The following is a 72089-nucleotide window of genomic DNA, read 5'->3' as shown; positions in this document are numbered from 1 at the left end:
TGTAAATGGTTATGAAACTTCATCCTGTAGAAAATGGTGCAGCAATTTAAAAGAATGAGGTAGTTTTATAACTTGAAATGAATTAAGGCAAAAGAAAAAAAAACCCAGTAGTGTTGGGATATAGGTAGAATCCTATAATTACTATTTGCAATAAAGCAAAATTATTAATATTTTGTTTCTGATGTAATCCTATAAAACAGTTTTTGAAATTTCTCCCCATTGTTTTAAATTAATGATCAGATTAATCTGTGTATGTAATTTTTAATATGCACATAGTTTGGACTAATCTCTCACAGGAGGATGGCACTTGGAGGAAATTGAAGAAGATCCTATTAATTTCTAAAACAAACAAATATGATTAATTTTTAGTATATAAAATATTGAGAAAAATGTTACTTAAGACACAGTTTGGAAATTCATATTCTCTCTGCATTCTCCTCTCCCATTTCCTTTCCTTTTCCCTTCTCCTCTCCGAACTTTTCATCCTTGTAAATTAAATTTCAAAATGATTTGATTTATTTAAAATGAATTAATGCCAATTTATAACTACTGCTAGAAGCAATATGTGAAGAATATTTTCTGTTAGGATGGCCTCATGATTTGTTTAGGTCTTATTTTTTTTTCTTTTAAAAATAATGAAATACAATAGCTTCCTATTTTGTAATATTTTTCCTATGTAAAGATAATCCCTATCATCTTAATTATTCTTCATCATGCACTTTAGGAGACTAGGAAAGCTGGGTGGTGGGAGGGTAAGATACATTCTTTGCCTTCTTATAGAATTTAATATGTCTACATCACTCCCACAGTGAATAAAGTGAGGCTGAGTCATTCATCAGTGATCTTTTGCTTTTCCACAACTTGATCCCTTTTCCCATGGAGGAATGGATCTAATTTAGTTTTTAAAATATGTAGAGAGAAAAAGAGTTAGAGAGAAGATGCACAGAGCAACACAGTCTACCATATTTGATTAAAGCCAATGCAGAAATCTCTAACCTTTCATTTAGTTAGGTAAATTACTAGAGGTTACTCTGTGGAGGCTTACACTGTCCGAGGACCTTCCTTTGCTAAATTTCATTCACTATTGTTTCAGCCTTCATTGTGAATTATGTTTATACTTTCCTTTTCTTAAAATATATTTTATTGATTATGCTATTACTGTTGTCCCATTTTCCCCCTTTGCCTTCTTCCACCCGGTACCCTCTATTCCTCCAGCAATACACACCCCTTCATTTATGCCCATGGGTCATACATATAAGTGCTTTGGCTTCTCCATTTCCTATACTTTTCTTAACATCCTCCTGTCTATTTTGTACCTACCAATTTGTACTTCTTATTTCCTGCAACTTATCCCCCATTCTCCCTCTTCCCTGTCCAAACTGATAACACTCTAAATGATCTCCATATCTATGATTCCTGTTCTGCTTGTTTGCCTAGTTTGTTTTTTAGATTCGGTTGCTTATAGTTGTGAATATATTGCCATTTTAACATTTATAGTTTTGATCTTTTTTTCCTTAAATAAGTCCCTTTAACACTTCATAGAACAATGGCTTGCTGATGATGAATTCCTTTAGCTTTACATTGTCTCAGAAGCACTTTATCTGCCCTTGCATTCTAAATGATAGCTTTACTGGATAGAGTAATCTAGGTTGTATGTCCTTGCTTTTCATCACTTTGAATATGTTTTGCCAGTCCCTTCTTGCCTGAAAATTTTCTTTTGAGAAATCTACTGACAGTCTTCTGGGAACTCCCCTATAGGTAACTAACTTCTTTTCTCTTGCTGCTTTTAAGATTCTCTCTTTATCTTTAACCTTTGGCATTTTAATTATGATGTGTCTTAGTATAGTCCTCTTTGTGTCCATCTTGTTTGGGACTCTCTGTGCTTCCTAGACTTGTATGTCTATTTCCTTCACTAAATTAGGGAAGTTTTCTTTCACAATTTTTTCAAATAAGTTTTCAATTTCCTGCTCTTTCACTTTCTCTTCTGGCACCCCTATGGTTAGAATGTTGCTATGTTCCAAGTCGTCCCAGAGGCTCATTAGGCTATCCTTGTTTTTTTTTTTTTATTCTTTTTTCTTCTTGCTGTTCTGATTGAATTTTTTTTCTTCCTTATATTTCAAATCATTGATTTGATTCTCGGCTTCATCCACTCCACTCTTGATTCCCTGTAAATAGTTCTTTATTTTACTTAATACAAACTTCACTTCTGCCTGGGTCTTTTTTATGTTGTTGAAGTACCCATTGAGTTCCTTGAGCATCTTAATATCCAGTGTTTGGAACTGCACATCTTATAGATTGCTTATCTCCTTTTTGTGTAGTTCTTTTTCTGGAGTTCTGTTCTTTCATTTGGGTCATATTTCTAATCTCTTCATTTTGGCAGCCTCCCTGTGTTTGTTTCTATGTATTAGGTAGAGCTTTGACTCCCTGTCTTAGTAGCATGGCCTGTTGTAGAAAAGCACACTGGTAGGTTGGGTGCAATGGAGCCTTAGGTAATCACCAGGGTATGGCAGCCTGTATGAACCAGGTTGATGGAGTCTCTGACATGGTGTCCATACTCTGTGGTTCTGTGTGGGGAGGGCTCGAAAGGGGACAAAACTGCTGTGTGTCTTCTGGTATTTTGTCTGGAAGGAGGATGTCCCTTGGCACTTGCCCTGAATCCAGATGCTTCCATTTTTCCCCATATGCCACTGGTCCCCTTCCAACTGCTGCCCCAATGATGGAGCCCAGAGAGAGTCTGTGTAAGGACTAGGTCTGTTGCAGGCCCTTTAAGAGGAGGAGAATCCAGAGAATTCTGTGGTTTCTTCTGCTTTTACAGAAGAAGTTAGGGAGACTTATCTTCCTGGGACTGGAACCCTTGGCTGGGTGGTCTTGTGTAGGCCTGGGATCCCTCACTCCTGAGGTATCCTACCAATTTTTATCCACCACACATTGGTGTGGGACTGCCCATTCCACATGTTTGTGCCTCTCTGCCTCTCTGTGCACTTCTGCCTCTCCTCTCCTCCTACCCATCTGGATGAATATGACTTCTTTAATTCCTTGGTTGTTGAGCTTCCATAAAGCTCAATTTTCTGATGATTCTGGGTGATAGTTGTTTTGTAGTCCAATTGTGACTTTTTCTGTGGTTGTGTAAGGAGGTGAGCCATGTTTACCTAAGCTGCCATCCTGATCCTTACTTTTCTTAGTAAACACGTTCTCTTTTGCATTTAATTTGATGTTCTTATAGCATTAATTATCAGTTATTTTTAATTTGGAAAATCCAAACTCACATACTTAGAAATGTGTCTCAAGATTTTTAAGGCATTAAATTAAGTTTTAAAAATAAGTCACTGCTTTGATATCTAATAGAATTTGAACAAATTGAGGAAGAACAGACCTTTGTCTTTAATCTTCTCTTTGAGAGTTCTGGAGTCAAGAATGAAAACTAGATGTATTTATTAGCCATTCTATTGTTTTTCTTTAAAAGACAAAGTCACTTTCTCTCCCTTTCCCTGCCACGCTTCTTTCCCCACTATATTCAGCTGTTAAAAGATAGGAAAATAAGGCATAGGAATCCTAAACTATAGGTGCATAGCAGAATATTTCTGTTTAATATTAAGAATTTGTAAGAATAAACAAATGGGACTTTATCAAAATAACAAGCTTCTGCACAGCTAACGAAAACAGCAGCAAAATGAAAAGGGAACCAACCATATGGGAAAATATATTTGCAAGTGATACCTCAGACAATGGTTTGATCTCCAAAATATGTAAAGAACTCATATAACTCCACTCCAGGAAGACAAACAATCCAATTAAAAAATGGGCAAGAGATCTGAACAGACACTTCTTCAAGGAGGATATACAGAGAGCCCAGAGATATAAAAAAGATGCTCAGCATCATTAGCCATCAGAGAGAAGCAAATTAAAACCACAATGAGGTCCTACTTCATACCAGTCAGAATGGCCATCATAAACAAATCAACAAACAACAAGTGTTGCAGAGGTTGTAGAGAAAGGGGAACCCTAATGCACTGTTGGTGGGAATGCAGACTGGTATAGCCACTGTAGAAAACAGTATGGAATTTCCTCAGAAAACTAAAAAATGGAACTGCCTTTTGACCCAGCAATTCCACTGCTGGGATTATACACTAAGAAACCTGAAACACCAATTCAAAAGAACCTATGCACCCCAATGTTCATAGCAGCACCATTCACAATAGCCAAGTGCTGGAAGCAACTTAAGCGCCCATCAGCAAATGAATGGATCAAAAACTATGCTACATTTACTCAATGGAATACTATGCGGCAGAAAGTAAGAAGGAGTTCCTACCCTTTACAACAGCATGGATGGAAGTGGAGAGCATTATGCTAAGTGAAATAAGCCAGGCGGTGAGGGACAAATACCATATAATCTCACCTATAAGTGGAACCTAATCAATAAAACAAACAAACAAGCATAATATAACCAGAGGCATTGAAGTAAAGAACGAACTGACAGTAACCAGAGGGGAGGTGGGAGGGGTAACAGAGGGAAAAGGGAGAAGGGTCATCAAGGAACATGTATGAAGGACTCATGGACAAAGCCAAGGGGGATAGGATCAAGGGTGGGAGGTGGAGATGGCTGGGGTGGGGGATGGTGGGGGGGGGGAAATGGGGACAGCTGTGCTTGAGCAACAATAAAATAATTAAAAAAAAAGAAATGCAAAAAAAAATAATGCTCCTTTGGATTTAAAATAATAAAGGTAAAATAAAGATTTACTCCTGTTTTTCTGTAATAGTTTTACATATTTAAATCTTTAAATCTATGATGCATTTTAACTAATTTTGTGTATGCTTTGTGAGGTAGAGTTCTAACAGTAGATTTAGAATTTTCTAACATGTCCAAATTAGTGGCTTGCCACTCCACCATACCTTAAAGTCAATATCTGCAACATTAAAATCACCAAATCTATATTGCCCTCCAATTGTATTTTCTTCCAATGTCCATTTCTTTTTGTTAAGTATATCACCACTCTCATTCTGTCTGATTACATGATACAATGGTGATTGTCTCTTTTCTCATTATTCTAATTCTGTTAATTACCAAACTATATGGAATATATTTGCAAAATATCATAGGGACATTTTTTTTCTTTGAATTCATGCTATTTTTCCAACTCAGAACTCTAACAGTTCTTCTATGAATGACTGCAAGAATTCTGTTTTTGCTAAATTAATTTATGTCTTTCACTGGTAACAATTATTATAATTCTCAGGTTAAAACCTTTCAGTGTTCTGTCAGTACTGTACTCTTTTTTCTCTTTTTAAAATATTTTATTTTTATTTATTATGAGAGATAGAGAGAGAGAGAGGGAGAGAGGAAAGGGGGAGAAGGCAGAGAGAGAGGGATAGAATGAGAATATTTGTGTTCCACTTAGTTATGCTTTCATTGGTTGATTCTTGTATGTGCCCTGATCAGAGATGGAACCTGCAAACTTGGCGTATTGGGATGACACTCTAGCCAACACCCAGGGCCTTGTACTCTTCTTTTTCTAACGTCACCTTACTTATCCATCTTTCTCTTTCTGCTGTGCTGTAACTAAGCTGAACATCTCCCCATTTTCTGGATAGTTTTAACTTATCTAACATTACAACTTGGATTTTTCATTACATGGATTACTTTATATTATGATTCACGCCCTTTTTATTATCATACACTTTCCTATAATCTCCAGCACAGGAGGCACCTCACCTTATCCCTAAAAATGTTGAAGATTGATTTGACTGGAATGTCTCTGTCTATATATGTATGTATGTATCTATATCTATCTATCTATTTATCTATCTGTTTTTTCGGTTTCCCTGTTCTTTATTATCTGGACTTTTCTCATGCCATTAGTTTATGCCTTGCCATATAAAAACTCCTTGTATATGTTTTATGCTAGCTACTATACCACAAAGTCTTTATGAGTAAAATGTATATACAAGCTATCATTTCCATCTCATAATTCCAAAGGTATTATTTTAAAATAATAATATGCTAGTAATTGCAGACTATGCATTAAGCAAAGAATAATTCAGTGCTCAGAAACTGAGTTCCCCCACAGAGCTGAAGGACCAAAGAAAAATCTTTACTATTTCAGTGATATTAGAAAAACTGTGTAGCAGGAAATTTGGCCCTTTCAAAATCATTGCTGTTCAGAGAGTGAAAGTAGCCTCCCATCACTTGTCTACTCTCATCACATTTATCAATGTTACATACAGCAAATGGAGTGGAGTCGTCTTTGAGCTAATGTTGATTTTTCAAATATGAAAAGTGCAGAGACTCAGCTAGATATCAAAGAGGAGACATATGTATATTTCTATGTTAAAAGCCGGTTACTGGAGCCAACTTCTCTTAAGACTGAAATCCCAAATCTCTCCTTTAATCTACAGTACTGCGCAGGGTCCGTCCCTGCTTATTCCTCTAATCTCATTTTCTCTCGCATGTATTTTGTTCTTTCTCATCTAGTGCCAGTCACATCAGCGTCCGTACTAATTTTTAACTATGCTTAGAAAGCGTTGACCTCAGGGTCTTTGTGCTGATATTCATGATAATCGGGAGTTCTTCCTTTAGATGTCCTCAGGATTTACTTTTTCAATTCTTCCATGTCTCTACTTAAATATTCATGTCCATGTTATCTAAGTAGGACTCTCCATTCATTCTTTTCTCTGTTATATTCTCTTTATAATGCTTATATTTAACTGGTTTTATATTGCTCATGTATTTATTCATAATTTGTTTTTGAGGTATAATTAACATATCACATTATATCAGTTGCAAGAACATAATGATTTGAAATTTGTGTATGTTATAAAATGATCACTGCAGTAAGGCTAGTCAGTATTCATCGCCATACATAATTACAATTTTTTTTCTTTTTGTTATTAAGACTCTCAAGATCCACCCTCTAAACTTTTAAATATGCAGTAAAATACTATTAACCATAATCATCATGCTGTACATTATATCCCCATGACTTACTTATTTTATACCTGAAAGTCGATGTCCTTTGACCCCCTTCACCTATTTTGCCTGCCCCCTACTCCCCAACTCTGAGAATCACCAATGTGTTCTCTGTATCTATGTCCTTGGGTTTTTCTTTTATTCATCTTCTTCTCTTTTTTTCTCAGTTCTTATATTTATCTAGCATTATATTGAGTATTATTACTTTTAAATTATCAGTCTCTCTCTCTCTCCCCCCACACAAGGTCCATGACGAAAATGATGCTTCCCACACCTTGAACAGTATCTGTCACATGGTCGTGTTCAGTATTTTTTTTTTTAATAAATAAAGGGCCTAATGACTTTCTTAAAAGGTCCTGTCAGTGTATGTTAGAGTGATTTTAATTCATGCCAACCCAGCAGAACATCAGTTTAGAAAGTCAATGACAACTAAAAACTATGTAAAATTTTCTCACAGTACTTCCCAGGTAAGAAGATATTAATATGAAAAATAATCTTCTAGGCACAAGGTCCCTGGAAGGAACTAAACCCTAAAACCTTCTCAAAAATAGTAAAGTCTCCAAAAACCTTACAAGCTAAATTGAATATGTGCTGCAGCTCCTGTTACTAGAAGTTAAACAAAAATTACTGTAAAAGTATTCCTTCTCACCTGAGTCTTCAGAAGAAAATTTAACAGGAACTTCTTCATTTTACCTTTATTATTTTAAATCCAAAGGAGCATTCTTTTTTTGCATTTCTTTTTTAAAAATTATTTTATTGTTGTTCAAGTACTGCTGTCTCCATTTCCCTTAAGTAAAAATGCCAGAGGTATCAGAAATCAGAGAACAGCAACAACATGAAGAGACAATACAAAAAAAGAAAAAAAAAAAGGTTGGGTGCATATTGCCAAATAATTGCCATACCTACTAGATTCTTTGCATATCTTGGGGTAATTTATCTTGTATTTTATTAAAAGTTCAGTCTCAATTTCCTAAAATGTATTGTTTAAGTTTTACATTTTTATTTAAGTCAGTGGCATTCAAAGGAAGAGGTAGATCTGAGGCTTCCAGTCAGACAAATCCTGACTATCCTCCAGGTCATCCCTAAATTATTAGGACAGACTCTCTCTCTCCCAAGTCCATGTTTTAGGTCTAATGAAGAGGGTGTGGGACCCAGGGTCTCTGAATGGTCAGTTTGGTTCTGGGTTGAGGGAGAATGAGCAGGCTGAACCAAATGTTAAATAGCAGATTGGGGAACAAAGTCAAGGAAAAAAATGAGCATTGGGTGTAAGCAAGGGATAATTAGGATGCAACTGGCAGTGGAGACTTTGTCCATCAGCCAACACTCTGGACAAGCCACAGTGCAGATTGCATGGCTAGGAGCCCAAGTATAATGAGTATTTTAGACTTCCTGTAATTAGCTCTAATCAACCACTTGGAATCAAAGATAAACACGAGATCATGTGTTAATGTTGCTATTTGAGCACAAAGTGAGATAAAACACAGTTGGTAAAACTCTATAGTTATACTGGAGATGCAGTCTGTGGGTCGGTGGCTGTATTTTCCATATGTGCAGACCCCTTTCCAAATAGTCTACTAATTGCATGTGCCAACGTCCTGCTTGCATTGTATATAAGAATTTATGGCAGTAGAAGATTATAAATAAATAATACAACTTTTCTGTACAGTCTCAAGGACCTTATTAAGAAGTAAATATTTGAATAATATTTGGGAAGAGTCACTTAGAATTTTTTGGAAATTTACAGAGAAAAAAAATAACCATACCTCTTTGCTTCAGCACAAAAACACTGGTAAAACAAATGTCTCAAATAATAAAAACATTTTTAGTATATTTTAAGGGTTTTGTGAATTTCTAAAAAATGTATAATAATGAAGTAAATTTGATGTTTTTCTCTCTTTAGCTTTCAAGTTTATCTTTTTCTTTTATTCTGTGAAGTTGACAACAATTTCGCCCTTAACTATTTCACTGGTTAAGTGTGTGTGGGGGGTTAAAATATAATATAAATATATTTAATATTTAAAGTAAGAGTATAAGTAATAAAGAAAATGTTAAAATAAACTAAAGAGTCCTGGCCAGTGTGGCTTAGTTGGTTGGAGCATCGTCCCATAACCACAGAGTTGCAGGTTTGATTCTGGACCAGGATGCATACCTGGGTTTCAGGTTTGATCCCGGTCCGGGTGCATGCGATCTCTGGTCTGGGCATGTACAGGAGGCAACCAGTCAATGTTTCTCCCCTGAATCCATGTTTCCCTTTCTCCTTCCTCTCTCTCTAAAAGCAATGGAAAAAATGTCCTCAGATAAGAATAAAAATTGAGAAAATAAATAAATAAAATAAAGATATTAGAGATAATCTCTCTGGATAAAATGGATTAGCCAGGCTAGCACCTAATCAATGTAAGACCTGAAATATAACAACTAGTAAAAGGAACATCAGCCTGCAACAACATTGCCGTCTCAACAAATTAGTTTTATGTGACTGTCACTAATTTTTTTTTAAGTAGGTCTTGGAAAAGAACATGAGATTTGCTAAAATGACATATAACACTGACATGGTAGTGTTTAAAAAATAATACAATTTAAAAAAAAAGAGAGAGTATAGGCTTCCGGCCAAGATGGAGGTATAGGTAGACACGCTGTGCCTCCACGCACAACCAAAAGAAGGACAACAACAATTTAAAAACAAAAAACAACCAGAACTGACAGAAAATAGAACTGCATGGAAGTCTGACAACCAAGGAGATAAAGAAGAAACATTCATCCAGACCAGTAGGAGGGGCAGAGATGGGCAGCTGGGCAGAGCGGACCCAGAGAGGTGGCAGATTGTGGAACAGGGCACTCCAGGCTGCAGCTGGCAGACCCCACAAGCTGAGAGGTGGCAGACCCCATGGCCCCACACTCGCGCATAGATAAACCAGAAGGAACAGCAGGGGAGTGAAACAGACCACTCAACCCAGGGCTCCAATGCCAGGAAATAAAGCCTCAAACTTCTGATTGAAAACTCCTGTGGGGGAGAACCAAGGTGGCGGCGTAGGTAGACACACTGTGCCTCCTTGCACAACCAGAACTGACAGAAAATCGAACGGCAAGGAAGTCCGACACCAAGTCGATAAAAAAGAAACATACATCCAGACTGGTAGGAGGGGCGGAGCCGGGCACCGGGGCAGAGAGGACTTGTGTGGCTATGGCGGGACCAAGACTGGTGGAGTGTGGGACGAATGGGGCAGGCAGTCCGACCACTAGCAGACACTGCAGCCCCACACTCGTGCAAAGATAAACCGGGACCAACCGCCGGGGAGCAAAGCGGACTGCGTAACCCAGGGCTCCAGCACGGGGAAATAAAGCCTCAAACCTCTGATTGAAAGTGCCCGTGGGGGTTGGGGCGACAGCAGGAGAGACTCCCAGCCTCATAGGAGAGGTTGTTGGAGAGACCCACAGGGGCCTAGAGTGTGCACAAGCCCACCCACTCGGGAACCAGCACCAGAGGGGCCCAATTTGATTGTGGGTAGTGGAGTGAAAGACTGAAATCTGGTGGAGAGTGGAGCGGGCGCCATTGCTCCCTCTGGGCCCCTCCCCCATGTACAGCTTCACAGCACAGCCACCAGCGTTACCCCACCCCGGGGAACACCTAAGGCTCCGCTCCTTTAAGTATCAGATGCGCCAAGACAAAAAAAAAAAAAAGGCCCAAATGACAGAACACTTCAAAACTCCAGAAAAAGTACAACTAAGCGAGGAAGAGATAGCCAACCTATCGGATGCACAGTTCAAAACACTGGTTATTTTGTGTCCTGCTCACAGAATTGGTTGAATTTGTTCGAAAAGTAGATGACAAAATGAAGCCTATGCTAAGAGAAACAAAGGAAAATGTACAGGGAACCAATAGTGATGCGAAGGAAACTGGGACTCAAATCAATGGTGTGGCCCAGAAGGAAGAAAGAAACATCCAACCAGAAAAGAATGAAGAAACAAGAATTCAAAAAGACGAGGAGAGGCTTAGGAACCTCCAGGACATCTTGAAACGTTCCAACATCTGAATTATAGGGGTGCCAGAAGGAGAAGAGGAAGAACAAAAAATTGAAAACTTATTTGAACAAATAATGAAGGAGAACTTCCCCAGTCTGGCAAAGGAAATAGACTTTCAGGAAGTCCAGGAAGCTCAGAGAGTCCCAAAGAAGCTGGACCCAAGGAGGAACACACCAAGGCACATCATAATTACATTAGCCAAGATTACACAGAAGAAGAGAATCTTAGAAGCAGCAAGAGAAAAGGCCACAGTTACCTACAAAGGAGTTCCCATAAGACTGTCAGCTGATTTCCCAAAAGAGACCATACAGGCAAGAAGGGGCTGGAAAGAAGTATTCCAATTCATGAAAGGCAAGGACCTACATCCAAGATTGCTCTATCCAGCAAAGCTTTCATTTAGAATGGAAGGGCAGATAAAGTGCTTCTCAGATAAGGTCAAGTTAAAGGAGTTCATCATCACCAAGCCCTTAGGAAATGTTAAAGGGATTTATCTAAGAAAAAGAATATAAAAAAATATGAACAGTAAAAATGACAGCAAACTCACTTATTAACAACCACACCTGAAACAAAAACAAAAGAAAACTAAGCAAACAAATAGAACAGAAACAGAACCACAGAAATGGAGATCACATGGAGGGTTATCAATAGGGGATTGGGAGGGGGAGAGAGGGGGGAAAGGTAAAGAGATGAAATAGCATAAATGATAGGTGGAAAATAGATAGGGGGAGGGTAAGAATAGTGTAGGAAATGTAGAAGCCAAAGAACCTATAAGTATGACCCAAGGACATGAACTATAGTGGGGGAATGTGGGAGGGAGGGGATGGGCAGGATGGAGTGGAGTGAGGGGGGCGGGAAATGGGACAACTGTAATAGCATAATCAATAAATATATTTTTTTAAAAAGAGAGGATATAGTGGGATGAATTTTGAGATTAACCCAAGAGGATTTTCTGGTAGATTGGATGTGGTTTATGGGAGAAAGAGAAATTTAGGAAGGGCCTTCTAGGTTTGAGGCCAGAGGAACTTAAGGAATTATGATACCATTTACTGAAATAGGAAAGGCTGAGAGAATGGAGTTTTGCAAGGAGGGGAGGACATCAGTTTTTCAGCTTTAGACATGTGAATTTGGACATTATTATTAGACATCAAAATACAATGCTGTGTTTGAAGTTGGCATTAAAGTTAGAAATTCAGGGGTGAGAATTTGACTGGAGATATTTGATGTGGGCACCAGCCTGCAGTGTCTGCAGCTTTGTGGCTGAGACGAGACAAATTCACAGGGACTACCGAGTCCTGTGGAGGAAAAGGGACGGCACGACCACTCTCTCAAGGGGAGAGTGCCCCGACCCTTGCCTTGACAGGCTTTTATTGCTTTTCTGGGCATATTACATTGAGGTGGTCCTCATTTACTATGCACAGGTTCGATTTAGGTTGTTACCTTTTACAGAAAACAAAGGAGAGGATGTGGCTAATTACATCAAAAAAGAAGGATATGAATGAAAATTACTGCAAATGAAAAGGGAAAAGTGGTTGAACTGGTTACACTATCCTTGGAAGGTTTAGCATAGATTTTAGGAAGTTATTTAAAGACATGCAGTAAATGTTTGCTGCTTCAATTCAGGGTGAGGTATTTTTAGCAAAAAGCAAGTCTCAAAGCAGCCTAGGTACAATGAAGGCCTGATTCACCACAGGAGAAACCATCCTTGGGCGTGGGTCCTGTGTGCTTTCCACTGGCCTTTCCGAGTGGTAGCTGGGCCCATGCCATGCAGAAGAGTCTCCTATATTTCTCCCTTGTTTTTAGTTAGGGCCGCTATAGATCCCACAAAGCTTCCTACTTGCTGGTCTCTCACATAACCCTGGTAAAAGAATTTGCAAATGTGTCAAAGTACACAGAGCATTATATTATAATCAGTAAGCAACCAGTGGCTCCAAAGAACCACATTCTCAGATTAAGCCCATCAATCATTGTCAGGCAGTAATGACCAAACAGTAGATCACATAACTATGAGGGCTTATTTAGAGCCAGGGTCAGATGGCTGAAGTTTCCCATAAAACTTTAGGGAAACAAGCTCATTTCAGGCTTGGACCCTTATCATTTAAATTGAGGGTGTTAGCAAAGCAGGTTTCACAGGATTTTATGCATTCTTTCTCAGGCCTGATATCCCCAGGGAACCTGCCCTTTCCAGCACAGGGCTGCACCCACCTCCAGCATTGTTTCAGGTTTAGGTCAAGCAGGGGAAGTAAGACAGCCAAGAGATTAGGAGACTTCTTGCAGACAGAATGAGGACTCAGGCTACGTCAAAGCTGAGGGGCAAGGGTCCATCACTTCCTTTCTCCATAGTCCTCCAAGTCCTTCCCTGAGGGCCCCCTCACGATCCTGCCTGTCTTAGGTTATCCCTCCCTTGAGGAATCTTACCCATCATTGGATAACCCGTCATGCACTGGGGGCCAGGCAAGGTGAAGTAAAGTGGGCAGAGGTGGTGCTCCTGCCAGGGAGATAAGCTTCATCTCCTCAGTGGCTTAGGGTCCCAAGGTCTGTCAATCGGCCTTAGCCATGGGGGGGTTACAGCTTCTGAAACCAGGCAGGGCAGTTCCCAACAGATATTATTTCACAGCTGTTCACTGGTTTCAGGTTTAACTTTTTTTTTTGTTTGTTTTGCTTTGCTGTATTTCCTCTCTGGTGACTTCTATGACTTGGAGCTTCCTGAAAAAAAGAAAAACTATTGAAGAGAATATAGTTTTAGTCAATTATATTAAAATAGAAGAAAGGGAAAATCAGGAATCACACATCTAAATTTTGAAAATACTTATAAAGGAGACTAAATTTTAACTTTTGAAGAGCAATTCTCATATCTAGCACTAACATAACTATAGTAATAATTATGTTCCAACATATAAAAAAGTGAAGTCATTCAGTTGAAAAGGTTGAGAAATAAAGGGTACTAAAGTATTAGGTAATAGAGTAAATAAAGGGTAATAGTATATTCATCTAGACCATGAGAATACACTGAAAAACTGATATTAGATATCTAAATAATCTTTACTCTTTGTCCAATTTTTTCAGGGGATTCAGCAGTATTTGGAACGGTAGTTTGTCCACTAACCTGTGCATTTTAAGTCAGTTGAGGGCTTGCTGCTGGTCATCACCTTGAAATCTCAGCGCTGGATTTGACTTAGAGTAAGGCATGAATAGAGCAGGGGATGAGCCCTATCTGATGCTACTGGTGCCCGCCTCATGTTTTCTTGGTCTAACTTTTGATTCTAGCCTCATGCCCCACGCCTATTTGTGTCTGGGCTTTTACTCACCTGTTCTGTAAACATTTTATGCAAGCACCTTTCTTACACCTTTCATCTTCTGACCTGGGATTTCTCCAATGCAGTAAGTACCAGAAGAGGATCTCTGGAGGTAGAAGTGAGTTAATGCTCTGGGGACAACCCTCAACCAGTGGGGGAAGAGCCAAGTGAGACAGCCTTTGCCCTCTCTGCCCTTATGTGTGGATAATGCTCACAGGTATTCCATATACTCTTCAGAGAAATCCATGTTGGTTTTGACACCAAATGCACTCATATTGGCTTTTTCTCCTTTGCTGTTTCACTCTTCTCTGTTCTTTACCTCTATGAGTTCAACGATCAACTTCAAAGAAATCTCCTACCTAAAAGTCTATGAGCAAGGCTCTGGCATAGGAAAGCCACTACCACATCTCTCTCCCCGGACCCCTCCCTCTCTCACACACACGCACACACACACATCCATACTTCTAAAAGAAACATTCATCAAATGATTCTTTCTCTTACTATTTATGTTGCTCCCTGATATTTTCTATTTTTTTCTATTAATCCTTTCTATTTTTAGACATCTACTTGAAAGCTATTGAAACACATCAAATTTATTTATTTATTTTACTACATGTTATTGATTCATGATAAGAAAACAATCCATCAGCTCATTTAATTGTATCAAAATAATCCTTTGGTTCCATGACAAAGAAGATGACAGGCTTTTTTATTTTTTAAAGGCTGAAGACTCTGTCTTTTTCTTTACATTACCAATGTTTAGCACTGAGCAAATAGTTCATGAGCACTCACTCTGTTCTAAGTGCTTTATATATAATACAATTTTTAAAATTCTCCCAAAGTTTTTTGGCATTGATTCTACCTTCGTTCTTCTCATCCTCATTGTGCAGATGAGGTACAAAGAGGAAGGACTCTAGTCCATGACTATATAACTTGTGACTATGTGTTGAATAAGTTGGCTATTATTTTCATTTTCTAATATGCCATTTTGACATACTATTTTGAGAAAACATTTTGTATAATTACACTACACACTATTTAAGCAATTAAGAATAACTGAGTACTAGGCTTAATTTTTCTATCATTAACCAGCTTAAACTGGGAAAAATATTCCTAGAACCCCCTAATCTTTGTGGTTCCAGGTGAGAACTGGCCACACAGAAATCTTTGGATAATATTTGGAAGGTAGATTTTAAAGATAAATCACTGTTTTCTGAAAGTTTCCATGGTTGGATTCCAAGAGTGACAGAAGCAGGAATGTCAGTGGGTTCCAGATTGTTCTTGTTTATTAAGCCCCTCTATATTCAGCACTTTTAGCCAACAGCTGGTCTTGCTCACAAACGGTAGCTCAAGATGCATCATCAGATGCTTGATGTAGCCTCAAAGGCTTCCCAATCACAGCTTCACTTTGGTGGCTAGATGTGTTTGCCTTCTTCGTTGCCTGGTTGCTATGCCTCTCATAATTCAACTCCTCCTTTTAGATTTTGACTTCTCCATTTCTTCCCATAATTGAAAAAGTTCTCATGCTTATATTAATTCTTCTGTCTCATTATTCATAGTAGTTCTGCTTCCCTGATTTTACTCTGAGTGATATACATGTCAACATATACTTATCCAGGGAAAAGTAATGGTCTTAATCTTGTCCTCCAACAAAATATTTTTCATCTTGAGAATGTAATATTTATTAAGTGAATAAATCATTTTGAAAAATTCAAACGCAAAAATTACATCCATATATGTGATGGCTATCATTTGGGGGTTTATCACAAGCCTATTATGTTATACAAATATTACTGTACAGCACTTTTAAGAACTCATTGCTTAGAGATAAAGAAAAAGGTCATGGTGAATAAGAGAAATGACTTCTACTACTGTACCTCAAAAGCTCAAAAACAGTAGTCACCAGGAAGCTTAAAATTCAACAAGACTATTGTAAGGCAGTTATGAAATAACACTCAACTTTTCTAAGAAAGAGTCATTTCAATAAACACATATATGCATCATCATTCAGGTTTATATATTTACCACAGATGGAACTTTGTTAAGAGCTATTATACAATGTTATTATTGCAATGTATAATGTTATTTATAGCAACAGAGCACTTTGTTTTAAATGACATACATTAAAAATAAATCATTGGTGGTATTTTAAGTTACTTCCCTATGGTTGTAAAATGATATAAATTAGGATCACAAGATTTATTTGATGGAAGATGGCGGCGAGATAGGTGGGAGCGGAGTCTACTTCCCCACAATGCCAGTGAAACACCTAGCTGATCTGAGAAGCAGAGCGAACAGCCAACAGTATTCCAGCATATATGAAGAGCGGAGACCAAAGATAGAGGACATTGAAAGATCAGACGGTAAGAAGAGTGCTGAAGGACAATAAGGTCCCGGGGGCCAGCGCGGGGACCAGGGCAGCTGAAGCCCTGGCCCAGGCGCAGGGTCTACTGCAGGATTCTTGGGAGAGAGCCAGGCTGGGCTGTGTGAGCAGCCAGATGCTTGTTTGGACCAGGGGGGCTTGAATAGGAAGAATTTCTCAAAAAGGAAAAGAAAATAGAGGCACCCAGCAGCTAGTTAGAGAACTCTCCGCAGCAGCTGCGGCCTCTGGCGCCCCTCCCCCCTCAGCCCCTGGACTGTGAACACAGGATAAGCAGCCCAAGAGCTCACCTGAAGCCCAGCTGGTGCGCACCCAGATTAGCGAACTGGGGGCCCACAACTGAAACTCTGGGTGAGCAGGCACCCTGATAAGCGGCCCGGATGCCTGGGCGCCAGACCCAAAGTGCCCCAGTGGGTGCATACCCCAATCAGTGGCCTGGGGCCCACACCTGAAACCCCGGGTGGACATGCGCCCTGATAAGTGGCCTGGCTGCCTGGGCGCACAGACAAAAAGCGCCTGGGTGGGTGCGCACACCTGAATCCTTGGGTGGGAGTGCAACCGGATCAGTGGCTGGCTTCCCCCACGCACAGACCCAAAGCAGGGGATCAGCAGCCAACCCAGGCCCAAAGCTGAGATCAGCCACACAACCCGATCAACGGACTGGCTGCCTGCAGGCGACCACACCCAAAAGCACCAGTGCTGAAAAACTCCTACCTAGCCCCTGCGCACAGAACCCTGCAGGGACTACTGGCTCTCTAGGAGGAAGGCAGAACTCCCAGCAGAGGGGAGCTGCAGGGCTACGGCAGACTGCATTCCCCAGAAAGACTCGACCCAGTAGGGGGCTGAACTACCCCATAGTAGCACTGAGAGCCCCTAGCATCTAAGACAGCAAAGAGCAAGAAGGTGGAATGTGAGTTGCCCCTAATTGGTGCAACTCAAGGACAGCACAGCTGGTGAACTAAAGGCCTAGTGGGGAGCAGAAGGACCCGGAGGAACTGGATTGAAGGCTGAACAACAGCAAAAAGTGTGGCTCAGGAAGGGAGAAAAGTGAAACCAATCCTTCCAACCACCCCCTCCCTTTCCACAGACAGGAAGACCAGCAGAACTAACCTGACCGGTTTAAAGCCTGCAGAAGACTTTTGTTTCTTTTTTTTCTTTTCTTTCCCCCTTTCCCCCTGAATTCCTTCTTCCTTTCTGTCCTTCTCTCTCTTTTTTAGTCCTTCTTCCTTCCATCCTTTACCTTTTTTATTCCTTCTTTCTGCCTCCTTTTATTTATTCTTTTGTTTTAATTTTTGTTAAAATTCCTTCTTATCTTGCCTCTGATCTTTCTTTATTCCTTCTTCCTTCCTTCCTTTCCTTTTCTATTCCCCTTTTCCCTCCTTCCCTTCTTTTTTTTTTTGCCCCCCTTCCTCTTTTTTCCCACAGGTGAGACAAGAAAACCTGGAGTGCTGGAAAGACCAGAGTTAGACCGTGTTACACCCATAAACATCAGCTCAAGACCAGTGAGCAAAGGAGATTAAGGAGACAGCACCACTGAATCCCATTGGCATTCTACCATAGAAGTTCATACCATAAACCCAGGGAGTCAGAATAGATCAATTTAAGAAGCAGAGGCTAACAAGAAGAGTCTCACAAACAATGGGAAGACAAAGAAACAATTCCCAAATGAAAGGAAAGGAGGAAGCCTCAGAAAGAATGCTAACTGAAAAAGAGGCAAGTCAACTATCAGATACTGAGTTCAAAGCAATGGTTATCAGGAAGCTCACTGAGCTCTCTGAGCTCACAGAGAAGTACCAGAAACTACAGGGAAACTACAATGAACTCACTGCAAACTATATCAACATGAAAAAGAAAATAGAAATTATCAACAAGGGCCAAGAGGAAATGAAGTATACAATTTCTGAATTGAAGAACACAGTAGAAGGAATGAAAAGCAGACTTGATGAAGCAGAGGATCGGATCAGCGAGCTGGAGGACAAAGTAGAAAAAAACACCCAGAATGAGCAAGAAAAGGAAAAGAGGCTCAGAAAGAATGAAGAGGTAATAAGGGAAATGCAGGACAACATGAAACATAACAATATCCGTATAATAGGAATACCAGAAGGAGAAGAAGAAGAGCAAGGGATAGAAAACCTCTTTGAAAAAGTAATGATGGAAAATTTCCCTAATCTGATGACAGAAAAAAATCACACAAATCCAGGAATCACAGAGAGTCCCAAGCAAGAGGAACCCAAAGAGGCCCACTGCAAGACACATCATAATTAAAATGGCAAAATTCCAAGACAAAGAGAGGATCTGAAAGGCAGCAAGGGAGAAAAAGGAAGTAACGTACAAGGGAGCCCCAAGAAGGTTAGCAACTGACTTCTCAATGGAAACGCTCCAAGCCAGAAGAGAATAGCAAAAAATATTCCAAGTAATGAGAACCAGAGGCCTGCAACCAAGACTACTTTACCCAGCAAGGCTCTCAATCAAGATAGAAGGCCAAATAAGGAGTTTCCCAGACAAAAGAAGTCTAAAAGAATACAGCTCCACCAAACCTGCTCTGCAAGAGATGCTAAAGGGACTGCTTTAAGGAAAGGAAGGAAAAGAGAAAGACAGAGGAACACAGGTAGGAAAAAATGGCAATGAATAACTACCTATCGATAATAACCTTAAACGTAAATGGATTAAATGCTCCAATCAAAAGACATAGAATAGCTGAATGGATAAGAAAACATGACCCACACATATGCTGCCTACAAGAGACCCATCTCAGGACAAAAGACTTACACAGACTGAAAGTGAAGGGCTGGAAACAAATTTTCCAAGCAAACGGACAGGGAAAAAAAGCAGGGGTAGCAATACTCATATCAGACAAAATAGCCTTCCAAAGAAGGGCCATAAAGAGAGACCCAGAAGGTCACTTCATAATACTCAAAGGAAGAATCCACCAAGAAGACATCAACATTGTAAATATATATGCACCCTACATAGGTGCACCCAAATACATTAAGAAAATCTTGGAGGACTTCAAGAAAGATATTGACAGCAACACAATTATAGTAGGGGACTTTAACACCCCACTATCGAAAATGGACAGGTCTTCCAAACAAAATAACAACAAGGATATTGTGTCACTTAACAATACCCTAGAGGAAATGGACTTAACTGATATCTATAGAGCTTTTCATTCCAAAGAAGCAAAATACACATTCTTTTCAAGTGTCCATGGAACTTTTTCAAAGATAGACCACATGATAGGACACAAAGCAAGCCTCAACAAATTCAAGAAAATTGAAATCATATCAAGCATTTTCTCTGACCACAAGGGACTGAAACTAGAAACCAACCCCAAAGGAAAAAACCCCAAACACTCAAAATCATGGAGACTGAATAGCATGCTATTAAACAATGAATGGGTCAAGAACGAGATTAGGGAAGAAATCGAAAACTTTCTGGAAATAAATGAAAATGAATTCACCCAACCCAAAACCTATGGGACACAGCAAAGGCAGTCCTGAGAGGGAAGTTCCTAGCAATACAGGCCTACCTTAAGAAGATAAAAACAGTTCAAACAAACAACCTAACCCTACGCCTACAAGAACTGGAGGAACAACAACAAAGACAGTCCAGAGCAAGCAGAAGGAAGGAAATAATCAAGATCAGAGCAGAGTTAAATGACATAGAGACTAAAAGCACAATTGTAAGGATCAATGAATCCAGGAGCTGGTTCTTTGAAAAGATAAACAAAATCGACAAGCCTTTAAATAGGCTCATCAAGAAAAAAAGAGAGAGGATCCAAATAAACACAATTAGAAATGAAAAAGGAGAGATGACAACTGATACCACAGAAATACAAAGGATTGTAAGAAATTACTAAGAAGAACTGTATGCCAAGAAATTTGAAAACCTGGGTGAAATGGACACATTTCTAGAAAAATATAATCTTCCAAAACTAAGCGAAGAAGAAGCAGAAAACCTGAACAGACCAATAACAGCAGACAAAATTGAAGCAGTCATCAAAAAACTCCCAACACACAAAAGCCCTGGACCAGATGGTTTCACAGGAGAATTCTACAAAGCATTTAAGGAAGAGCTAACCCCTATCCTTCACAGACTATTCGAAAAAATCCAAACTGATGGAAGACTCCCAAACTTTTTTTATGAAGCCAGCATCATCCTCATCCTAAAACCAGATAAAGACACAACGAAGAAAGAAAACTTCAGGCCAATATCGCTGATGAACATAGACGCTAAAATTCTCAACAAAATATTAGCAAACTGCATCCAGCAATACATTAAAAAGATCATCCACCGTGACCAAGTGGGATTCATCCCAGGGATGCAAGGATGGTACAATATTCGCAAATCAATAAACATAATACATCACATCAATAACTGCAAAGACAAAAATCACATGATCATATCAATAGATGCAGAAAAAGCATTTGATAAGATACAGCACCCATTTCTGATAAAAACACTCAGCAAAGTGGGAATAAAGGGAGCATTCCTCAACATAATAAAGGCCATATATCAGAGACCTACAGCCAACATCATACTCAATGGACAAAAACTTAGAGCTTTCCCACTAAGATCAGGAACAAGACAAGGATGCCCTCTCTCACCACTCCTATTCAACATAGTATTGGAAATCCTAGCCACAGCAATGAGACAAGAAAAAGCAATAAAAGGCATCCAAACTGGAAAGGAGGAAATGAAACTGTCACTGTTTGCAGATGACATGATAGTGTACATGGAAAATCCTATAGACTCCACCAAAAAACTATTCGACCTAATAAATGAATTTGGCAAAACAGCTGGATACAAAGTCAATACTCAGAAATCAAAGGCATTCCTGTACACCAACAATGAAACTGCAGAAACAGAAATCAGGAAAAAAATCCCATTTGATATAGCAACAAGAAAAATAAAGTACCTAGGAATAAACCTAACCAAGGAGGTAAAAGACCTGTACTCAGAAAACTACACAACACTGAAGAAAGAAATTAAGGAAGACACAAACAAATGGAAGCATGTACCATGCTCATGGATTGGAAGAATTAACATCATCAAAATGGCCTTACTACCTAAAGCAATTCATAGATTCAATGCAATCCCTATTAGAGTACCTATGACATATTTCACAGATATAGAACAAACATTTCAGAAATTCATGTGGAACCATAAACGGCCCCAAATAGCTGCAGCAATTTTGAGAAAGAAGAACAAAGCAGGAGGGATCACAATACCTGATATAAAACTGTATTACAAGGCCACGGTAATCAAAACAGACTGGTACTGGCATAAAAACAGGCACATAGACCAATGGAACAGAACAGAGAGCCCAGAAATAAACTCAAGTCTATACGATCAATTAATATTTGACAAAGGAGGCAGGACCATAAAATGGAGCACAAACAGCCTCTTCAACAGATGGTGTTGGGAGATCTGGACAGCTACGTGCAAAAAAATGAAACTCGATCACCAACTTACTCCATACACAAAAATGAACTCAAGATGGATAAAAGACTTAAATATAAGTCGTAACACCATAAAAGTCCTTGAGGAAAACATTGGCAGGAAAATCTCAGACATTCCACGCAGCAACATCCTCACAGACACATCCCCTAAAGCAAGGGACATAAAGGAAAGAATAAACAAATGGGACCTCATCAAAATAAAAAGCTTCTGCATGGCTAAAGAAAACAGCACCAAATTACAAAGAGAACCAACAGTATGGGAAAACATATTTGGTAATGATACCTCAGACAAGGGCCTGATCTCCAAAATATATAAAGAACTCACACAACTCCACTCCAGGAAGACAAACAACCCAATTAAAAAATGGGCAAAGGACTTGAACAGACACTTCTCCAAGGAAGACATACAGAGGGCCCAGAGACATATGAAAAGATGCTCAGAATCACCAGCCATCAGAGAGATGCAAATTAAAACCACAATGAGGTACCATCTCACACCAGTCAGAGTGGCCAACATAAACAAATCCACAAACCAGTGTTGGAGAGGATGTGGAGAAAAGGGAACCCTAGTGCACTGTTGATGGGAATGCAGACTGGTGAGGCCACTGTGGAAAACAGTATGGAATTTCCTCAGAAAACTAAAAATGGAACTGCCCTTTGACCCAGCAATTCTGCTGCTGGGATTATACCCTAAGAACCCTGAAACACCAATCCAAAAGAACCCGTGCACCCCAATGTTCATAGCAGCACATTTACAATAGCCAAGTACTGGAAGCAACCTAAGTGCCCATCAGCAAACGAGTGGATCCAAAAACTATGGTATATTTACACAATGGAATTCTATGCAGCAGAGAGAAAGAAGGAGCTTATACCCTTTGCAACAGCATGGATGGAACTGGAGAGCATTATGCTAAGTGAAATAAGCCAGGCAGTGAGGGACAAATACCATATGATCTCACCTTTAACTGGAACATAATCCATAGAACAAAAAAGCAAACAAAATATAACCAGAGACATTGAAGTTAAGAACAATCTAACAATAGCCAGGGGGGAGTGGGGTGGGGACAGTGGGAAGAGGGGATTACAGGAACTACTATAAAGGACACATGGACAAAATCAAGGGGGAGGGTGGTGGTGGGGGAGGAAGGTGGGTTCAGCTGGGGTGGGGTAGAGGGATGGGGAGAAAAGGCATACAAGTGTAATTGAATAACAATAAAAAATTTTTAAAAAAAGAGAAAAGGATCACAATAGTAACTAATTAATAACTGTAATAATTATCATAATTGGAAACAGATATATGCCAATACTATATATGTATGTGTTTTAGATATTTATAAATTAATATTTACATATTATTTAAAATACATTTATGTTTATTGTGTTACTGGATGTAGGAGCAAGATTATGACATATTCAAACACGTGAACAAAAATGTCAGTTATATAGTTCATTTGATTATATCAATAGTTCTCAAATTGTATTCTATGAATGTGTGAAATGTTTAACAGATTGTGAAAACAGAGATATAGTTACAGACACTTGGAAAAACTGCATTAAGCAAAGCTGAACAAACATCTTTACAAATACAAGGCTAATGTGCATGTGGATTTCCAAGGTGGAAGAAATAAGGGTGTAGCATTTCCCAAGTTATCTGGTCATAACTTTTCTCATAGTTGTGTTCTACTGAACATGATTTGGTTCAGCTTAGTATAAGAAGAGGTAAATGATTTGTCATCTGCTGTTACTTCTCTCAATCACCAACCCAAAGATATTTTTATCTTCTTTGAATATCTAAATTAATTTATATATTCTTACTTTTTTTCGATTGTAAAAACTAGCTTCCATTGTGCAGCTCACTTTTTAAAATATAAAAGTGATGGTATGGCACAAGGGGTAAATAAGGTGTTTTATAAATGTTTGGATAATTAAAATTAAGCCACTAGACTGAGAGCATGGAGATCTTTCAAGTCAACAAAAGTCTCTACCTCGGTTTGCTTCTGTAAAATGTGAATGCAGGATAATTATTACCATGGTCCCTTCTTGCTCTATCATTCTCTACATTTGCAGAACATACACCATAGTACTCTCTGTCCAGCTAGGGGCTATGCAACATGCTCTAGGTTTATAGTTTTCACTTATGCATAACAATCAGCAGAGAAAATTAAGCACAGACTAAGACTGAAACTCTGTTCCTAAGTTAATATTTTCCATTCTAGAACTGAATCTTAAAATTGTGACCAAAGTTTTTTTTGTTATGAGGATGAAATTCCGAATAAACACAGGAGAACTATTCTAGTGACGTAGTGCTATTATTTCCAAACACAAATAGTCCTTGCTTAACAGAATATGATGAATCAACTTTTCTGAAAGCACTGTTTTGTATAACTTTTCTAAACCAAACCCAGCTATGCTTGAATCGAGTCGAGAATTCCCCAGCACGAAGCTGGTCTGTTTTCAATGGAAAAAAAATTGCAGGTAGATCACAGTTTGCAGTATTAATTCTTTCCCACTTCTCTGCACCTTGATGTATCTGTCCTTATTTTTAAAATATAAAATCTTCCTTATATGACATGATATTGGAACATATCTGTATCCTGTAAAAGAAATAAATTTACTTTCCTCACTTTTGGTCTTTCTTATAAAAAAGACAGCAAATAACCTTTTCGTAAAATAATTCTGTAAGTAATAATCAAGCACAGTATTTTCCTGTACTTTTTACAATGCATTTGCAAATTAACTGAATGCGTGTGTGCACCTTGTAACAAATATAAGGATCTGTCTTGCTTGCATATTGCTTTGCCTCTTCTCTCTGATGTTACACTTAGTTACAACTCTATTGAGTCTTTCATTTTCTTTGAAAGGAGGTGAATTAGATTCCATAAATCTTAATCAAATTAAAATTGCTCTAAAAAGTAATTAAAGCCATCTGAAAATAGCTGCTTCCAAAAGCCATCTTTGTATAATGGGAGTAGTAGTAAGTGGTCTATTCTTGGACTCAAACACTCCCCAAAAGATAAATTACAATATATTGTGAAAACCATCTTTTAATTACAGGGCCACCATTAATCACCTAACAGACAATAATTACTGACAACTTACTAAAAATGCCTAATAGAAATTATTAAATCACTTGCATGATCCTTTTAATGTGAACTGTGCTAGTTTCACAAAACAGGTCAATGTCCATAAAGAAATTTAATATTTTAAATTCTTTAAGTGAATCTCTTATCAGTGACCTATGCACATTAACAGGGTTAGGGCCCCTTTTCCAGAATCTCAGACATTTAGGTGTTTTCCAGCATCCTCCACCAAAAATTGTTTCTCTAGTAATGTGGCATACAAACTTTTTTTTTTAATTCTGGAAATCTTGCCAACCCATTCATAAGCACACAAAAGTATAATAAAAGATTTCCTGTAGGGTGCTTATGCATGTAATCATCTAGTCTGAAAAGTAGATGATTATATATTTGCATTTCTGTTTTCCCCAAGTAAAATTTGAGCTGACTGCATACTTACTTTATTTATCTTTATATTTGTGTAATGTGACAGAGTGGGGGTTAGGAGGATGGGCTATATTATTAAAAGGCTTGAGACTAAGTAAGATCTGTCACATAAGCAGTCAACCATACTTTCACAATGGAACCTCTGTAAAAACTCCAGACACAAAGGCTCAGGTAAGCCTCTCTGGTTAGTCATACTCCACGGGTATGATCACATATAATACCAGGTAGAATAACACTGACTTGACTCCACAGGGAAAGGACAGCAGGACTGGTCTCTGTCCCTTTTGAGATATATCCTATAGGTCTCTTGACTAATTTTAATCTATGATAAACCATGACTGTGAGTATAACAGCTTTCAGCGGGTTCAGTATGTCCTTCTAATGAATTGAACCTGAGGGTTGTTTTGGGAACACTCATAATTTACAGTCAATGTCATAAATGCAGGTAGTCTTGTGTGGACTGTTCCCTCTAGTTTTACTTTTGACTAATCATTTTAATAATCAATTTTACATTTAAATATAGTATCTGTTAATAATTATTAACTCACTCTTTATTTGTTGTTTTCCTGACCTATGACAAATACCGATTAATAAGACCTACTTGAAGGACCAACATACGTACATATTCTATTAGGGAATTGTGTGAGAAGTATGGTGCCTGCTGAGGTTTGAAGTTGGACAGAGGCAAAAGATGATTAGTTGTTTTTCCCAAACTGGGCTAGAACAACAACAAAAAAGAATTCAGTAAATTCGTAATACTGAAACTGAAATTGCTTGAAAAGAAATGTTTTCTTTAGCACCCAGAGAAAAGAAATAAATTGTTTGAGTTTAAAACATTCCATTTGGAAAGCATGTGCTCCCAGGAAGAGCTGTTCCAGGGGGATTTAGACAAAGCACAAAACAATTATGTATTCCAGGTTTCAGAAAGATGAAATCTTAATTAATCGGCCAGTAAATAGTTTCTAAAAAGAAAAGATACATCTATCATATATCTTTTGATATGTATATATATAAAATCAACAAGAAGGATAAGAGAGGTAGGCAATTATTTAGGTATTTATTTTAAAAGATATAAGAAAGGTAAAATCAGTACTGGAAAGTGGTGAAAAGCCTCTCTGGGAACAAATAAGTAATATGAGTCTTTAAATATAAAACAGAGATACCCCAAGTAGTCTCTCTTATTCAATTACTTTATAGGAGTCCTTTGTCAATGATTGGCTAACATTTCCATATATACATGTATACACACACACACGTACATACACAAACACAGTCTCAGAGTGTGTAAAACAGCCTGAATGCTTTTGGAAGTTATAAGGAAATCCATACGTCTCATTGTATAGCATCCATTGTATAACTGCTGACAAGCCACCATTTCTTGGGCATCTGTTTTCCCCAAGTAAAATGGAGAGCCATGTGTTTCTTGGATGTGGTAGCTACATTCCATAGTGAAGGCTTGTTCTCCAACTTTAAACGGATTTTAGCTAGACCCATACTCAGAGTCTCCAAGCTCCTACTCTTTCTCCTAGGGAATATAACAAACTTGAAAAGAAATGAGCTCATTATTCTATTCCCTCTGAAATAGAAAGAACAGCAATATCACTCTGGCAGAAGCTGATTTTACAGCTTAAGGCATTTTCAGCCGAGGTATATATCCTCTGGAGTCCTACTGAATGAAGTTATCCAAATTCTCCAGTCCAAGTCAGATCCCTGTTAAACTTTAAACAGGCTCTGATTACACCTGTAAAAATTGTTCCAGAAGCAAAGATTATCTGATGCCTGGTTTCTGTTGTGAGACTTCCTCTTAGTTCCTGTTACACATCAGCTCCACTGCTAAGAGATCCTGAAGAGGCTAGTCTTGTCAAAACTAACTGTAATTGCATCCTTGAAAAATAATTCTTTTCTTACTTTGTTTTGTGTGATTAGGAATGGAAATATGTAGTTCAAACTTAGCTAATATTTCTCTGTTAAACCATATTCTCATTGTATCTAAGCAATTTCCACAGTTAAAAGCACAAAATTTTTGATAGAGTATATATTAACTGCTTATTTTTCCAGCTTTACTGAAGTATGATTTAAAAATAAAATTGTAAAATATTTAAAGTGTACAACATGATTATTTGATATATGTATACATTATGAAAACATTCCTTCCCCCAGTCAAGTTAAGGAACTCCTCTTTTTGAAAATGCATTATAGGGAGTATAGGGATCAAAGTATGAGGACTAGGGTCAGATGATAAGGATTTTAAATAATATCAGGGCATTTGATACTGGGATTCAAGAAAGTGTAATCATTTTAAGACCCAAAGTACTGGAGGTATTGACTTACCAAATATTAAAAACTATACTGTAATCATTTTATTATCAAGGAGTAAAAAAATCAATACTTCTAGAACTGATTGCCTAATGTCATAAAATTAATATTACTTGATAAATACTTAGTAAATATCTATTGGTAGAAGTAATGTGGAAGGTATAAATTATGTGAGATATTGAATCTGCTCCTAAGGAAAATACTAATTATTGATTAGACCTAAAAACAATACCTAAAACAAGATAAAAAAATAAGGTAAATAATGAAGATAATGATGATGGCAGCTCTGTTCCATAGCACTTATTATGCATCAAAGTTACATTATTTAATTATCACAAGTGTAGATAATACAATGTATTATCCATAGTTTAGAGATGAGTCACCCGAACTTGAAAGAGGTTAACTTTCTCAAGGTTGAACAGCTGGGAGATAGCAGGCTGAGATTCAAACCCCAGCAGCCTAGCTAAGGATTCTGTTTTTCTGAAAATTGTAAGACAGCAAAATAATTGACCATGGAGAGATAGAACAAAGTTTAAAAAGAACATGATTTTATTGCTAAGTAAACCTAAGTCTGAATCTTGCCTTCACTGTTTTTAACTGTTTTTAAAATTGTCAAAAACAGTTAAAAACAGTGAAGGCAAGATTCTTTAAACTCATTGTACCCTAGTTCCATCTTTCATAAAATTTAATACCTAACATTTTCCTAAACAATTATTGGTGTTATGGCTCTAAGAACTGTATATGCCTTACCTCATCTCATACTTTTAATAAGATTATGCGATAAAAACTATTATTTGTTTTCTGTTTCACCCATGAGGAAACTGGAGACCTAGAAGTTTAAATAATTTCCCTCATGTCATATAACTAGTTGTGTTTTTTTTCCCCAGAAGACTATCTTCTAATTACTTTATTATTAAGCCCTAGTACAATTTATATACTTTAAACAATGAGGGCTATTTTCCATACTGAGCAAATCACCTTCTCCCTTCAATTATGGAGAAAAACTAAGTATAGGTAAAATTCACTGAATCTTCAATTTCTTTGTAGAAAAAAAGGTAATTTGTATATTTTAGAAGAAAGCTAAGAGGGATATAGGAGGTAAGGTTATTCGAGCTATCTCAATAATAATGTTGCACCTGGACCCTGGACACTAAATCTGTTAAACTTCAGTTTTTTCTTGAGCTTCAGCAAATGTTTTACTCTACTAGATCTTTCTTTCTCAGATTTTTATTTTATTTTTTAAAAGATTGTATGTATTTGTTTTTAAGAGAGGGGAAGAGAGGGAGAAAGAGAAAGATCAATGTGTGGTTGCCTCTCACACTCCCCCTCCTGGGGACCTGGCCTGCAACCCAGGCAAAGTGCCCTGACTGGGAATCAAATCAGCGACCCTTTGGTTCACAGTCCAGAGCTCAATCCACTGAGCCACACCAACCAGGGCCTTTCTCTCAATTTTAAATATAGCTTTTATTTTTCTTTTCAATTTGTACTCTTGAGGAAGGGATGAATGAATTGGCTTGATGGGGACAATATGTCAGTGTGCATAACGAGATGATGCCTTGAACAATTATTTTTCATATTCAGATGTCATTAATAGGGCTGAGCTATAGTGATAGTAGCAGCTGCTTGAAAGATAGTGTACAGACTAAAGTTTTCCTTAATGAGAGTAGTTTCTTTATGATTAGCTCTTTAAAAAATATGCCAGAGAAGAAAGTTTTAATTAGGAAAAGTCATCAGTTTGTGAGTCAAGGGAAATGGTCCAAATAGAAACAAGGCTAAAGAACATATTGGATAAGACAGAAATAGTTTGGGATATAGGAAAGCCCTTAAGGGACTCTGGAAGGTACAACATGGCAAAATGCAAGCAGGTCTGAAGATGTTTCCATGAGAGCTGAATCTTCTCCAAAATATCTTATATAGAGGTCAAAAAGCGTTTCTCCCTTGGAAGTGAATTCTTTAAAGGGGTGAAAAGAATTAGGCAGATAGCGTCTCAGGGCCACCTTAACCTGCTGCTGTGATGGACCCAGTAACCTCCCTGAGGAGGAGGACTAACCAATGGGGAAGGCTGGGGGCCTCACAGCAGGCTTTTAGTTTCAGTTTACTTCCTGCAAGAAGACAACTGCCTGCCCTAAAAAAACGACAGAAATACCATATATTGACGTGTATAACGCACTCCCGTGTATAGTGCACACCCACGTTTTTGGCCCAAACTTTCAGGGGGAAAAAAATCTTTCTTTTTAATTTTTTAATTCTCAATTATTTATTTATTTACATTTATATACTTGTTCTTTTTGTGTTATAGAGGAATTTTAGCATTTATTTTTGAACATATTATGGTACAAGAAATTTTATGTAAGAAGTAATTACAAAACACAAAAACAGATACAAGATATTTCAGGTACTACCTACCCATGTATAATATGTATCTTTATTTTACCCTCAAAAATTTTGAGCAAAATCTGCTCACTATACATGGAAAAACAGAGTACTTTTGGGAGAGAAAGACTTCCTTATTGGAATTCAGTACGGACATGCCTATTTGGAAAACCATTTTCCTCCAGTATTTTGCAAATTTATTTGCAATTGTCTGAGGGCTCTCACAACTCCATTAAATAGTCCCAAGTATTTAAACAGTTATGTTTCTATTCTAACTAAATGCATCCTTGGAAACCATACACACATTTTTTAGAAAGTTATGGTACAGGAATTGTATTATATCAAAGTACTATACTAAGTTAGAAGTCCTGATATTCTGTTCAGGGCCAAATTCTGTATGGGCGAGTGTCTAGAAAAAACATAGTAAGCATTATAATAATGATATGCTTCTGATGAAGTTATTAGTCACTACACACACTTATTCAGTATATGGATGCCACATACTCCATGTATGCTATCTAATATAATCTGTCATATATCTCAATGAAAATGTGGCATTATTTTAATCTTACAAATAAAAACAAAACAGAAGTAACGCATTAACTTTGGGAGCTGTAATTTTGGTAAAGGATGGAATGGTTTTAATAAAGACTCATGACCATATAACTACAATCAAATACCTGAAGAAATAGAATTGCCTAAAATTCTATTGTCAAATTATTGTTAAGGAGCACTGAGCACAGAAGTTTTCATTACAGGCTTGTAAATACCTTATACATGGAATCTTTCAAAGTATATTTTATTCCATATCAATAAACATATCATATATCAAAACATATCAATTTGAATTAATACATACTGTAGTATGATGTTGAAGTATTTAAAGAAGGGATGGGAGACTCCTCCTTTTTTATTTTTACCTGTGACCAATTCAAAATTCAGAGCTATTCCTATTAGGCATGAAAGTTAATATGACACAGTAATATAGAATTCATATGTTTCTTTTTGTAAAAGGACCCGAGCATGTCATCTATTCTTGATCAGAAATAATAGTTGATAAATATCGGAGTGCAATATCAATCATACACCTGAATAGCAAAGGTCTATTATTGATTATGAATTTAATAGCTATGTTATGAATTTAATAGTATTCACAGCAGTAGTTCTTACAGTACTATTTCCTGTTCTGAAAATGATTTCTAAGATTAATTCATATTTTAAAATTCTTACAATACTATTTTTAATGAGTTACCTTAAGGCAATGGTGGAATAGTTAGATTCTAATTTAACTTTTGATGAGCATATGCACAGTTGTTTTAAAACTAATTATTTTGGATATAAAATTATTTTAACCTGAAAAAAATTTTCTTGGAGAAATACTTTGAATTCATGATTGGGATATTGGCTTGTGGAAAACAGGGCCACTGATGGCCTTTATGCTGCCTTTCTAGAAATTAGTAACAGGTGTGAACTAGAACTCCTTTAAGCAGTAACCTTGACCCCACATCCACTCCCAGCTGGGCTCCGTGACACAATGAACAGACTGCTTAATAGAATCCAACAACCCAGATGATACTGTTTCAGAAACTTAATCTGTGGTTAGATTTATATTTCACAGTAAGAAGTGTAATAGTCATCTTTTTTAAAGTTCTTTCCAACAGCCAGACGAGATGTGATATACTCACAAAACTATCAGACATTGAAGAAAAAAAAAATGAGGAAGACACGAAGAAGTGGAAGTATGTACCCTGTTCATGGGTTGGAAGAATTAACATCATTAAAATGTCTATACCACCCAAAGGAAGCTATAGATTCAATGCAAGCCTTACTAAAATATCAATAATATATTTCATATATCTAGAAAAAAATTCCAAAAATTACTATGAAACCATAAAAGACCCTAAATGGCCTCAGCAATCTTGAGAAAGAAGAACAAAGTTGGAGGGATCACAATACCTGATATCAAACTATACTGTAAGGTCACTGTAATTACAACAAACTGGTACTGGCATAAGAACAGACACAAAGATCAATGGAACAGAAAACAGCCCCCAAACCAATCCACATCTTTATGGTTGATTAATATTGGACAAGGGAGGCAAGTGCATCCAATGGAGTAAAGACAGTCTCTTCAATAAAAGGTATTGGGAAAATTGGACAGGTATATGCCCCCCCCCAAAAAAAGAAATTAGACCACCAAGTTATATCATACACAAGGGTAAACTCAAAATGAATAAAAGACTTAAATGTAAATTGTAAAACCACATGAATGCTAGGAGAAAATATAGGCAAGAAATTCAGACATCTTTCGTAGCAATATTTGTGCTATCAAACATTTATTTCATCTACATGATTAAAGATGGCATAGAGATACTGTACTTTTTTATCTGATTAGAACATACATTTCTTTCTATATTTACTGAGGGGGAGCAAGAGCTGGTCCTCACATGTGGATAATTCCTCTACTTTTACTAGCCTGAAAACAAATCATCCTGGGAAGGAAGGCCTTTCATGGGGCTGGAAAGACTTGGAGTTAAGTCAGAGCCAGAGTTGAACACAGACAACAAAGCAGTGTTGCGGGCAATAGATACTTCTTTGACTTGATGTGATAGAATACCCAGGAATACGACAGCTAGAGTGGCAATTGCATTTCTTGGCTAGAAAACTAAAAGACCCTGCCATGTCAGATCTGTACTTATCAACCCGGACCAAGTGGCCATATTAGAGATGTGACTTCCCAGGCACTTTAAATGATGAAAGTGCAAGTGAGACAGTTCTAAATACAGGGATATTTATGTGTCTATAAAATTGCAGGCTCAATACACTCTCATTTATGAGACAGTCTGCTGGGTGGTGTGGAACAATGGTAATTTGCCAACACTAGCCCTTCCCAGGAAGAAGGTTGAGATCGGCAATGAGGTCTTTTATGCATGGCCCTGTGACTAGTTCAGAGTGATCACACCACACTGTGCTTAGTTGTCAGGGTCTGGTGGCTGCTGGGATCGACTGAAGTAGAATGGAATAGTAAATGAAGTGATACTTGATACGGTCTTCTGGATGGCTTTCACCCAGTTTTTTGCCTGCTTTGTGTCCACTTGCACAATATTGCTAATCCTTTAGTATTCAGAAGGTGAGCAGCTTCTGCTCACATGAAATGTCACCTTTTTGCTGACAAGAGATAGGATTAAGTAGAGAGAAAAGATGCCCTTAGTTAAACCAAATAATTTTTGACTGCAGCATACATTTAAATTAAACAGACCTAGCAAAGGCTGGGAAGCAGTCTTTAACTATTGGTGAGCCTCCGACATGAAGGGTTTTTCATCTCGATATAAGTGATAGCAGAGTGGTTCTATTCAGTTACTTAAACATGTCTGAGTGAGTCAAATTGAGGCAGTTCAAACTTTGGAAACTTGAATGGGTGATTTTCCCCTTTTGTAAAAATTTCATACTTGAGAATGGAAGTGTGAAATATGGAATAGATGATGATTAATCCTGTTTAATTAAATGCATTTATCAAAAACTGTGTTCCTGAATTTGGTAAATTAATGTTTAAAGAATTACCCACTGCATTTGTCCAAAACACAGCAGTGATACAAAATATATGAGCAGAGAAAATTAAGCAGATAGAAAAGAACAAAAAAGGGCATCTATCGCCAAGGATGAGAATTAGCAACAGGCTTTATTGTACTTTGAATCCAAAAAGCAAATAGAGGGTCCTGTTTAAATAAAATGGTTCATCTGAGGCAGCAAACATAAAGCCAAGCTCATTTTTTTGAAGTAAGGTTCAGATTCACCATGGAAAATGCTAGTCTCTACATAGCCTCCTACCTGAGACAGCATGAGAAAGCTGACATAGATTAGCAGCTAGACTTGGACCAAAATGATTGTGAATTCAAATTCTGTATCTAACTTTGACCTGGTATCACATTAAGGCAGGCTTACTAAGCCAGGGTGGAGGAAACTGCAAAACATGTACTGGCTAGGGAAGGAAGGGTAATTCTAAATATCAAAAGGAAAAGATATACAAAATGCACGAGGAAATGAATAATAAATATAAAATAATATTCTGATAATTTAATCTGTGACAATAAAATTAAAAGTGAATTTATAATTAGCATTTATACTCTGAAATAAAATAAAGCAATGTGAAAATTAATAAAATACAGAAATTAAGGTAGAAAGAAATGAAGCAACTAAATTGCAAATCTCGAAATAAAAAGTATAATCATTACAATAAAAACTGTCAATTTCAAGTAAATATACAGGAAAACATGAAAAATTCACCCGGAGTCACAAGGAAATGAAGCCGCACAGCAGAGCATCATAAATAATATCACAGCGATGAAGTTATTAAAATAATCTGAGTAACAGCAGACTTCTCATCAGCAATATCAGGCTCCAGGAAAAGCTGACTAATTCAAAGAACAAATGATAGAAGTCTATATCCTATAAAGATAACAAACTAGAATAAAAGCAAAAGTAAAATCATTTCTGAGGCATGTTCATGACAAGTGATTTAATATCAACACAGTTTCCTTGAAAGGACTATTAAACCATTAACTTTGGTAAGTCGAAGTGAGCCCATAAGGAAGTAATGAAATGGGTGCATCCATAGCAGTAAAAAATATGACTATGTAAACTTGACGGTTAGAAAAAAAGTGACACCAATTTTTTTACCAGTAGTAGTGTGGGAAAGGCTTGGGAAAGCAGTGTTAAATGGCTAAGTAAATAATTCAACAAGTTTTTGTTTTCTTAATGGGGAAGAAGATAAGCTACTGAATGTGCAATTTAGACTTTAAGAATAATATGGATAACTATTAAAACAATATTACAGTAAATTGCTTCCAAACCTTTCCCCAAAATTTAGAAAGAATGAAGATAAAAGAAAAGAAATTTACCAGTGAAACACGAGGCAAGGAAATAGATAAAAGGAAAACTGAGCAAAGATAAAAGCACAGTAAAAAGAAACACAAAAGTTATTAGCTAGAATAGTTAAATAAATTAGTAATCACAATAATTCTAACAGATTAATCAACATTATTAAAAAGCAGAGATAGATAGATTTAAAAATTAATTATTTACTACTTATAAAGACATGAAAAATTCAATGAAATAATAAATGAATGAATGGAAATAATATAATTTGTTGCATATTCTTGGACATTTTAAATATGACTTTTAGGCACACTCATTCAAGTCTTAAAAAGTTAGCAGTTTAACAACAAAACAATATAGCACATTTGTATATTAATTTTAGAAAAAAATTGTGACAGTAGATTATTTGATACTAAAAAGCATTGTGTTTTCAATTGTTTATATTTTGTTTTAGAACCTTCAATATAATCTAGTTTTTGTGATATGTTATATACCTTATTAAGTGCATTACAGAGAACTATAAAGTTGCTGAAAAAATATCGTGAATGATTGCTGTTTTGATTTCCAACTCTAGGTGTGTTAGCAAGAGAATTTTAAAAACTGTTGCATTTTGTTTATTAAACTTTTAGGTAGCCTCTTTACCTACTTTATTAACTATTATTTTCTGTGGTCAAGATAGAGGCATGGGTAAACATGCTTCACATCCTCACACAACTACAGAAAAAGTTACTATTAGACCTCAAAACAAATATCATCAAACTGTATGGAAGTCCGACAACCAACGATTTCAAGAAGCCACGTTCTTCCAGATGGGTAGGAGGTGCAGAGATGTGGAAAACGGTGGAGAAGCAGCAGAATGGGTGGTCCTACATTCACAAGTGGTGGATAAAAATCAGGAAGGATACCTTGGAGCAAGGAATCCCGATGCCAGGCCAGACCACACAGTGCAGGTTTCCAGCACCAGGAAAATAAATCCCCATAGCTTCTGGTTGTAAAAACCAGTGGGGGTTGGGGTGGCAGAAAAAACTGACAGATTTTTCAGGAGACTTCTCTTAAAGGGCCCTCGTGGACTTTGAACTTACATAGACCCACCCCTTTGGGATTCAGTACCAGGGCAACAGCTGGGAGGGCACTCGTCACATCACATCACACTGGGGAAGAACGTGAAGTGACCGGAATCAGGGCAAGTACCCAGCAAACATCCAGAAGCCAGGCAGCAGTGTCGTTCCCTCTCTGAACCCTCCTCCCACACAGAGCCACAAAGATGAAGCAGGTTGCCCCATCCTGGCAACTACCAAAGGCTCCACCCCACAAAATTTACAGGTGCCAAGAATTCTGTGAGTTAGTAAGAGTTCCATCTGCACTCTTTTTAAAAAAAGATTTTATGTATTTATTTTCTAGAGAGGGGAAGGGATGGAGAAAGAAGGAGAGAAACATCAATGTGTTGTTGCCACTCATGTATCCCCCACCTGGGACCTGGCCTGCAACCCAGGCCTGTGCCCTGACTGGGAATAGAACCAGTGACCCTTTGATTTGCAGGCCAGCATTCAATCCACTGAGCCACACTAGCCAGGGAGTATTTGACTCTTTAACAGAACATATTTTTTCTTTTCACTTTCATGGCTTGCAATCTTTTCCTTTAATGGTATCTCAATATGAGAGATACTGACAGTCATCAATGCCTGCATATGAAAAATTTTACATATATTTATATTGGTCTCTCCAGTTTCTGGCACAGAGCTCCTTTATAACTTCCTGAGTGATAGAAGTATCTTAGCAAAGTCCCTCTATTTCCTTGGTGATAGAACATCTTTTGTTCTAACAAAGTGAGTCTTGAGTGGGTTCTTGGATGGGAGATATTCACCGGAAAGATCAAGCCACAGACAGAAGCTTGGAACTTTCAGCTCCACCCCATGCTACAGACAGGGGAGAGGAGGTGGAGACTGAGTTGATCCACCATGCCTATGTGATGAATCCTCTGCAAAAATCCCTAAAGTATGGAGTTCAAAGAGCTTCCAGGTAGGTGCACACACTCACATGGCATGAGGCTGGCACACACCGACTCAGTGGGGGAGCTCCTGAGCTTGGAGCCCTTCCAGACCTTGTCCTATACATGTTTTCTTCAGGTGTTCATCTGTACCCTTTACTATAGTCTTCAGAACTAACAGGTAAATGTAAGTTTTCCTTGAGTTTTGTGAGCCACTCTAACAAATGATCAAACCCAAGGAGGGGGACACAGGTACCACGACTTACAGTCTGTCAGAAGTACAGGTGACAACCGGGATTTGTGATTGGTGTTGGAAGTGGGGGCAGTCGCATGGGACTGAGGCCTTAACTTGTGGGGCCTGGTGCTAATAACTCGAGGTAGATAACCTCAGAACTGAATTGAATTGTAGGACACTCAGCTGGTGTTGCAGAGTCTCTGGATGTGTGGAGATCCCGCACCTCTGGTGTCGGAAGTGAAGTGAAGGAAGTATTGTGAGAGCAGAGGAGAAACAGGGACATTTTCCATACACCCCTCCCAAACTCTTTCCCTCACCCTCTGGGGGCAGGCTTCCTGTGTGCTCTACACCAGTAAAATTCTTCAGCTCATTGGACTAGCTGAGCATATGAAGCCATTATATAATTATTGTCTAGATTTTATCTGGGTCTTTTATTAGAGTTCTTTTTAAAGCATCATTTCACTCTCTTTTATAGCTTTCCTTAATGCTTACAGCAGGGAGCCTTTGATTTACCACTGCACTCTACACATCTGAATGTTCTGAAACGGGGGTCAGATGCGGAGCATCATTTAAATTGCTCTCCTGTGCATTAATGCACAGACATTGGGAATGAGGTAGCGGTAAAGATGCTACTTTGTGAAGAGAGATGGCTTTTACATGAATAAGAGCAATAAATTATTGAAATTTTGTACTCCAAAAATGATTAAATAAATGAGTTTTCCAAATGTTGAATAAAACATCTTAACTCAGACCATTGCACCCAACTTTAAAAAATAAATTACTGCAAAAATCCAAAGTTAGTAATGTAAATGTTCAACCAAATGACCCAAAGTATAACTATTATTTTTGTTTTACTTAAATGTTCATAATTTAAAACGTTACTATATTCCAATATATGTGTTCTAGAAGTATCATAGGTGTTTAATGGAGTGTAGAGTTTTCCATGTCACTACTTAAATTTCTACTGGGCTTCATATTAATCTTTCGGTTATACACGGAGTAGCCTCCTGTCTAATGTAATGGATCTGGGTTTTTTTCCCCCCTAGCTTCCCTATCACTGAACCCTGTCATTCCGACTTCCTAAATATATTGCCCATTTCTCTCCTTTCCCATTCCCCCACCCTAGTCCCTGTTGTAGTTATTTCTCACCTGGATTATGGGAATAACTCTCCAGACTGATGGCTATCAGACCACAGACTAGAATTGTGACTCAATTTGCCAAATTTTTCTTTCACTTGTTTCAGCACTGCTTATATTCCAAGTGAGAAATACCTGTAAAATGTTGTACTGTGCATTTTTCCCACTATCTATGTGGTTTCAATAGGACCAACTTGACTGCAGAATATGAAAGGATGGGAATAAAGTGATAAAAGTAATACTTAACATGTATCGAACACTTAAAATTTGCTAAGCCCTGTTCCAGACACTTTTCATATATCAACACATGTAATCCATGCTACAACCCTCTTATGTAAGCTCTATTAATAACTCTGGTCCATATAAGATAATATTGAAGTTCTAGGTCACACCATTATGTGGCAGAACTGTTTTCCTTTTGTTCTTCAGAGAGACCTTTTAACATAATGACTCTGAACAGGGGACTCAGATGCACGCAGATCTGTGTTTAAGTCCCGCTCCACCATTTAACACAGAGACCACCTCCCACTCAAATGTTCAGCAAATGGCCAAGAAACAAACAAGCAAATACAAAAAGAAGAGGAGTGTATCATTATTGCTTTTGTTTGGAAAAGCAGGTTATTATCAACTCTGGAAACATTTCAGGATAAGGGAGATTGACCAAGAGAAAGATGAAGGATGGACCCAGAACACATGGCATTTGGGTAAATAAATAAATAGCTTAATAAACATTGCTCATTGATCTGTATCCCTTCAATGTAACACATCTAAATGTCATATGGGCATTTTTGTGATGTGATTCCAGGGAGGCACAAAGTCGTTGCAAATGATATATAACCACGACCATTCAATTCAACTCTCAGAAATCAGCTGATGTTTTTACCTATGTAGGTATGAAGCTGGGTCCAGATTGATATTTCCTACCTTTTATTACACTCTCTCTCCCTCTCCCTAGTCACCTCTGCAGAGAACTTACTTTCCTTTCACTTAAGTACATTTCCATCAAATACTATTTTAGCATGTTCATTCTATTTTACTTTTTAAAAATTTCCTTAAAATTTTTCTTACTCTTACAAAATGTAGTTTGAATTGGTTTTACATATTTTACCTAAAGATACTGAATGTGTAGAATTGCAGCATTGCTTGAAATTTGACAGGGTTACTAGTGAGCGTCTGAGGTGCCTGTATGCAGTGTCTGTGGTTGTGTCTGTGCCTATGGACACTTGGTCTTAGAGATGTTTCCAAATTTCATTTGCTTGGTGTGCGATAGATGTGAACTATTGACTAAAGAATGTGAAATGATCTATTTGCAATTTGGGAAAAAATATAAAACTGAGGTTATGAACATTTCTTACGATTTTATATAGTTTCTAGTTATAAGCATTCAATCTCTTATTGAATGAGCTTGGGAATTGTGCTTTCCCAATTGGAGAAGAACAATATATTTTCTTCAAAAGCACTTATTCCATTTTTCAGTTGGTCTCATAATTTTAAAAAAGTTTTGGTGGTAGATATTTTACTGTATGATTAATGCTTTTTTAATGGTCTGATAGTATACTTTTCAGTATAAAATAAATTGATTGATTTTGAATTTCTAAGCTGACTTTACAATACTGTTTAGTTTCTCCATTGTTTTCCAAAAATAAAGTTTATATTGAGGGAGAAAATATGTAATAGTACTAACTCATTCCTAAGAATTAGAGTTGAGGGAACTAGGGAAGGAAGTAGAAAATGGCCTTTGGCACTCAGTTTGTGTTACTGAAGCAAAGAGAATTTATAGAATTTTTACATATAGAGTGACAATCTCATATGGTATGTTCACATGCAGGAGTTACTTGTGTTCAATTTTTTACTGAAGATTTTTACTGAACTTACAATACTTTTTTTGAAATATTGCAGAGTTTGATTGGTTCCTGATTGTTAAATACCAGAATTATTGGAATGATAATTTCAAAAATAGAGTGAAAAAGTTTAATAGTTAGACAAAAATATATGGTCATGAAATATAACTACTCTTATTGATGAGGATTCAAAAAAATGACTCCACTCCAAGGTATTACATTGATAGTCATAGTTCCAACATCACAATGTTATACAGAAAGTGATATTGATAATAATAAATTGAGACAAAAGAAGTCTGGAGTGGACCATTAAGTCTTAACTATACAGACAAATGACGAGGTAGTCCCCACTGATGAGTACCAAGGGCACATCTCTGAGGTTTTATTTCATGGGATTTCTCTGGCTTATAATACACCCACTTTCAAAGTAATTGCTTTAAATTAATGAATGGTCTAGGGTAGGCTCCCACCTTGAGAGTTATTTTTTTCCAATTCCTTGGGAGATGTGATACAAATTTCACTCATTTAATTTAATAAACTTTCTGGTTTTTGAGAAAGTGCCTGTTGGGAATGGAACAGATCTGTATATACAGAAGAGTACAGATGGAAAATAGTGTATATGAAATACATCCGGGAGGAGCAGAAGTATGGTGGGGGAGGCACTGAATATCAATGAGTTAATCAAATAATACCTAATAATGTCACAACATTGGGAAGTACAGAAAGACATAAAGTAGGAAAATCTCAACGATATTGTTCCTTTGGGAGTAGCAGAAGGCAGTGTTTCGCCATTATGTAGATAACTCTGTGAGTGTGTGTACATGTGTGTGTATTTGATAAATGGGTTCAGTGACATTTCATACAGTTTTGTCACTGCGTCCTTATCCATGAGAAAATTCTGAGTAATTTTTAAAACAGAGAGATGGAGCAAGATGGGTATGTTGATATGAAATGCGACATGGAGAGCAGGGAGATGGGAGTGCAGGTAAGGAATAAAGAACAAGCCATGGAGATAGAGCTACTTGAAAAATAGAAGGGGAAACAGGAAGAGTACAGCAAAAATTAGCCATTATAAAAATTTACATGACATTTTGAATTTAACAAACAATCATTATTTCCCCAGGGTGGTGTTTTTTTTTGTTTTGGGTTTTTTTTTTTTTGTAATTTATATCTCATTTAGATTATGTTATAAATGTATATGAGAAAACTATTTTTAAATTTTGTCTTTTAGTATATTCTATTTTTCAGGTGGTTAGACAGAGAGAACAATAGATTGAGAGAGGGGGACAGGAATTCCTCTTTCTAAACACTCAGTGTTTGCTGACTAATACATGTGCACAGAATTTGTACACAGTAAGTGCTAAATAAATGGTACTTTCTATTCTTATTCAGAAATATGTTTTTTCTGTGTAACCTATCATTAACTAAATTTATGGGCATAATATATTATAGAATGGGCGATTTAAATGAGGTTGAAAAGTGTATTCCCATATATTTAAAGTAAGTCCATAGAGGAAAAAATTACTGTGAAATGTATCCTTAACATGAGTGAGTGCTGATTGTTTTAATTAATTAACCTGTGGAATCAAGCAGTAGGTAGCATAACTGTGACATCCCAAGAACAATGATCTTTTCTTACTCATTTATTTTCCACAGTAGAACCTGGGAATGTATCTGAAATGCTTCCTGATGAAGAATCACAGTGGTGTACATGCGTGTGTCTACGAAGGAAGATGAAGTGCCTCGATTGAGCAAAGGTGTTAGATGTCTTTCCAGAACCACTAGTTGCAACCACTTCACTAAGGGGAATAAATTAAGCTCATAATCTAACACAGTGAGTTTCTTTAATGATCACTTCCCATTCCTCTCCTTTCTGTTCCTGCTTATACTCCCATCAATGTCCTTAATTACCATACATGAGCCTATGGGGATTTAGGAGGCAGGCTAATTTTATTCATTTTTCTATGATTTGAATAATCTACAACAAATAACATCAGTGATACTAATGTGCTCACATCAGCCACAAAATTGCCAGTTGCCTCATAATTGAGTCTCTTCATGCTCTGTAGTCCTGCTAATTGATGCCTAGAAGTTTGCAGATCTCAGGCAGTGTTGCCATTAATTTTCTGCCAGGGTGCATGGTATTCAGTATTGGTGGACTTCACACTGGTGAAATCTTAAAGTATCAAACTCAGATGGGGTTCTATTAAGAACCCTATATCTTGGTCCTGGCCAACTAGCTCAGTAGGTTGGAGTGGCATCCTAATACTCCAAGGTTGTAGGTTCAATCCCCAGTCAGGGTACATATAAGAAACAACCAAAAAATGCATGAATAAGTGGAACAACAAAGCTATAAATAAGATGGAAGATCAACAAATAAATAAAAAGAAAGAACCCTATGTCTTCTGCTGTGTGGACAGGCTGGACTGAATTCAGGAGACCAGAGACAGCCCTGAGAGTGAGTCCATATTATCATATGGTTTCGGGAACTATTTCCCTATTGTTATTCATTCATTTTCTACCCATTCGAATATGCCTACCCTGAACTAGATCAAGGGTTAGACAGAGCCTATACAATCCTGATAACTAAGATAACAATTATTTTACTTTCACTATTTTCTACCAGGACTGTATTGGCTAGGAGACTACTGTTAAAAGAACCACAGAGTAGCCTGCCTTCCTCCATCAGCTGGACAGATTGGTTAAATGCTTTTCCTAGAAATATTAGATTTGGTTGAGTCTTGCATTTACCTGTATTATTTATAACTAGGGGCAATTACTGGTTTGAGAGATACTGCTCACTTATATAAAGCTTTTTTTTGGCTGGTTGCTTGTGAGATACTTTGTGAAAAGCAATTTGGTTTTATATAAAATATTAATTCAGATTAAACCATATCTCAGTTTCTCAATCTTGCAGCTATTAGTATGAAAACTTGCAAATCTCAGCTTCTTTGCTTCATATTCATTTGATTTGCACGATGCTGGGCAAATTAGGAGCTTCCTTCCAGCACAGGGCCATCTAATGTGCAAGCTGCAGGCTGATAAGTCATTTTCCCCCTCGAGAACGTCTCCTTGTACCTCCTTTTTCTATAAAATGGAAAGGCCTTTACATACAACCACCTAATTCGTATTGATATTGAATGAAAAACTAAGAAATATCTGAGGGATGTTTTACTTCCTCATGGGGAGAAGACCTACTCAAAGCCTGCATTCTGTTGTTGCTGTGTTTCAGTATTAGCTCTGTGCATTCTCTAAGGTTATCATAATTTAGATCTTCTTTATTTCATCATTTGGCTCAATATTCTAATTTAACTTCTTCAATGTAAAGAATAAAAGTTGTACTTGGGTTTTATTTTTCTGCCTTTGTATAGCCCTCAGATGCTTATAGGCAAATACCACATATCTTTTAAACAGAAGGAAAACATGTCTATCATTCACAAAGTCAGTATGGGAGGGAAAATTTTATATGGATGGCCAGACTATCTCATTGAATCTAATTTCACAAGCCATTAACACTCTGAAAGGAAAAGTTAATTTGAATGTCTGTCATATTCTAGAAAGGAGGACAACCTATTGGGAAATATTCAGTTGACCGTATAGAAAGGACAGATAATGGAAGATGAATTTATATTTTTGATAAATAAGGTAGAGAGATTTGCTCTCTTATTCATTCACTAAAATTTTCAAAAGTTTCTTATTGTCCTTGGAGCCATGCTGTAACACATCCCAGAGAGGAGTGAGGCTGCATGGCAAGCTCTCTAATAAACTGAAAGACAAATGAGAATATGCACAAAACATGCAGTGGGATTCAGGTAACTGGAAGGAAACCGGAAGAGGTATGGAATTGTAATATTAGTGTTAGGGATACTAACAGGCAGAAATTATTATCCTTGTGTATATTGTCAGAGGCCACAAATTAAGTCTATTAAATAAACCAAAATAGCAACTGGGCAGGAATACAGTGGTTGCTGCTTTGGCAGTCATTATTCAGTAGATTATTAAAGTCAAATGTAAATTGCCAACTTTTACCTCCTCCTTCCCCTCTCCCTTTACTACTACCTCTTCCTCCTCCCCTTACCTGTTCTCTTATCTATCTCTTTCACATCATCTTTTCCAAAGTGAGGAGGGGCCTTATGATGATGGAAACAGAATTTAAGATTTCTATGTCAAACAGCAAGCAGAAGATCCAGTCTGCGCGATGATCTGTGGCGTCACACAGTAAACCCAGGGTGCGTTTGTGTGGGTGTGGATTAGTAGTAATAGCACAGATACTCTGCTCCTACTAGTATTATCACTACTGATAGCTACAAATGCTTATTGAACACTTTTGCATTTAGAGATTGGTAGGATTTTATGTCATCGCACAACAGCTAAGTGTCAGAATGAGAATATTTTGAAGGAAAGCTGTGAGACTCCACAGCTTCAGCTCCTAACCACTACAATGTACGGCAGCACAAAAGCGTGGAAAGAGTGGTTGTTAGGATGGGGGCAGTGCGGGGAGTGACTTCTTTAGCCGGAAGATTTTAACTTTACATTTAAAACTAAATTTAGAGCATCTCTATTGAGGAGCTTGGAGTTCTAGTAAAAAGAGTTATTTCAGGGGAAGCTGTGGTTCAATACTTGAATTTTTGCAACTAAGACTGTTTCTTGCCTTTAAGTGTGAAAGGAAAGGCAAAGCTTAGAGGAAGCTCTGTGATGGGCACGAGCCCTGTGTTCTCTGCTTGATGCCCCACATAGATGTGTGTGTCCATTCCTTCCGGAAGGACTGCACTGAGCAAGACTTGTCAGCTTGTCACTAACAATTGGGCCTGAGTAGTACAGGAGAACTTTTGCTAGCACCTTTGCATGATTTGTACCTGGGAGAGAAAGTTCTCATCTTGTTGATGACTTACGTGAAGGAAACAATGGACTAGAATTTCAGGTGATCTGATCTTAGTAGGAATAAAAAGAATGTTAGTTCATAAATCAGGATAGTCAAATATCTTATTGGAGTTGGTTACAGACAGAGTATATATGTCAAGGTTGACTATGGAATTATACAGCCAAGGAAATGTAGAGTTCTTCACTTCTGTCCAGCTAAGTGACTACAAAAACACAAATTATGTGACATGGCTTAGCAGGTGCTTGTATGGAAACTTAGGTTTTATGTAATATAAAGCTCAATATGTGTTGAGTCTGCTACAGTCAGTGAAGTCATTTAAAGTTGGTTCATGTGTACTTTTTCTTTTACTTTTTATTAAAGTATTTCAAAAATTAAAAAATAAAACTCCATGTTCATCAGCACTGCAAGAACATGGGCTCTTGATCAACAGAGATAGCTCCATTTGGACTAGGAGACCTGAACTATTTCACTTGATGTTTCTGAGTTCCTGTTTCATTATTTGCACGATAGATGTAACTATAGCAATTTCATAAGAAGAGATTATATTATAAATGTATAAAGCTCTTGGCATAGAGCAGCCATTCAAAAAAAAATGACTTCTCAGACTCTTTATCAGTAAAACTTATGCAAAATGAATCTGCATTAAAAGAACTTTAAGTACAAGGGCAATCATAATTCTGCTTTATTAAGTAGGGCTGAGCAAGCTGGAATGACTTCAGAAGAAGCTGATCTAGCTTGAAGACTCCCCAAATCATGCCACTCAGAAAGTGGAGGAAAATGAATGTGTTCAAAGGATGGAAATTATGTATATTTAGTGAAATTTAATCCAAACTCTTGTATAGGGTATGTAATTGAGACCTGATCTTTTTTCATCAGGACAAAAAAAAAAAAAAAAGAAAAAAAAAGAAAAAAGTCCCTTGTCCTATTTATATCTGGACTAGGAACTCATTTGGAAGCCTTAGGTCGGTATTTCAGAAATGTTAGTTATACGATGGCTGGTGAAAGATTAAATTGGTAAAGTGCTCTGGCCAATCACTATAATGTGGTGGCACTGGGGGTGGGGGTGGGGAGCCGGAATATTAATACATCCTAGGGTACCAAACCATTTGCCTTTGTCTTGTCAACTTTAGCTGCCAGCTTCTCTCTCTCTCTCTCAACACTTATCTTTAAACTCTGTCAAAGATGGCAGTAGGGCAACAGTGATGAAAACGTGAAGTAGACCACTGAAAGGAAGTTTGATGTACATCTTGCTAGAAGCAGAGGCACTTGCATGTTTTAGGGGATGGATTCTGCTGCATTTTCTGTCTGCGCTGAGGCAGGGCACAGTGAGTGACACAAACAGCTTCCAGGACAGAGACTAGAACCCCATTATATGTGAAAGCCTGCAATTACATACCGCACATTTCTCTGTCAAAGCTGGTAGCATTTCCCTATGCGCCAGTCAGCTCTAGCCTTGCGTACACAAGATAACTGGGAGGGGAGTTTCCATGGCAAAACATAAGAATGAAATATTTTGGTGTGTTTTTAGCAAAATATGTGTTTTTATTAAAAAAGAAGCATACTTTCAATGAAAATCAGCATTTTAATATGAGAAGTTGGCCTTGGCTCACAAGCAATTTTCCTCATTTTAATTTTTAATTGAATTTATTGGGGTGACATGGTTTAATAAAATTATATAGGTTTCAGGTGTACAGTTCTCCACCCCAAGTCTCCTTCCGTCACCATTTACCCTCCCTTTACCCTCTTCTACCTCCCCCACCCCCTTTTCCCTCTGGTAATCCCCGTGCTCTTGTCTATTCTATAACTTTTTTTAATGAACAAAATAAACTAACAACATAGGCTCGCAAATGGAGAACAGACTGGCAGCTGTCAGAGGGGAAGGTGTTGCGAGGCTGGATGAAGAAGGTGAAGGAATTGGCTTGTTTTAAGTAAGAGAGAAGTACTCTTAGTGACAGCGGGTAGAGCACGACCTGAACCACAGCGGCTGTGTTCACCTGAAGAGCATTCGCTAGTGGTGTTTCAGATCTAACTGGCGTTCAGGTGGCCGGCTCAGGATGTACGATGCAGTAGAGAGAGCATTTCTCAACTTCGCACCCAACATACAATTCAATTTGAAAAACAAGATTCTAATGAATATAAAGGTATGGAGCATCCTGAGAATAAACAGTATGCATATAATTAAATTCAGGTCCTTTTAATATGTTTTCTTTTATTTATTTTTCCCTCCATCCTTTTGAAAAAATCATTTTAGTTCAACATTTTGATCTAGGCTTTCCTCCCAATTATCCTTTTCATGAATTGTAACCCTTAGCAAACCAAGTCTTCATAATTCACAGCTGGTTATTACAAGGATAATACGGAAGGTGATTTTTTTTTGTTTGGTATGACCAATATTTCCAGTATCATGTAAACTAAAGGAGTTTCTAAGAAATTGTTTACATGCCATTACATGTAAATGCAATCTATTTACATATTTCAGTTTTCTTTTTCCTGGAGTTTTATCGCACTATTGCTAACAATCAAAATAAATGTTTATGTTAATGGCTTAGATGTTAGTTGCTACAAGATACATTAAGTCCTTGGTAAATTGATTTTTTTTCCAACTATCTTAGAAAATCTGGGCCTGAGAAGGAAATCTGCTCCTGGAAAGTATGTTTGGAATTTAAAAAAAAAAAGTTTTCTTACAAGTGTCTTTACAGAGTCAATAGTATTTTAATATCTTTTTAAACTTATTTACTTTATATAATTTTTTATGTTGAAAATTTTTGATAAAATTTTGTTATACAAAAGAAATGTATTTCACAAACTGACACATATAAAGGACTGATACAGATTTAACATAAATGTTTGTCTGTCTCTAGGATCCAGAATTATCTGGCACGTAATTTGGGTGGGTTGCCTACAGTATTCAGTGGACTGAAGTCGTTTTCTCAGCGGGAGGGATAGAGCCTGTGCACTGATTGCTTTGCCTGCGCGCTCCGTCACTGCAGGCTCATAGGAGCTGCATGGTATTTGTGGCCCCAGAAATCCATGTCTGACCCTTATGAAGAATGTAGTTACCAGCCAACCTGAAGAACTGGTTTCTATGATGTTTCTTCTGGGACATGTCTCATACCTTTATGAATCTCTGCTATACAGTCTAGCAACTGGAACACATTAAATGTACAGAAAGAATGTGTTAAATTAGTGAATTGTTGAATTACAAGTAATTAATTGGTACATCCATAGTGATGGCCTTCATACTTTAACTTTTCAGATACTAGTGCAGTATGATTGGAATATTACCCAAGGAACTAAACACCTGCCAAATGGAACAGTAAGTAATTCGCAGTCTTCAAACATTGCCCTAGAATGAAAATTATAAACTATTCCAGAGTAACCATTGACATATTGTCTAGTGCTCTGGTCTGGTAGAACTTGCCTGGAATCCACAAGATTTAATTCAGGTGTTCTAAAAGTCTACTTGACTTTTTCAGGGGGTCTCCATGGGTGTCAGTACTCGTGTATCATTAGATACTAATGTCTTCCATTCCCACTGAAAGTTAAAAGGCAACGGAAGTGTAAACTAACATAAGGTATAACCCAATGTGGCTTTGAAGTGTGATCTGGACAGTGAGTAATAGTTGCATGTGGCTCCAAGGACAGTTAGATAACGTGATGTGCAAGGCGCAGAGAAGAGAAGGTCAGTGCATTTGTCGGGCTCCAAGGTGGATGTGAATGTGATTTAGGGGCCAAAAAAAAATCTACTCAATATTTCTCATATTTCTCAAAGGATATAATGTAACCGAACAAAAAACAGAGGTTTGGCTGCTTGTCACCACAAAAGGCAAAATTGTGTATCAGATGCTGGTGCAAAAGAAAAGAGGTTTTTGAGCTGCATGACCTGAGAGAATGGAGAACTCTTGTCTTAAAAATTGCTTTCTGCCATGGAAAAAGTCCAAACATCCTCAGCAAGGCCAAGACAAAAGCCCGTGTGCAGAGTTCCTGCTCCATTTTGAAGTATAGTTCTTTGGAGCTTGCAGGATGCTGCTAAGTGGTCTTAGTCCACATCCAGGTATCGTAGCTTGTTCCTGGTTGCTGTCCATTTCAGGTTCCTCCTGGAGCCCATGTGTGGAGCCTGCATGGCCTTGGGCCACGCAGCTGCTAGGGCTACGTGGTTGTGTGGTCCCCGGTGAGAGGAGTGCAAACGCATGTGTGACAGAGTCACCAGGTGGTCAAAGAGAGAGAGGCTTCCTCCTGGAGGCCATAGGCCATCTGGCTGCTAAGGCCACATGGCCATGGAGAGAACAGGTGAGTGTGGAGCCAGTGCAGGTCTTGAACAAGACAGAGAGAGAGAGAGAGAGAGAGAGAGAGAGAGAGAGAGAGAGAGAGAGATTCCCTGTTCCTCTGGGATTATATTAGCTGGGATGTGGGACAGACCAGGTGCTTTTTCAGAATGAGCAATTGACTTCCCAATCGACTTCATTGCTGGGGATCAGTTGCAATTAACCACATTATGGTATATCAAGGGTCCTAATAAAGATACATTTAAAAGAAATGATTAACTGTGGGATTTGGGAATTGAAGAGAGGAGTAGAGGAATGGGAAAGAGGGTATGCTATTTGACAGATTCTGGAGTGCTTCATCTGACAGTAACTATAAGAAAGATTAATATTTGATGGATTACAAGAAGAAAAAGTTTCAGTTATTATTCGGAGTTGTGTATGTGTCACAAGCTTAAATAGCCCAGGCCCCTTCCGTCGGTCAGGAACAGGCCACGCTGACAATCCTCAGCTGCGCAGTTTGTTGGGCTGGAATGTTTTGATCAATGGAAGTGTGTTTGCCCAGGGGTGTCTACTGAGCCATCACTAGGCTGTGGGATGTTTTCTACATGTTTTAAATGCTCCAAGGAAAACCAGTTTCAGGATGCAGTCCAGGATTTTCTATAAAACCTGTTTTCTCACATTTGTTTTTGTTTTGTTTTATTTTTGGTAAACATGGAAACATGAACTTCTGTTTTCAGTTTTGATTTCTGCTATGCTTATTCTGGGTTTATTTTGCTCTGCTGTTTCTACTTTCTTCCGTGTGGAACTTAATATTGTTGATTTGAGACTTTTCCTCTTTTCTAAAGTCAACAGTTAATGGTATACATTTCTTCCTTAACACTACCATAACTGCAACCACCATTTTGATTTGCTGCATTTCCACTTTCATCTATTCCAGGTCTCTTTGTGTCCTATAAGACTTTGTCTTGGGTCCACGGGTTATTTATAAATGTGGTGTTTAGTGTGCATTTGATTCGACTTTGATTCTACTATGTCTAATTTCAAATTTATAAAATTTGTTACAGTGTGAGTTATGGCCTAAGGTATATCTATTTTGGTGAGTTTTCCATGGATGCTTGAAAAAAGGTGTTTGCTGCTTTTGCTGGTTTGAGAGTTCTCCATATGTCAGATCTCATTTGCTCCTGGTGTTTTCAGTTCTGTATCTTTATTGAAATTCTGTCCGGCAGATCATTCTGTGCTGAAAGTGAGGTGTCGAAGTTCCATCTTTAATTGTAGATTTGCTTATATATCCTTTTAATCATGTCCATATTTGCCTCAAATATTTTGAAGTTTTTTGTCTAGATAGTTGTTTATTCTTGGTAGATTGATCCTTTTATTATTATACTATGTTCCTCTTTGTCACTGGTAATTCTATTTATTTTGAATTCTACTATATCTGATGTTCATTTATCCTTATGTAATGTCTCTATTTCCTATATTAATATTTCTTATTCTAATGTAAACTTTGATATTAACATAACACATTGCATTTTTCTGTTGACTTGTACTTATATGGCATACCTTTTCCATCATTTTTCTTTTTAACCTATGTATTTCCTTACATTAACTAATGGTTTCTATATATATATAAATATATATTTTGAAATATAAATATGTATTCATATATATTTACAAAAGAAATATTCTGAAAAAGTATCCACAATATTATAATACACTTCACAAATGAAGATGTAAAGGTGTCTAAATGGTCAATAAATACATAACAATTATGCAGCTTCACTAGTCATAAGGAAAATGCAATTAAAAACAACCATGAGGTACAATACAAAACCACCAGAGTAGTTAAAATTTAAATTTAAAAGACTGACATTATCAAATGTTGCCAAATGTTGCAGGTTTTATAGAACAATTCCAATTCTAATACACTGTTGTTAAGAGGGTAAAATGTTAAGCCTTTTGGGGAAAAATAGTAATTTCTTAAAAACTAACCATAAAGCTCTACATATATATTCAATTATTCCTTTTCTAAACATTGAAAACACATTTATAAGAATGTTTGGGAGAACCAAGATGGCGGCGTAGGTAGACACACTGCGCCTCCTCGCACAACCAGAACTGACAGAAAATCCAACCGCGAGGAAGTCTGACACCAAGTAGATAAAAAAGAAACATTCATCCAGACCAGTAGGAGGGGCGGAGATGGGCACCGGGATGGAGAGGACTCGCGTGGCCGTGGTGGGACCGAGACTGGCGGAGTGTAGGACGAATGGGGCGGGCAGTCTGACCACTGGCAGACCCTGTGGCCCCACATTCGTGCAGATAAACCGAGAGGGCCGGACTCAGAGTGGCAGAGAATGGGGCAGGCAGAGCGGCGGGTAGCACCCCGTGGCACCACATTCGCCCACAGATAAACCGGGATGAACGGTGGGGAGTTAAGCAGACCGCGTAACCCAGGGCTCCAGCGCGGGGAAATAAAGCCTCAGACCTCTGATTGAAAGTGCCTGTGGGTGTTGGGGCGGCAGCAGGAGAGACTCCCAGCCTCACAGGAGAGGTTGTTGGAGAGACCCACAGGGGCCTAGAGCGTGCACAAGCCCACCCATATAGGAACCAGCACCAGAGGGGCCCAATTTGATTGTGGGTAGCAGAGTGAAAGACTGAAATCCGGTGGAGAGGGGAGCAAGCGCCATTGCTCCCTCTCGGCCCCTCCCCCACCTACAGCATCACAGCACAGCCACCAGCGTTACCCCACCCCGGGGAACACCTAAGGCTCCGCCACTTTAAGTAACAGATGCCCAAGACCAAAAAAAAAAAATGGCCCAAATGACAGAACACTTCAAGCTCCAGAAAAAATACAACTAAGCGAAGAAGAGATAGCCAGCCTATCGGATGCACAGTTCAAAACACTGGTTATCAATATGCTCACAGAATTGGTTGAATCTATTTGAAAACCAGATGAAAAAATGAAGCCTATGCTAAGAGAAACAAAGGAAAATGTACAGGGAACCAATAGTGATGCGAAAGAAACTGGGACTCAAATCAATGGTGTGGCCCAGAAGGAAGAAAGAAATATCCAGCCAGAAAAGAATGAAGAAACAAGAATTCAAAAAAACGAGGAGAGGCTTAGGAACCTCCAGGACATCTTGAAACGTTCCAACATCTGAATTATAGGGGTGCCAGAAGGAGAAGAGGAAGAACAAAAAATTGAAAACTTATTTGAACAAATAATGAAGGAGAACTTCCCCAGTCTGGCAAAGGAAATAGACTTCCAGGAAGTCCAGGAAGCTCAGAGAGTCCCAAAGAAGCTGGACCCAAGGAGGAACACACCAAGGCACATCATAATTACATTAGCCAAGATTACACAGAAGGAGAGAATCTTAGAAGCAGCAAGAGAAAAGGACAGACACAGTTACCTACAAAGGAGTTCCCATAAGACTGTCAGCTGATTTCTCCAAAGAGACCTTATAGGCAAGAAGGGGCTGGCAAGAAGTATTCCAAGTCATGAAAGGCAAGGAGCTACATCCAAGATTACTGTATCCAGTAAAGCTATCATTTAGAATGGAAGGGAAGATAAAGTGCTTCTCAGATAAGGTCAAGTTAAAGGAGTTCATCATCACCAAGTCTTTATTATATGAAATGTTAAAGGGACTTATCTAAGAAAAAGAAGATAAAAAATTATGAACAGTAAAAATGACAGCAAACTCAGTTATTAACAACCACACCTAAAACAAAAACAAAAGCAAACTAAGCAAACAACTAGAAGAGGAACAGAACCACAGAAATGGAGATCGCATGGAGGGTTATCAATAGGGGAGTGGGAGGGGGAGAGTAGGGGGGAAAGGTACAGAGAATAAATAGCATAGATGATAGGTGGAAAATAGACAGGGGGAGGGTAAGGATAGTGTAGGAAATGTAGAAGCCAAAGAACGTATAAGTATGACCCATGGACATGAACTATAGGGGGGGAATGTGGGAGGGAGGGGGTGGGCAGGATGGAGTGGAGTGAGGGGGGGAAATGGGACAACTGTAATAGCATAATCAATAAATATATCAAAAAAAGAGAATGTTTGGAACAGCTTTATTTATAAGAGCAAAAAAGGTAAAACAGCCCATGTATCCATCAATATTTAAATGAACTGCAGTATGTTTATTTAATGGAATATTATTCTTCAATAAAAATGAACAACTAATGATATATACAGCAATGTGAATAATCTCAAAAATATTCTGTTAGGTGACTAAGCTGTGTAAGTAATATATGGTTTACATAAAGGTGTACCACAGGAAAAAATATATTTATGGTGCAAAATCAATATAGCAGTGCTTGTTCTTAAGAAAAAGAATTGCCAGAGAAAAGGCATTCTAAATGTCTTGTCTTCATAGACTGTATTTACTTTAGAAGCTATTAATAGATGGTGCCTCATCTTAATCTCATTTTAGAATAGTGTTTTAATTTTATGGAAATCTCAGTGGAACAATGACAATATATGAAAGAAGTGGAAGGTTGTCTTTTTTTCTTTAAAAAAGTGTTAAAAATTTGAACTCTTCAGTGAACTCTTTTGATACTGGGTTTGGTAGACTGACTGACTGCTGCTCAATGGTGTCCTAGCCCCAGTCTCTGTGAGTAGGTTACATTAAGTAGTAAAAGGAATTTAAGGGATGTGATTAAGATAAGAATCTTGAGGTAAAGAGATTAACCTGGATTACTCCGGTAGGCTCTCTGTAATGATAAAGATGGTTATAAATAGAAGGCAGGAAGGTCAGAGTTACCAGTAGGAAAAATGACTTTGGCAGAAAGAAGTTGAAGTGATATGAGGAAATACACATGGACCAAGAAATGCAGATAGCCTCTAAAAGCTGAAGAAAGGAATGAAATGGGTTATCCCCTCAGTCTCCAAAAGGAGCCAGCTCAGCCAACACCTTGACTTTAGCCTAGTGAGACCAAAATTAATCTTACTAGGCAGCAAAGTCTCAGACATTGCTCGTAGTAATATTTTATTGGATGTATCTCCCCAGGCAAGGGAAACAAAAGAAAAAATAAACAAATGGGACTATATCAAATTAAAAAATTTTTGCACATCAAAGGAAATCATGAACAAAATAAATAGACAACCCACAGAATGGGAGAACATATTTGCTGATATATCTGACAAGGGGTTAATATCCAAAATTTATAAAGAACTTAGAAAACTCAACACCAAAAAAACAAACAACCCAATTGAAAAATGGGCAAAGGACCTGAATAGACACTTCTCCAAAGAGGACATACAGATGGCCAGTAGACATATGAAAAGATACTCAATGTCACTAATCATGAGAGAAATGCAAATTAAAACCACAATGAGATACCATCTCACACCTGTCAGAATCGCTTTCATCAATAAATCAACAAACAACAAGTGCTGACAAGGATGTGGAGAAAAGGGAACCCTTTTGCATTTTTGGTGGGAATGCAGACTGGTGCAGGCACTGTGGAAAGCAGTATGGAAACAGCTCAAAAAATTAAAAATGGTTCTGCCTTTTGACACACAGACCCCACTTCTGGGAATATATCTGAAGGAACCCAAAACACTAATTCAAAAGAACATAAGCACCACTATGTTCATTGCGACATTATTTATAATTGCCAAGATATGGAAGCAGCCCAAGTGTCCATCAGTAGATGAATGGATAAAACAACTATGAGACATTTACACAATGGAACACTTCTTAGCCATACAAAATAAGAAAAGTTTACCCTTGGCGACACCATGGATGGACCTGGAAAACATTGTGCTAAGGGAAATAAGCCAGTCAGAGAAAGACAAATACCATATGATTTCTCTCACATGTGAAATCTAATGAACAAACTGAACTGAAGATGAAAATGGGGACAGACTCATGGATGGAGAGCAGGATGACAGCTAGTGGTGGGGGCATTTAGGGAGTGGAGGGATTGTGCAAAAAGGAAAAAGGACTCATGGACATGGACATAGTGTGGTGATTGCTGGGGGGGCATGTATAAGGAGATGAAATGGTAAAAAAATACAATAAAGATTAAATATTAAAAAAGACTGATTTGTAATTTTGCATGTACTGAACTTCAAGATAATACACTTGCATTGGTTTAAGCCACTAAATCTGTCTCAGTTTGTTACAAAAGAAATAGAAATAATACATCTGCCATATTTATGATTTACTCTGATTAAATCTTAGCTATAAGAATGATGTGGGTATTGAGGCTTGAAGAGAAAACATTGGCATGTTAATGATATCTATGCTTACTTTTCATGATTCAAAGAGATTCCTTTAGAATCTAAAGTTTAGACCATTCAAGGAACTACCTTAGAATAACGAAAGCATAGAGTTTTAGAGTGGAAGAAATGTATACACTACTTAGTGTAGATTTTTCATTTTGTCATTGAGGAAGCTGAAATTGAGAGAGGTAAGTTAATTTACCAAAGGCTATGAAAGGTCATGATAAATTTAACAATCAGCATTCTGAACATCTAGAATGCCTAGTGTTGACATCCTCATTGAGAAGAGGGAAGGCTAATTGGCAATTCAATTATCGTCTCCTTGACAATTGCATTTTTGCTTAATTTAGCCTTGTGAAGAATTGTGAAGGTTAAATCAAATGAGGATTTTTTAAATAAAATTATTGTATGAATTGTAAACTATACAACAGATATCAGACTCAGTTTTTTGGTTGTAAATGAAAAGATTTTCCCATTGGAAACAAACTGATCACTGTATGAATTAGGACAACTGATGAGCTTCAGACTCTGAGGCTCCCTCTTCATCTACTACAAAGTAAATGTCACCCATTTTTCATATATGATATTAATCTTCAAAATCAAAAGATATCAAAAGATTGTGCACTTTTGTTTGCAGATAAAGGACATTTGTCACATGTATACCTTTTTTTGGTATCTTTATGGTAATAAAACATGGCTATCATTTTCTGTATTTTAATGCAAACAAAACTGGGGAAGCTCGTAACACGGTTGCCAGCCTGGTTTATTGCTCTGCACTGTGAATAACCATTCCACTAATCCAATAAAAATGCTATAACAAGTTTCTATATTTGATATTGTGCTGACATATTTGGTTAATTGAAAGGACAGAGCCTGAAGGAAATGTCAAATTTTGGATCAAACAAAAAAGGATATTCCAACTCATTGTTGACTGAATGTCTCTAAACCCATTTAAGAGAAACAGTGGTAGTTGTCCACAAATGGAAAACCTAATACTGCTATTTTCTGAAACATGGAGAGAACTTACATAACTGTAAGCAGACAAACAAAACCCCCTTTTCTCACTGGAGTTCTCAGTCCTATCCTTTCAGAGAATTTATTTTTATTACATAAACCATCAGTAATATATATATATATACGTATGTGTCTATGATAATTACTCTTAGATTGTGATTCTAGCCATAACAATGTTATGTGAGTGTGTGTGTATGTCTAGCCATGTTTCACTAAGCCACACGCTACATGTTTACAAAGTCCAAGCATATAATAATAAGAACAATGGCTAGAATGTATACATGTTTGCTTGTGTGCTTTATGATTAATGAAGTTATGGTAAAATAACATTAAAAAATATCAATACTTGTATCATTTGAATTAGGAAGCCAGTCCTCAGATATTTTCATACTTGACTGTGGTCCATGTGTTACCATGTATTACACTCATCAAGAGACACTAAAATTGGTGCTTTTGTGTAAAATCTCCTGGTTTTTAAATGCTGACTTAATTTTTTACAACTGACCATTCTGGGCACACACAAAAAAATTTATGACTATAAAATTCTGCCAGAAGTCAGCCAATTTGACACCTATAAAAATAAAATAAAATCATATTGTTACCAATTAGTTTTATAAATTTAGCATTATATGACCAAAGCATACATTATTTTCTTATTATCCTTTCATAGAGCTAGCTAAATTATCCAATTTTTATAGGCCTAAAGGAATTAATAATGGTAAAATTTAGTACCTATTTGTACAGGAAAATGTTCAGCACCCTTCCAGATCATTCAACAAGAATAACTAATTGTTATACTATTTTTAAGGCCAGTGTACCATCTCTGAACATAAGAATCTACTATTGACTAATTCTAATAAAAGAAAATGACATTTTTGCCTTGGGCTGATATGTTTAATGGTATATATAATGACTAATAAAGAAAGAAAGCTTTAAGTCTATTTATTTGTTCCCTAAACCTCATAAATTTATAAGAATTAGATTATATTTAGATTGGTGGTTTGTTGATAATAAAATTATTTATTTAAATCTTGATAAAATTATTCATCTTATTATTTTTATAATAGTGATAATCATTTGTCCTTAATTTGCAGCAATGAAAGAACACACCTAAACTTGACAAGGTTGAAACTTTAGCAGTTTAGTTGATATGACCAATATTGCAATTCTAATTATTTCTGATTAGTTAGCATGGTAGAGTTTTTCAAAATGTCAATTATAATCTTTAAACTTCTTAGGCATATCATGGTATTTTCACAAGTGTTATAATTGCTTATATTGATTCTCTGTATGAGGCCAAGTCACTATACTACACTATTGTTTAAATACTTTTGTTTAAATGAGTCTTTTTCCAGCAAAGATTTTCCTAAATGCTAGAATTTTAAATTGACTTTTCTCTCTATGGGAGTTTTTGTACTTCATGACAAACAGCTGCTGGAAAACTTTCATTCTCATAAATATAATGCATAGATTTTGAATGAGATTGATATTTCCTAAAGATTAAAATTATATCTTTCTCTGTAATTGTAATTATTTAGTTTGTTGGTGGGGGATTTTTCTTAATAGAAATAACTGAAGCTAAGTTTGGAAAACTCCAGTCAATTTTTATCTATCCATTTCAGTAGGACATGCTTAAAAATATTTACTTGTACTACATATAATAGATGCACTAGAAGATCCACTAACCCATTTATGAATAGATCCTAGCTCATCTTTCAGTGGGAAACATGAAATCAGTGTCTTCGCTTGGAGATGTACTGTGCTTATTTTTAAATCAACGTTTCAAAAAAGAAATACGTTACTAACCTTTTGCTTGAATGTAATGTTTCTAGGTACTACTATCTGTATATTGCATTATTCTTTTAAATTGAATGAGAAGTTTCCCAACATTTAAATGTTTCAATAAGTAGTACAGAATTTCAAGTTAGAAAATAGTCATTTCTTTCCCAAATGATAAATTATGAAAAGGACTATGAAAATATTTTATATAGTATTAGTGCAGAGAATTACATCTCTGTAATAAAGCTTAATAAATGTCACTACCTAATCTTTTTATATTTTTTATCCATAGAAATAAATTTTTGTAAACTTTCTTTGAAAAAAATTAAGTTTTGGGAACACTGTTCTGCAATGTTATCTTTATCTAATTAAATTAATAAAAATGGTCTAATAATATAGTTATAATAGTGAGGGTGATGCCACTGACGCCTTAGTATAAATGACTTTCTGAATCTCAGATAATGGTATAACACCCTACAAGTGATTTGTTTGGTCTCTACAAGCTGAAGAAGCCAATGAAATGGTTTATCCCCTCAGTCTCCAAAAGGAACAAGCCCAGCCAACAACTTCACTCCAGCCAATTAAGAATAATTTTGAATTTTACACCTACTGAACTACAACAATTATTTTTGCTGTAGTTTTAGTATATTTATTGATACTTTGTTAATAATGCATTTAATAGTCCTATATGCTTAACATGTTCAGGTGAGATGGGGGAGGAGCTATAGTTTGATATTATTGAAAATGAATTGGCATTTTCCATTCTATTTTAAGTGATGAATTAAGAGAATTATTTTATATAAATGCTAATTGAGTTTATAAACATTCCTGCAGTATTTAAATGAACTGAATTTCCTGGAATAGAAAAAGTATGCGTATTATTGATGCTATAACACATAGTGTTGCATTCACTCAGGACTCCAAATGGAAACAGGTGGGGTTTGTACTTTTCTAGCCCTTATATTTTAAGATTTTAGCAGTTACATAAAATTTTAGCAGTTTCAAAAATCTGAATGCTTAAATTAAACAATTGAGTAGGACCACAGTCAATTCTAAAAGTCTAACCTTAGTGTTAGATTATATTATCATCAGGTTGGTTAAATGGGCGATCATTTTCTAGAATATTTTACCTTTATGTTTTCTAGAATCTTTTACTCAACCAAAAGAGGAACTTGTGCAAGATTTGGATGTTGGGACGCAAGGAGAGACCTTGATTCATAGGATAAGGGATAATTTTTGTGATCAAGTGCAGGGGAGGACAGACGTAGAAGTGATTCTCCTCACTCCGGCTGGTCTTTCTAACTTCCCACTTTGCTGACCAGCAGCAGCCCCCAGCACCAGGGACACGAATCACATGGTCTAGGAAAAGCTTTAATTTGTGCTACTCCTGAGTCTTGGAGCATTTCTTCCTCTTTCCTCTTGTTTGATCTTCCTGCACCTCCCCTACCCCACTCTTTTAAAATCAACTTAGGCCCTGGCTGATGTGGCTCAGTGGATTGAGCGCCAGCCTGGGAGCTGAAGGGTTGCTGGATTGATTCCCAGTCAGGACACATGCTTGGGTTGCAGACCAGGTCCCCAGTAGGGAGCACGCCAGAGGCAACCACGCAATAATGTTTCTCTCCCTCTCTTTCTCTTACCCTTCCCCTATGTCTAAAGATAAATAAATAAAATATAAAATAATAAAATAAAATAAAATAACTCAGCACCAAGCTCTGCTGCAAGATCCCAATTTTATCGAATCACTTGCCTAAGTGTATTATTACTCTCAGTTGGGGATATTATTGTACTATGTGAAAAATTACACTTTTGTTATTTCCAGAAATTTTATGTCTTTGTGCCCTAAAATAAAGTGGTTTATTAGCAAATAACTTTAGACTTATATGTAATGTCTCAGTTTCTGGGTTCTGCCGTCATGTACCATGACCTTTGACTTTATATTGCACTAGACTAAAATAGACAGGATTGTCTGGGCTATCTACTTTAAAAAATAGCGAATGTTTGAATAAACAGGAATATTGGGGCTTATAAAATTGTAATATAATTACATAATATTTCACTGCTTAGCGTCCTAGAAACACAAGCAACTTTATTCTTAACAGATCTCGCCCGTCTTTTGGATAATGCTAGCTATCTCCCATTCTGCAACTTAGACTCCATTTGCTCAGCAGGCCGTTACCCACATGGTTTCCAGAGCAGCAGGAGACATCATTATGCTGCATTCAGAGAGATCTTAGCTATGTGCAAGGAAGCAATCGAACCTTGTGTTACTCAAATAAAGTACAGAAGGTACTTTAAAATTCCCCTTCTGAACCCAATATAGCAAGCTTAATCAGTGATACAAAAAAGCACTTGCAATGCATAAGCCCAGAGTTCTTGTTCAGTGTATATAAATTTAATGAACAGACTGTTACCTCGTAAATTATAATGCTCCACCAACGTTGAGTATTGTGCACTTTATCCTAGCTTTGATTATGCCTTTTTGTTTAAACAAGTACATCACAATATACAAATGCAAATATTATCAGCAATTTTTAAAGACAGTAATGTTGCAGAAAATAAGCGCTTGAGTACAATGTATTTTCTTAAATAACATTAACACAGCTTTTAAAAATACTTACTTTGAACTTTACATCATCATCATTGAAACTAGAGAGAATTTAAATTATGAAATAAACTATCAATTATAGGGAAGAAATTAATTTTAAATAGCAATGCATGATTCTGATAAATTTGTCTTTAATAAATTAGAATATTATATAACATGCAGAAATTGATGTGTGATTCAATATTAACATTCAAATGCTAATTTTGTCTTATGTAAATTGTTTCATTTCCAGAAATTATAAGCCATACTACAAATTTTATGTACTAATTTGCTTGTTTCACTGGATCATAGGTGAAATTTCAACACTTTAAGGTAGAAGGCTTGCTTTTTTAGAACTGCCACCGTGTGGAACTTCTAAACTTTGCCCACGACTATGGCTTCTTCCCATCAGATGAACTATTTATGTTCACCACTACTCCACCGCCCTCCCAGGGATCCTACTGTTAAGCATTACGTTTTGTAATCCCAAATGAAAACTTGTGGTATTTTTTATTTTTAATGTATCGGGGTCACCCTTATCTCCAATATGTATATCAATACCTCTCCTTCAATGTCTGCTAGAACAATTAGACAGAGATTAGAAAGTATACAGAAGACTAGAACAATCCTATCAAATAACCTAACTGACATGTATAGAACTTTCCACCCAACAAAAAATTATAAAGTAAATAAAAAGGTGTTAATAAAATAATAAACCATAAGCAAAAGTCATTTTTTTCAAGTAGATATGAACTATTTACCAAAATGTTTTTAAATTATACCCTAAATTTAAAATCAGGCAAATTCTTGCATGGAAGAAGTTGAGGGACTTCAGTTCTCTTAACAAAAGAAGACATCAAACGGCCTGTGAGCATATGAAAAGGTACTTACAAAGGATTACAAACTTTGCTAAAGAACACAAAACAAAACAAAACAAAAAAGAAAAGGTACTTGCCATAATTAGACACCTGGAAGTGCAAATTAAAAAGACAAGGTGATTAAGACTTTGACACATTAAAATCACTATACTTAAAAAGCCTAAGAATCCTAAATAATTAGAATAGGAATCAATTTACATTCTTATAACTTCCTGCTGGGAGTCCTAACTGGTAACCCTTCTTTGCAAAATGGTTGGGCCTTATCAATTTAATCATGCACCTTCCTTGTAACCCAGTAATTCTACTCCTAATCATTTCCCCCTTATAAATGATTACAGGGGCCCATAAAAGGATTTGCAAAAGCATATGTGTAGCGGTTTTAATCATGTTAGTCAAAAACTTAAAATGTGTTAATAGGATCAATAAATAAATGTTAGTATACTCATCTTCTGAATACTACCCAACAGTAGTAATAGAATACTGATACAAATGGCCTAAATAATATTCCAAAACATTAGACTGAACAACTGAAAATAGATACAAAGGAAAACAATGCACAATGTCATATATGTGAAATCTATGTTTAAAGAAATAGGAATATTGTTATTTTGGGTGGAGGGGATCCACTAGCTGAAAACAGTCAAGGAAAGATATTCTGTGTTGGTAAAAATATATTTTCTAAAGGTATGGAGTATATGGCAGTATACATCTGTCCACATTTGTAAGATTGTACATGTAAGATTTCTTTATTTTACTTCGTGTAAAATTTACCTTGATTTAAAAAAAAATAATTTTTTTAAAAAAGCACACCCAATGTTGTTACAGTTGGGCACAGGTAACCAGGTTCTTGGTGATCATGGACAAAGAATTAAACCAAACACACAGAGTTTATAGCAGAAAGAGAGAGAGCAGGTTTATTAAGCGATAGTACACTCCATAGAACATGGGAGTGGGCCAACTCCTAGCAGAGACTGACCTCAGGGGCTGGAGGGATTCTATTCTTATAGGGTGGATCCTTCCTGGCTACTTTTGGTGGGCTTTTATTGCTCATGTACAAGTAGTTGTATTACTTTAAAGCTACTGCATGTGGTCTTCCATGATTTTCCTTGACTGGCCACCGTAGAAGGGGGTCACACAATGTTAACTTATTATAGTGCTATTATAATGAAGGAGAGGTCTTGTAGCATCTTCTATGCAGGTGCATTCATGATTCACCGTGATTCAGTGCTTTTCCAGAAAGCAGGAACTACTGGTCTTAGAACAGGCTCTCTGTCCCGTGTGATGTCCTTTATCTTAGCCCTGGGACACCTCCAGAGTTTCCTCCTTCCTATCTCCTGCCTCAGTGTTGCATTATCCACCCAGTATGGAAGGGGGTTTGGGGGAAAGAAGAGCCACTCCTGCAGAAAATAATATACTCAATAATGCATGGAAAAAATGCCATACTGCTTTATTTTTTTCTTTTCCTTGTTTTGTGAAAATTGGGTCCATGTTGTAAAATGTAAGTCTTGCTGTCCTTTCTCTCAACTATCTGTATGAATGTGTCTGTATTCTAAAGTTGCCAAAAAGCAAGAAACAGGTTAAGTGTAAAAAGATGATAAAATGGATCTCAGTGATGGATATAGCAAATATATGGCTGTTATTGGAGCCAAACATTTTTCATGTTAAGATTTATATCTTTTTCATATTCATGAAGCATCTTGTCAAAAAGTTGAATGATCTATGTGTTCCTTAGAATTAAATTTTCTTCAAAAATTTTTGTATAATAAAATTCATTTTAAAATACTAATTTTGCCCAGCCCATACTTTTGTAACTATTACTACTGTTTCCAACCTATAAAATGGTTTGAATGCCAAATAACAAATGGAATCTTACCATATCTTTTTCTTTTCTTTCCTACTTAGATTATCAAAGCAGGTGGCACCACTCTACTTATCAGCATTTGGCAGGCCAGCTAAGAAATGAAAACTTTTGAAGCCTTTTGAACAGTATAGGGCAATTTTCAATCTGGCACTTAGGGAATTAGCCATGTAATTCCCATTAATTTTAATGGGAGCAGTGTGGATAATCCATAAACCATTAATGTATCCTTTCGGAAGTTTCACAATGAATCAGCACAAAGTTGCACAGCGCAGGTGTTTAATGGGTGATGAATGTAATATCAAAGCTGAATGTATTAACATCAAAGAATAAAAAATCAATTACTTGCAACTATAGTAAGGGGTGAAAAATAAAATGGTTGTGTTAAATTTGGCATAGATTTGAAAATATATTACTAATGAAACTAGAGGTGACTATCAAGTGAAACTAATCTGAACATCATCTGTGGGCTTCGGTCTTGATATCACTCTTTTTTGTTGTTGCTAAGCAGTGATGGGGAAACACTTAGAAAAAACTATTGTCAGTATTTTGGCATAAATGTGATCTAATTTCATCAGAGAATGAAATATCACTGTAGCTGTCAGAATTTTTAGTTACAGAAATAGATTGGGGTAAGCCAGTATAAACAGAAAAAAAGGTTTTATATAGGTTATCAGGTAGTTTCCAGAATGTGAGTGGGCTTAGAAGAACCCTCTGTGAAATGCAGGTTTTAACTTTCCAACCTTTCGTCCACAAGAAGGCATGCTAGGAGGAGATTGGGGTGGTTGTTGAGTGAACTGGTCTGTAGTATCTGGCGCAGTTATCATGACCGAATTGTGGCTTGTTGTTTATTCTTAAGCTAGCTGCTGGTTAAATATCAGGTCTTGGTTTTACATATACACATAATGACTAATGAATTAGTCCAGTGTTGAAGGTGAGATTGGCAGTAAGTGACCAGTAAAGTGAAAATTTGTAAATAATTCTGCTGGTATACTACAGAAAGGTTACTGACCTCTGGTCCGTGGGTTTCTGAGATTTCAGGATTCAAAACAGTCTTTTATTGGAAGAAACACTTTTATTGGAAGAAACACTTTTTTAAAGACAATTTGGTGGCTTTGCAACCCAACCCAATGCTGATTACTTCATTATTGGTGGTCCTAGTGTTTATATTTTAGTCTAAATTTATAGACTTTTTACTATGTTTCTATATTGTGAAATTATTTATTGAACTTGGAATTTTGAAAAGTATATTTGACTATAATATGTTAAGAAGGATCCATTTTATCATTATCTTACAGGATATATTAAATTAAAACATCTTTGTCTTTAGTAATCAGCAGTCTTCTTAGAAACTTCAAAACTTGAGATGTCTTAGTTTATAATAAAAACTTTTTTTTTTTTTTTTGTAAATGGAACCTTAATGTGTAACTAGGTCACTGCTGAATGGAACCCAAGGCTGAAACATACTGCTAGGATTCCTCATTTTATTCCATTCACTGGTGGCTGTTAAAATAAAGATACTCACAGTACAGTGAGAGTTTACTGTTCACTTATATGACTGTCTAGAAGTAGGCAATGCATGGCCGGTATATTAACTCTGTTCTATTTAACACACAGCTTCCATATCCTTGTGCAATACAGGTTGGCTACAGAAACCCTCCCAGACAGTGAGACGAGGCAAAGAGGAAGAGGGGGAGCACATCCCTCCTAGTTAAGGGTAAAACCTGGAAGTTATACACACCACTTCCCGCTCACATGTCACTAGTCAGAACTTAGTTACAGAGCCTCATTGCAGGGGAGGCCAGGGATTGTCATCTATAGCTGGAGAGCCTTAAACCCACTGAAAATCAGCACGGGGGCTTGTAATACTGCAAAGGAGAAGCACGTGGATATTGGTGGGTGGCTAACAGTTTTGCCACAGGGCTTACCTGAAATCAGAGCTGCCTTGCGGCTAGACTCTGCCGTGGCCATATGTGATAAGGATGGAGCTTCTTTAAAGGTTCAGTAAGGGGACTCCCTGATAAACAAATCAGGAAATAAAAGAATCTAAGTGTTGAAAGAGATCTTAATCATCACCTAGTCTAACCACTCACCTGAGAACCTGAAATGAAGCACCTGTCTTTTAGACTTGTACATTTTTTACATGTGAAAACTAAAGATTTACCCAAAGTCACAAAAGTATTGGTGACAATCAGGATTAGAATCCAGAGAACCTGGTAAATTTCATTTTCTTTCTAGTACTCCTAGATGAACCATTCTGAACTTTGTTTTTATCATGTTATGGTCAGTGAAGAGATATTTGTGCATATTATAAGCTATAACAATCTATGTATTTTTAGAGTGCCATTAAACACTGTAGAATAATTGAGCTAGTATTTAGAACTGTAAGGCCCCTTTCAGTTATTGAAACATTGAGGTCTTGTTAGAATACAGCTCACTATCACACATATTTAGATAAGTTGGTGAAAAGGGTATTAAAATAGAATTCAAAGGACGTAACATAGTCTTCGCTATCTATTGGGTTGGCCAAAATGTCCCTTTAGTTATATCTGTAAAATAAAGGATATATTTCATTGTCAACAATAACTTTATTGATTTGGATATTTTGAGTATGTTGGCTTTCTCCTGGGTGGTATTAATGTTGATTGTTCTCAGTTAATGTCTGGATTTGATCACTATCAGCTTCAATTGGTCTACCTGACCACACATGGACCACTGTCCAGTGAGAAATCTCCAGCACAAAACTTCACAAAGCATTTTTGACATGTTTGATCAGTCATAGCATCTTTTCCATACACTACACAAATCTTTCTTTGTTTGTTTCAGTTGTATTTTTACCTTTTTTGAAATAATAAAGCATATATGCCAAAAAATTCCCATAATAATTAATTTTTATTTCAATAAATCTGAAGGAGTCCGAAAAAGAAAGCCTTCCCAAATCTCAATTACAGATCATTGAGCTCAAAGCTTTTACTATTATTATGTCAACAGTAAAATATTCCCAACATATAAGCACATTATTTAGGAATAGTGAATGAACAGCTACCTTCATGGTGCTCAGTGAGGTAGAAAGGACATTGCCTTGTTACATTGGCCTACGACTCCAGAGCTATCTAACATCTGTAGGTTATCTTTCACTACTCAGCTTTTGCCAATGATCTTTCCCTTTCCTACTAAAAGAAATTATGCAGATAGCAGCAAGATTATGTGATACCACATTCTAACTATCCCAGATAGAAACCGTTAGTCAGTCGTGATTTTACAGGATAGTAATGAGGTTTATCATAGCGAAACTGCTGCTCCTGAACTTACTGCCTGTACCGTCATATGATGAGTGGGGTGAACTTCACTTTCAGAATGTAAATGCTACTGCATTGTTTAATTTCCTCATTGATTTGGATAGTTATGTTCACATGTGATTTCATAGCAAAAATAATTATGGACTTAACCATTTAAAAAAATTGGATATTACATAGTGCACGTTGACAATATGGAATTCTAATTTGTGGGGTTAAACTAATCTGGTCATTCATTCAAATACCTGCTTTTCCACTTTGAAATTTTTTACAGCTATACATTATGTAGTTAATCTCCTTAGTCATGCAAACATCATTTAAAAATACTTGTATGCTATTAAAAATCATGTTTATAAGGAAATATTTATTCTATCTGAGCTTTTATTTTATTATCTAAGAGGTTAATGCTAGCTTTTCATTAACAATGAAAGAAAACAAATACTAAAATATTTATGTTTTTCATTTCTTTTCCTCATTTATGTCCATTGATACAACATAAACAAGCAATCCAAATATGTTAAATATTCTTTGATTGTAGAGAGAGGGGAAGAAAAAGAAGGAGAGAAACATCGATGTGAGAGAGAAACATCTATCAGTTGCCTCCTACATATGCCCAAAGACTGAACACACCACACAGGCATGCGTCCTGACCAGGAATCAAACCCACGAGTCTCTGGTTAGTGGGACAATGCCCAGCCAACTGAACAACACTGGCCAGGGCTGATTTTGTTCTTAGAAGAGAAAAACAAACATAGAGGGAAAGATTAGAAATATAAAAGAAAGATACATAATTATTAGATTAGACTCCTGGGGTTATAGGACAGTATGTTAGGAAGTTCTATATTATATAAGAAGAAATACAATTAAATTAATTCACATATATGTATATGTGAATATGTAATTCACATATATATACACACACACACATATATTTTATATATATAAAAGATACATATATGTCCTATCCAGAAAAAGTCCAACTATTGTTAATATAATGAGAATAGTTTGCATGACATTGATGTAACCTGGCAGCCAAGGGGAGTGGACTGGAATGCACATACATGAACAATGATGACTTCACTGTACTAGTCAGTGGGGGTGGTAGATGCCATTGAGTGAACATGTGTACTGTGTGGTCATCACATTCAAAATGACTGAGCAAGTAGAGCAACGAATCTGCATCAAATTTTGCATTCACTTGAACATTCCTGTGTGGAAACTATTCAGATGATTCAGAAGGCTGCAGCTATGGGTAACTGGTGATGGGCAGCTTCATCAAGATAATATGCCCACTCATGCATCACGTCTTGTGCAAAGTTTTTTGGCAAAACATCAAATCACCTGGGGGATCCCATCCCCCTACAACCCAGATTTGGTGCCCTGGGGCTTTTCCCAAAACTAAAATCACCTTTGAAAGGGAAGAGATTTCAGACCATTGCTGAGATTCAGGGAAACACGACGGGGAAGCTGATGGCAATTGGGAGAACTTCCAACTGCAACTCCCTTTGTTGCTAAAACTTTTCTATATCTTCTGTGAGGACCTCCCGACTCTTCATGATCCATCAATTCAAGGTTTGCTGGGAAACAGGGAACTTCTAGGCCCCAAGTTTTAGCTCTAAGTTCTATGCCATTTTGACAGATCCATACAGTCTATTGAAATTCTAATTTTTCTCAGTGCCATCCCTCATTCCACCAAGGCAAGAAGCAATGATGCAAAGTTTAAAAGTGGCTGTGACTCAGGTTCATTAACCAGCTCACCTGGGGACCATGACTCGTAAAGCAAATGCGAAGTGTAAAATTGAATTGAGGAAAATAAACCCATTTAGAATACTACCAGAAGGGCTAAGATCATAGAGATTAGAGGAAAGCCAGATGAGAAGTAAAGTAGGGTGACGCATCTGGGGAAAGACACAGACAAGTTTTAAGGTTATGGCTTGGGATGGCCAATTCTTTTATGACTCCTCTTGGGTTACTGATTGTTGTGCCATCTGAGAAAAGGGATATTAACCCAGACCTATTGAATCTGCTGAGATCTATTAAATGTTTTTTACCTGTAGTATGTCAAGTAACCCACATGTTTTCCACTGCTCCACAAACTTCAGGACCCCCACAGGCAGACAAGATACCTTTGATAAAATTACAAAAAACACGCCAGTGGGAAACAATACCCCCAAATCATTCTCATCTAGAAAATCTAGACAAATAGCCCCCTTCCTCTCAGCTGGACCCAAAAGCCAAGCACTTTAAAAACAGGATATAGTTTGGGTTTCAAGCCTGTCTGCCACCCTTGTCACCACCACCATCAAGACCTTGTCCAGGTGTTTCCATGTAGGACACAACCTACACCTATATATACAGCGACTCTTAGACCTTCTGTTTTATTCACATTATTCAGCATTTGGCTGTGTCGATTGCATTAATTGGTTATCTTGGTGTGGAATCATCCAGCCTGTGTGGAAAGGTTCTGTATGAGCAGCTGTAGAGGAGCCAGTGCAGAATTCACAACCAACACATAATTCATATTTTGCTGAGCACACAAAAGTACTCATCTTGTCCTCCTTTGTTTTGTGCTCTTCTTAGTTTTGCCATTAAAATCAGTATGTGAGATTAAATCCACAGGCTTTGGGCAGACTGCTTTCAAACTTACTTTAAAGTTAAAAACCTTCTGCTCTATCATTTCTCCCTCATGGCAATTTTGTTCTCTTACGGAGACTGTTTTTCTCACGCTCATGTGTGCTGCTTTCATAAATCTCCTGGACCATGATCATACTTCATCTTGTTCAGTGTGTCTGCCCTTTACTGTAAGTGTCTATCCTCCAAAAGTTAACTAAGTTTCCATATATATACACACACACAAGACCAGCAACATGAATTATTTATGAGCTTGGATTGCTTGAGATTACAGCTGTCATAAGCAGTCGTTGCAATTTTAAAATTATAAAAAAAAATTGATTTTATTCTTCAAATAGGTCCATGGCCTGGCTTAGGAAATGCATTCTTAGATCTCCAGAACCCTGTGAAAGTACAATATTTTACCAAGGAAGTAATAGCTCTCTGGTGTTCTATTTCAATATATCATTGGTACAATGATGCATCAGTAATACATGGCCGTGCATCACATATCAGGAGAACACTGTGGAACAGGGAGCTCTATTTATCAGTGTTCTGTGTCATCGTGGAGCCACCAGCTGATACTCAGGATCACAAACCCAGATAGGAGATTCTGCGTGATTGTCACCACGGTAAACAACATGCTTCATGCCAAGTTCAGCATAAAACAGCTTGCCTTGAGGATCCTCCAGGAGTAATTGTGATGATCTTGATGGGGAGGCAAATATTATTAATGTCAAGTGATAAGTAGAAATTTTAATGTAAATATTGTTTTTAAAATGTGTGAATGTTATTTATAACCCTATTCAGTTTGTAATTATTTTTAGACTTTTTGCAGTATATTTGTTTATGAATTAAGACTAGCTTATTTATTAATGATTTTAGTTGATATGCTTATTTTTTAATTGAGAAAATTTTATATGCTCTATAAATAATGCAATTTTGTTAAATTGCTGTCATCTACCTAAATGTATCACATATCTTTTCTCTTAAGTTTGAAAATACAAAGCTAATAAAGTAAGATTGTCCTTGGAAAAAATGAATTTAATTGATTTATATTATTTGCCTGATAGCTTTCTCTATTTATTCATTTACATTTCCATATATCACTCTTTCAAAAGGACCAGTTTTCATTTTATGTTCTTCTCTAAAACTATAATGCTTGCCTTAACTTAGAACATAAAAAAGATACTACTGTACTGTAGTCTTCCACTGACAATGTAATTTATGATTGTTTGCTGCCAAGGTGTGCTGGGTATTCAAGGTATGCCACCATGTGGGCTGTGTACACCCTTCTATTGTAGTTGAGACTTAAATGCTATTGCTATGCCATTGGGAAGGATATACTCCCAGTCTGATCAACTTCAAGGACTGGCTTTGACCATTTACCACTGGCATCTGACTACCATGGAGGACCAGCGGTGCAGGGGCCCATCTCACAGAGCAGGACTTACTTCAGCAGCACTCTGGTGCCCAATGAGTCTGCCCCTTCTGTTGCTTGTGGCGGTGCCTTGGGTGATGATGCTTCGAAATGGTATGAGGCTGTCCACTGGGTGCACTGGCTCTGGGGCCTTACAGGAGGTACAGGCCAAGGTCAGCCACCCACTGTGTTTTCTCCTGGGCCACCTGGCATGAGCTACAAGGCAATCTGCAGATGCCTGTACTTGGAGGTGCTCAGGTGAGGCCAAGCTGCAAACCAAGGCTGGCTGCTGCTAATGCCAGTGCTGGGGCCACTTATCAAGAGGTATTGGAGCATGCTTAGGCAGGTGCTGCTTGTCTGAGAGATTTTAGGAAAATCTCAAGCATCAGGCAAGATGGGCTATTTTTTATGGAAAATCCACTGAAAACTGCTTGGGTGGGCATGGAAATTGGGTGGGGCAGAGCCTCAGGGAATCACTTGGGTTGGACAACTAGTATGAGCCAGGTTGATGGAGTCTCAGATATGGCATCCCCCCGAGAACTCTGTTGTAGCAGAGCTCATTAAAGGAAGAATGGTCTCTGCCAGCACTTCTCTCTGAAAGAAAGCTGCGCCCCAGTTCTCGCCCTGATACCAGACATCTCGGTTCCTCCCCTTGTCTCTGATGTCTTTCAAGCTGATGTCCCAGCAATGGAACTCAGAATGAATGATCCCAAGTATTCATTCTAGGCCTTTTAAGGCCTTCGTGTCTAGGCCTTTTAAGAGGAACTGCCTGGGACTCTAGAGCCCTCTGTCTCACTCAGCCTCAATTCCTGCTGCTTTTTACAGCCCGAAGTTACAGGAACTTCTCTTCCTGACACTGGAACCCTGGGCTGAGGGGCCTGGTG

Source organism: Desmodus rotundus, chromosome 4, assembly GCF_022682495.2.
Source record: "Desmodus rotundus isolate HL8 chromosome 4, HLdesRot8A.1, whole genome shotgun sequence".
Lineage (NCBI taxonomy): Eukaryota > Metazoa > Chordata > Mammalia > Chiroptera > Phyllostomidae > Desmodus > Desmodus rotundus.
This window is presented reverse-complemented; position numbering follows the sequence as displayed.